The sequence below is a fragment of the Vidua chalybeata genome, chromosome 19, assembly GCF_026979565.1.
Source record: "Vidua chalybeata isolate OUT-0048 chromosome 19, bVidCha1 merged haplotype, whole genome shotgun sequence".
NCBI lineage: Eukaryota > Metazoa > Chordata > Aves > Passeriformes > Viduidae > Vidua > Vidua chalybeata.
In genome coordinates this window covers 10584483-10649460 of record NC_071548.1, presented here as the reverse complement: position 1 = coordinate 10649460, position 64978 = coordinate 10584483, and the positions used below count along the sequence as shown (strand labels likewise).

The window sequence follows — 64978 nt, the reverse complement described above, 5'->3', positions numbered from 1 at the left end:
AGCACGTGCTGTGGCTCCTTCCTTGAGGAGCAGTGAGCTGTTTATGGGGAGGGCACAGCCTGGAGCTGTGTCCTGGGGATCTGGTGCTGGGGCAGTCTGACCTGGCATGGCCAGCAGTGATCACCCCAGGGCATGTCCTGAGGGGAGTTTCACACTTAAACCGAAGGCAGCAGCTTCCCCGGGAGAGTCCTGAGGGAAAACATCGCCATGGGCAGCCCCTGGAGAGGCCGAGGCTCCCGGGTGTACCCGGCGGGGCCATGCTGCAAGCAGCACCACAGGCTTTGTCCATGAGGGACCAGGACAGTGCTGGGACGCCTCTGGCCATGACTGGGAGCCAGGACCTGTCACAGGTGCCACGTGTGCAGACCAGGGGAGGCCCTCAGCCTGATGTGGGCTCAGGCCAGGACTCAGCACGTCCCCGTGGCTGGCGGAACAGGCTCTGTGTGAGGTGTGATGGTGGAGGACACGCTCAGGGCCTGCTCGACCAACACTCTGAGGTAATTTTTTCTTTTAATCTCCAGTTTGAACCACCAGACCTGTTGGCCTCTTCTCTGGGCTTTATTTTAACTGCTGGAGACAAAAGAATAACAAGTGAGTAGCAGCTTAGGTCCCAGGCTGCTTTTTGCAAGGTCTGTGTAGGGTGAGGGGAGTGCGCCATGGGCGGGTTCCTGCGGGCAGCCAGTCCTGGGCTGGTGTCTGTGGGCACATTGCCCAACAGAGGGGTCCAGTGCTCTGGGGAAATGCTGCTGGCAGAGGGGCAGACACTGTCAGCCCAGAGAAATGTGGGATTCTCCTTACTTGGGAAAAATGGAGCCTTTTTGTTACGTGTTGGGGATGCTCCAGGGTGAGGTGTCCCCTCAAGCAGCCCAGTGCAGTTCCGTGCCCTGTCCTACCTGCCCAGCAGCATCCTGGATGAAGCCATCAGGGTTACCCTGGGAATGTCAGCAAAGCCCACCCTGACATAGCCACAGTGGGTCAGGGATATGTTTCCACAGGGGGTTATGTGGGTTTGAAGTTTGACTCCTGAGAAGCTGCTGCTCCCACCCCCAGCCTGCACCTCCAGTGTCACCTCGTGTCCTTGGGCTAACAAAATATGACCATTTTGCACCTGTGTGAAAGGTAATGAAGGGTGTAAAGCCAGGGAACCAAGCCTATGGCATATTATTTAAAATACAAAGCAGAGTTTAAGGTGGTAAGATCTCTGCCTCCAGCTGGGCTTGGAGCAAGGTAGAAGAAGAAAGGGAATTTTGAAAAGACTTCACTAGTCACTTCCAGCCTTGCAAGGCAAATTTTTTCCTTTCAAAAATATTTTGATGGTCTTCAAGTGATCATACTATACCAAACATCTTTCATTTGACTGACAGTAGTCTCTAAACCTGGTATATGTCTTTTAGAGTATCATCCCATGAGGCTGTGAGGTAGCTTTTCTCACAGTGGGTACAGATATTTGGGGGATATTTGGGGAATCAGAGCAAAGATACTGTACGAATAATCCATGGAGCAACGTACCTGTGTGTTATCTTCTCAGGCTCCCTGTTCCCAGATTCCTCTCAGCAATAAGATGTTGAATATTCAGATTTATAACAGCAGGCTCAAAGAAAACTCCCTGCTGTATATGCTAAATCACTTTACCAGAGAGACAGGGAGCAGTTTTGTTCCCAAATCTCAGCAGCTCTGTCTAATGTGCTGTACTACTGTCCTACTTGCACAGCAGTTACGTGCTAGTACACAAGAAAGACACAGTGGGAAAGTGAGTCACTTGTTACTCTGGGGGCAGGAATCATCACCACCACGTATCACAAAGTCTGTAATAGTTTCTAGCAAATTATGCTGTTCTCACTGGGCTGGTGAGACACAAGACCCTTCGGTCATTTTACACTCAGGAATTAAAGCTCAGAGCTCCTGGGAGGTGTTGCCTTGCTCTGATCATCTGGAGGGAAAAGTGGGTTTGGAGGCAGACAGAGGCTAACTGGGGTAGTAGCAGAGTAAGAAGGAGATTGCAAGAGAATTGGGGAGTGACAAGGAGAACTGTTACAAAGAGGAAATACATCTCATGGGAGCACCAAGGGAGTACATCAGCCAGCTCCTGTAGTCTGGCAGCAGGCTCTGATCTGCTCAGGTTGTCTTGGCTGACACGTTTTCTTCAGCATAGCAGTCTCAAAGCCCCAACTTTGACGTTTTCCCTTGCTCTGTTCACTGTTTGTGATGGGCCATGTTTCAATGTTGTCCTGAGTCTCAGTTGGCAGACTGGGATCTGGATGTGTCACTCCACTCTAAATGTCTTCTGACACAAGCAGTGCAGCAGGGACTCTCGTAGCTTGTGTTACCCAGGGTGAAATTTGTCCTTAGAGCCAACTGCTTTTTGGATGCAAATAAAGGCTAGAGCATATGACCAGTAAATTGAAGCCTGTCCCAGATGTATAACTATTTGGGTTATATTGGGTGATTTTTAAACAACTTTGCAATGATCATATGTCAGCATGTCCTCTGGCATGGTGCTTAAATCTGAATTTCCATCACACTGGGATCTTTGTGCCTTAGCAGACAGAGGATGCAGTTTGTATCGTGATAGTATGTAACAGGGGTTATGACTCAAGTACAGACTGTTGCTGAAAAGACAGAGGAGCTGGGCTGTGGCACCAACAGAAGTAATGGAACTCAGCTGCTGAAAGACTATGTTTGCTCTCTCCCTGCTGTACTGGAGAAAATTGCTGGTTGTGTTTTGTGAAGCACTGTCTCTCTTGGCCACCCTGTGGCTTTTCTTAACGTGCTCAGGCTTTTATTTGAAACCTGAGCAGTCACCGGGCAGGGCTGCTCTCAGCCCTCTAGGAATCCTCTGGTCAGCCTGAGCACTTGTCCTAAGTGACAGAGAAATAATCCCTGTCCAAGCCTGTCCCTTAGCTCTGGCTGTGCACAGCAGTGAATGGGGGGGATGCCCTGAAGAAAAGCAGCAGCAGCAGAGGGCCTTGCTTTCATTCTTGGAAATACTGTGTAAATCTGGATTAAAGGTGCAGCCCTGAAGCCTCTTCTCAGTGGCCCCATTCCAGGGAGCAGCAGGGCTGGGCCATGAGCACAGCAGAGCTTCCCTGCAGGAGAAAACAGCCGGGCTCTTCCCATCACTCTGCCAGAGCAGGGGAGGGAGGAGGAGCCTTGCCAGGGCTGTCCTGTGCTCAGGGATGTGGTTCAACCCTCACTGCCTGAAATGCAAAGTCCAGGGCCAGAGGGTGCAGGGCATGGCTGAAAAACATCTGCGAGTTCTGCAACCCCAGCAGCTCCTGCCATTCTGCTGCTGTTTTCAGGATCTGAATATTGCTGGGATGCTGACTTCCCAAATGACTGTAGCCTCAAAAAGTAAACCTCACATTTTTGGATAGGTTTGGTGCAGTATTTATATGAAGACCTAAAAATGGGACCCTCAGGAAAGCAACTGTTTCTCTCTGAAATGAGTTGATCAGGCCTCACGTGGTTGGTTTCTTTGAGCAAGGAACACATTGTGAACGCAGGTTGAATCCCCGTAATAAAGGTTGTGTAACTCAGATCTGATTCAGCAGAGAGTGGGGCCTAGTTACAAATTCATAGCATAAAGTGAAAACAGTGATTCTACTATGCTGGATTGGTTCTAACTGTGCCTGGATTTTTTTGCTTTTTGTTTGGTTGGTTTGGCTTGTAGTTTTCAGGAGGAATATGTAAGCCAAAAAAAATACCAGATTACTTTCTGCTGCCCAACATTGGTCCCAAACTAGAAACCAGGATGAAAAATTTCAATGCAAAGCTAAATAATAGTTCAAGACCACAACCTTCAAATTCTTCCCTCCTGCCCTACAGCTAGTGGTGATAAAAATGAGAGCTGATTCATTTCTTGGGTTTTAACCAAGTGTTAGCCATAAGACTAAATATTTGGTAGGTGGAAACCCAAAGGAGGAAATATTAATAATGCAGTACTGTATTTATGATTTGACTATGTAAACAGAACATAATGGGTTTGAAGAAAAACGTGAAAATTCAATTTGAATATCAGGAAACATAGACTGCCTGATACTGTCCCAAGGGAAGGGGTGGAAACGCCGCTGTTTGGCTCCCAGGGAGGCGGGTGGCAGTGCCGGAACTGAGCTGTGCCGTGCCGGGACAGTCCTCGCCGTTCCCCGGTGTGCCGTGCCCTGGGAGATGTGTCCCACCGCGCCGGTGCCGCAGGGCTGGCGGGGGATCCTCCCCGGGCCCAAACCGGGAGCAGGTGCCGGAGCACTGCCGAGCTGGAGATGTGAGCTTGGCGGGACTTTCCTCGTTCCGAACAGCTGCTGTTTGTTTCCCGAGGCAGCCCCGTGATTTCGCAGTGATGCACCGCGTTCCTCCGGGAGGAAGGAAAGCAAAGCTTCACCGGGGATTCCGCGGTGTCGGAGCAGCGGTGCTCAGGGACACGGCGGGGGTGGCGGCAGCGGGAAGGGCTTTCCGAGGAGCGCCGCTGCAGCGACGCGGGGCAGGGGATGCCGAGCTCTGCAGGCGGGGCAGGGCTCGCCCACGCTCCCCTTCCCGGCGCTCCGCCCCGCGTCCGTACGTGCCCGCGGGAGCCCCCGCACGGCGCAGCCGCCCCGATCCCACCGGCCCGGGCCGCCCTCCCGGCCCGGCCCGGCCTGGCCCGTCCCCTCCCGGCCCGGCCCGGCCCGGCTCGCCCGCGCCGCTCGCTGCCTTCCACTGGCGGCGCGCAGGTGCAGCCAGCCCGTCGGGCGCGGTGGCCAAGTGGTAAGGCGTCGGTCTCGTAAACCGAAGATCGCGGGTTCGAACCCCGTCCGTGCCTGCCGAGGCAGCGCAGTGCGTTGGCAGCCCCGCCACGGGGAGGCCACGGACGCCGCCTCGTTTGCAGCTCATTTTTGCTGTCAGCGTCGGAGAACCGGCCCGGAAGCCCCGCGAGGAAGCTGCGGATCACGGGGGAAGCTCCACCGTGCGCCCGGCCGAGTGTCCCCGACTCCCGTGTGTCTGTGCCGCAGAACTGGTTGGGAGCCCGCAAGTAGCATCGTGCAGCCCGGTGTCCCCCCCAGATCCAGAAAGTCTCTTGTAGAGAGGACACTTCTCAGCGCTTTGCCTCTGGACCTGTGTCCTGAACTGGGTAAATCACAGCTAAGACAAAGCAGATGTTTGCGCTGTGATGCTGCAGGGCAAGTGTTAGGTGCGCCCGGTGTGAGGAATCCTGGTGCTTTCTCTGTACGTGCTGGGTTTGATGTACTTCTCACAGGTAGACAGGCCAAATCCTGGAACAAGCAAGTGCATAGTGCAGTTAAAATCATGCGATTGGTAAGGTCGGACAAGCCCTGTAAGATCATCGAGTCCAACCATTAACCCAGCGCTGCCAGGTCCACCGCTAAACCGCGTCCTCAACTGCCACATCCACATCTTTTAACCCTTTCAGAGATGGCGATTCCACCATTTCTCAGGGCAGCCTGTTCCAATGTCTGACCACCCTTTCCGTGAGATTGTACCATTTACGCCAGAATTTACCCTGATTGCTTGGTTCTTGAGCTATCAGTCTGCAAAGCATGACACGTGTGAGGGCATTTCTGCTGCCTCTGTATAACATCACTTTGGTTATTGCTGCTTTCAGAGAGCTTAAAATATGTAAAGAGTAGAGTCATTGCATTGCAAAATCAGCAATAGCCAGATATCTGGGCAGAGCAGGGGAGCCTCTTTGAAACAACTTGCTGCTTCCTTTGATGCTTAAGAAAAAGCTGGTTTTGCTGTTTCCCGTGCTACACTTGGCCTGGACCTGACTGGGCAGGAGGCTGTTTGCCTTTCTTAGCAGGGACTGGAAGTGTGTCTGCATGAGGTGTTCGGGGAGGTCTGTACAAAATGGTTGTGCAGGATGTTATTAGCAAGCCACAAAACAAGCTGTAGTATGTTTTGATATAAAAGCAGGAAATGCAGTTTAGAACTTGTTTAGGAAAATGCAGACACTATTTTACTTGCAAAATAGAGTGCTGTCAAATCCCATCACCTTTGTTGGAGGTTTTTGAGTACGAAAGTTCTAGCTTTGAAACACCCTCTTTTGATTTATTTTTTTCCCCCTACATCATTTCACAGCGGAATGTCAAACCAAAATGTTTCTACTGGTTCAAAAGCCATCTTGCTGCTTTTGCAGAGATTTTTAGAATTCTGTGGGTTTGTTTCTGGTTGAAACCAGTTGTGAAACTGAGGTTCTCCCTGAATCAGGTTTCCCATCCTGTAAACTCGAGCAGTCAGGTCCTGCCCAAACGTGTGCCATGAACCCAGGACTGTGAACCAGGTATTTTAATAAAGCTCTGGCATCTCTGTTCTCTGTGGCCATAACACATCCAGGCAGCTCACCAGTTGCTTAACTTCAGTCTCTGCAGAACTGGAATATTCCCTCTAGCTCCTGGGTGTCTGTGAGGAAGGTCCTTCACAGGCTCCTGCTGAATTCCCAGGGAGAGGCCCATGGGAAAGCCTTGGCCCAGGATTGCTGTTGTGCATCTTCGTTTCTGGAACAACACCACGACGGGATCCTTGCTGTTCAGGGACAGGCAGTTCTGTTTGTGCCATCCTCCCCTTGTTGTTGTCTTCTGGGCAGGGCTGTGTTGGGCAGGTCATGTGTTTGCTCACCTCCCAGATTCCTGCCCCCTCTTCTTACTCACTCAGGCAATAAATTTGATTTTGGCTTTAATTAGTAGCTAAAGTCCTGAAGTGCCAGCCAATGAACTTTAATCAAGGCATTTATGATCTGATCATAGCTGTGCTGGAGATGGGTTTGGCTTGGGGTTTTTTGGTGGGTTGAGGAAAGAGTTGTTTATTTTGGACACAAGTCCTGACTGAAAACATAAAATCTTTTAGGTGGCCCTTCTGAGTTGCTTTGATTTTTTTCCAGAAAATACTGAGCTGCCTTTCTCTGAATATAACACCTCTATGAAATGAGGAGCTATTAAATGAGGATTAAAATGAGGCCTCTGTTAATTACCTAATAAAATCATATTACAATTAATGTACTTAAAAGATATGTTATTGCTGGAATTCTTGGCCATATTTAAATACAGAATTCCCTGTCCTCTCTTGCTTGACAAACCAGTTATTCAGAATCCAGACATTTTCCTGACGGCTTTAAAATAAGTGTAAAAATTAATCAATTTTAACAGTATTTCTTGTAAATTTTCACTTTTAGCAGTATTTCTGAGTTATGTGCTTTTGAGAGGCTGACAGAAAATGTTTGCTTTTGAAAGGTAAGATGAGAATGAGGACTGAAAATAATGGGGTTAGTTTGGATTATATGAACATTTTCAGCACTTTGCAACTCTCCTGAGTGTCTGTTGCATCCTCCCTTGGGTCAAACTTCAGCAACTAAAAACCAGGGTGTTGGGAACACGGCAGGAGCTGTGTCTGGTCAGAAATAGCAGTGAGATAATTGGAAAGCCTTACTTGGACCTTGCTGTGTGAAGCCAGGCAGGGGGATTGTCCCAAAAGCTGGGCAGACCCGCTTCTCCCATTAATAATGTTTTGGATTGATTTCCCACCTCTCTGCTTTTTGGGTTATCTTTCCATGGGATGGCTGGCACCTTAAAAAAAAAAAGGGGGGGGGAGGGAGTGATGGGGAGGAGAGTGAGGAAAAAAAAATCAGCCACCCAAGCCCTGAAACCTTGACCTTGGAAAGAAAAGGCCTGTGCTGAGTTGTGCAAACAGAGCGTGGTGTGCCAGGGGTGACCAGGCTGAGCCAGCTGGGCTATGGGCCGGGCACAGTTGCCCTCTCATTGTGGGGCACTGTCCCAGCAGCCCAGACCCCTCTTTCTGAGGTGAACAGCAGGACCAGGGTGGGAGGATGCTCCATGTGCTCAGTCCAAAACCTCAACATTTCCTGCAGGTTGGACAACTAAACATACAAAGGGCTTTATAAAGCTGCCAGTGCCAGTGAGACCACCCAAAACTGGGGTGAAGCAGTGAGCTCAGATGAGGCACAGAACAGTATTTGCAGCATTGTCTGAGTCCCAAATATATGGCAGAGTAAATTAACCCATGAGTAAATAAACCCCAAACTGTGGAAATCTTTGCATGGCTACAGCAATGTGATTCCCATTTCTATTATGCCTGGAATTTAATGGACTGCTGAAGTTTGACCAAAAGGCATTTCTTGTGTCAAAATGAAAAATTACAGATCAAAGGGTGACTTTGCAGACAAACATATTGATCTAAAGCCTGGGTGACACAGACTTCCTGGAAGAGAGCCCAGAAGCATGTCTGTGTTTAAAGTCAAATGGCTGTAGCCTTTTACCACTGATGAATAAAAAATGGTTTTGTCTGCATGCCGAAGGCTCCAGCAGAAACAGAAATTACTCGATTTGTTCTGCCAGAGGAGCAGGTACATGTTTGTGAATAGTAATCCATTGAATGCTACAGAATTCAGTCATTTAAAAAATGACAGTGAGATAGGAAATAAGAATTATTCTTTCCCCTTGAAAACTGTTTATGTCACTGTAGGAAAGACAGAATGATAATCCTTATTCTGTATTCAAGGGACAGAGTTATTGGTGTCCCCTTCTCCAGAATGTGAGGGGAGCAGTTGGGAAGTTCCCCTGTGAGGAACCTAGTTGTATTTTTGCTTTACTACAGGAGTAGCAACTCTTACACAGGTCCTCAAAGTTGCTACTGTCATCTGTAATTAGATATTAATGGACAGGTCAGGGTGTTCCTACCTGACCAGAATGGGTGGAGGGCCCAGCACAGCAATGCTGCTGCTCCTCTGAGATCCAGGGGTACCAGTGGGAATGACAGCTGCATGATTTTGTGAATGAGCTCTGAGGGCACCCACGAGAGGGAGTGGGAGTCGTCACTGGTGTAGTGCAGAGCAGTGCTCAGCTTCCTGAGAGAACCTGTGAAACACATTTTAGATTAAGAAAGTGGTGCTGAATGGCATCTACTGCTTCTGGGGAACCCAAAAAATGCGAGCTGACATTCCAGGCAGTGTGTCTCAAATGAGCTGCAATTATGCGGGGAAGGAGGAGCAAAATGGATGGATGGGAGATTACTAATCCCTTCTTTGCAGCCTGTTTAACCTCAGCAGCACAGGGCCTGCTGCTCACAGAAGACCTGCTCTTCTCCCTGACTCCCTCTCAGGTATTTTCTTATGTTCCTGGCTGTAAACTATATGAGAAAAAAAATTAGAAAGAGTATCAGAGCCTAGGCCTGGAAGGTTTGTGTGCAGGGTTCTCTTTGTCTGTGTATACTCATGCCTTTACCACTGAATGGAGTTCACTGCAGTGAGCAAGCTGTTGCAGGATGAAGAGCAGTAACATGAGTATAGTTTTATTGTGGTGATCTTTCTGTAAATTGGAAAAAAAATCTATTTGAGCTGATGAAATGATATGTTTGTAAATACAGTGCTATGGGAGCAGAGTCAGGTGTTGGATTAATATAGCAATAGAACAAGAGGAAATGGCCTCAAGTTGCACCAGGGAGGGCTTAGGTTGGAGAGTAGGAAAAATTTCTTCACCAAAAGGATGCCAAGCCTTGGAAAGAGCTGCCCAGGGAAATGGTTGAGTCACCCTCCCTGAAGGGATTTAAAATATGTGTTGCTTAGGGACATGGCTTAGTGGTGGACTTAACAGTGCTGGCAATGTTGGACTCTGAAAGGTCTTTTCCAACCTAAGCGAGTCTCTGAATCTCAGGAAGAGGAATTGCCTTTGCATTCTGCACAGTACAGCTGCACAGGGCCTGGTGGTTATAGTGACAAAGCCAGGCTCAGAGGCCAGCCTGAGATATCAGGTCAGTGCAAAAGCTTCAGCAACAGACAGGACAAGAGACAAAGGGTGCACACTGAGGCACAGGAGGTTCCATTCGAACATAAGGAAAGAGTTTTCCAAGTGAGCAGGACTGATGCTGGAACAGGCTATGAAGTCTCCATCCTTGGAGAAATTCAAAAACCGTCCAGACACAGCCCTGGGCAGCCTTCTTTAGGTGACCCTGCTTGAGCAGGGGGTGGGACCAGGTGACCTCCAGAGGTTCAACCTCAGCTATTCTGTGAAACTCCTTTGCCTCTGAAGTTTTACTGTTTGCTATGCCTGAAGAACATGGAGACAAACCATCCCCTGCACTAAGAGCAGTGGCTGCCTCAGAAGGTGCTCTGCCTTGCCAGCTCCTTTGTGGCAGTGGTGCTTCAAACTAGAGCTGAGTTGGCACAATCACCCAAGTTAAAGAATTTAAACTGTATATGAATTCAAGGCAAGGACAGCCTAATATAGAATGTAATGTTTACTGTCTCTGAAGAAGCTGTAATAAACTTGGACGGGAAGCCTAAGCAAGAGATGGAGCAATCAGCTGGCCTTGCAAGTATGTCAGAGGGTCCTTGGGAGCCTGAATCTTGTCTGTGTTATTGCTGGGCATTGTGGCCATCAACTGAACCCAGATGGTTACAAGAGTTCGATGGCGTGCAGTTTGCACTGTCACAGCCTTGTTGGGACTGTGAGGATTATGCATCTGGATCGGGGGAATCCCTGTTACTAATTTCACAGCGATTGTACCCAAATTTGAACAAAGATTTCATCATAGGAAAAGGGAAGCAGGAGGTATGTGAGACTCTACTGGTGTATCTGGATTTAAAGCCTCATTTCATATGTCCAGAGTATAGGTAGGAGGACTCATACTGCAGCAGCATCTTTAATTTTAGGGAAGCATCTTGTAGAGTCCTGTGATCACTCTCCCCTCTCAGCAGTCACTGCAATGCCTCAGTGCCTGTGCAAGACCTGCACAGTGAGAAATGAGCTCCAAGCCTGAGCCTGGTCCCTTTGAGACTTGCTTGGGTTGAATTCCTGACTCCTGTCCTTTCATCACTCTGGGCCCAACTGAAAGAGTACTTGTGAGCTACCAAATATAGAATGTGCAGAGCCTATTTCACAACTGGAACTTGCAAATGCTGGAGTGGATTTCATGGACTGAAGTCCCCCAGGGAGGGAGCATTACAGTAAATAATGTTAGTGCATTTGTTTAATCCCTGGGGATTGTGGAACGTAGGATTAAAGTGGGCTAAGGGGATTTCCCCATTGACAGCTGCTCCACTGTGCACAAACACACACACACAATTTTTTTTTATGTAACTTGTTCAGGCCCAAAGAATTTAAACTGCATATGGTGCTGACCGTTATTTCCACATCTGGTTACACATATCTGTCTCCCCCAGTAATTGTCTTTAATAGACACAATTGGGGATGAGGTAGTTGTCCTAAGAAGAGACAGAGCTCTATGTTTGAACAGGAAACCATTATTTCTGAGCTTAATCAGAGCTCATTAGTTCTGTGATTTTCTCCTTTGCCAATATATGCACACATGCTTTAAATATGAAGGACAAAATTTTGGTAGGGCATTCCTCTTGTATGGATGATTTGCCAGAGGTTCTTTGGACAGGCAGAACCTTGGCCAGTGAGCAGAGAACCAGAGCATGTCTGAGCAGTGACTGGAGGCTGCAGCTCACTGGTGTTACATGCGTGCTCTGAGGTGAACCACCAGGTTCTAGTAAGGATCTCAGAGGAGGGACTGCAGTTTCCTATGCATCCTTAGTGAACCTGGCTGCTTGGTGTTCCTGCACAGGTACATGCTCCTTGCAGTACATCATATTTGCACATATCTCAACTTTTAATCACAAACTTGCTATTCCTACTGTTCTGACTCTAAAAAAAAAAAAAAAAAAAAAAGAGACGGCTCTGACCCTTGGCTCTGGCATGGATTCATATTCACAGATGAAGACCAGAATTTCATCCTGTGCCATCAGAGGATTTCAACTGTTTTTATCGTTACACTGTGTTCAAGTTTAACATCTTTGACAATCCAGTCTCTTTCTCAACAAGGTCAGATGCCAAAATACCAAGCTGTTGGCTACAAGCCATTCTTGCTCACATGCTGCTTAGTACTACACACAAGAGAGCAAATCGGTGGATCTACTGGCAGAGAAAGGTACTGCATAAGGACAGGCAGGATTGAGAAACTCGGACTCAGATTAATGCATGTATTCATTCAACTGGACCAAGCACTGTCCACAGAGTCCATGTCCTTCTCAGCAGCAGGCAGGGCACTCTCCCACCCACAGAAGATCCCTCCTGACTTTGGAGGTTTCACACCTGGCTTCCACTTCATGAACACCTCTCAAGAAGCTACTCCATCTGGTTCGTGGCTCTTGTGAAAATGTTTTCTTTTTTTCCAAAGAGGGCTATTTTCAGAAGTGACAGAATCTGTTGTTCCATAGTTATTATTCTGGGCTATTGCTGGTCAAACATTATTAACATATTAACCTTTTGCCTGCCAAACAGCTTGAAAGAAACTGATTATTTTTAGAATTGTGTAAGTGTGATGCTTTACAACTTGATATGCTTGTGATTACATCTGAACTCTATGCAGACCTAGTCTTCTTCCCAGCTCCCATCCAGGCGGGGGGTGTGTTTATGCATTCCCTGTGCATGGATTCTGCACACCATGAAGGGCAGCCAGCAGGTATTTGTGAGAGGAGATGAAGTCCTAAGACCTGACCTTCTCAGGTAAAGAAGAACCTCCTGCCAAGTGAAGACTTGCCTGAAATATGCCTTATCCTGTTACTACCACAGGGCTGCCGGGGCATCAGTGGAAGTGGGAATGGGCTGCCAGCAGCTGAGCATGTCCCATGGGATCAGGCTCCCTGCAAAAAAGCTCCTGCTGGGCAAAAATGTTGTGTGAAAGTCTTGCTCTGCTCTCATGAAAATGAAGTGGCGCTTCACATCAGTACTAGTGGGGGCCAGGTCAAGACAAGAGGCAACATGTTTTGAGGCCGCTGAAAATAGCAAATTAAGCAGTTGGTCAGGACATCAGAGAAGCAATGTTCCATCAGCTCAATTAGGGAGGAACTCCGTTCCCTGGCTCATGCTCTTCCTGCCATACACATAGGTAAATTTTTTTGCTGTGAATTTGTTGTTCTCAGAATTATTCTGTGGTGTTTCAAGCAGCTACATGATTGAGACTGAGAGAAAAAAGGTATTTAAAAAAATTTGAAAATGAGAGTGAGGTTGGCAGATGTAACTTGCATCCTGTAAGAGTAGCAGTCTCTTATTTCCTAAAAGCTGATGAGGCCTTTTCTTGTTCAACCCAAGTGATTTCTACAGCATCTATTCCCTTCATCAGAGAAAACGTTAATGTCTTTTACACCTTTTTGGGAAGTCTTAATTTCTACTGTACTCTCTAGGCATAATTTCTGCAGAACCCTTCCAGATGGTCAAGAAATTGTTTATTTTTCAACCTTCTGCCAGAATGTCTTATTTACAAAAGGCTCATAGAGCTCTGTCCCTCTTCCAACCTTTTCGCCCATGGTCCATGATTCACTTTGCATTCTACTATCAGTTTTAAACAACATGTTCCTTGGCTCTACATATTCATCAGGCCTCTAGCCAAGGAACACGTTCTTCTGTGTAGAGGATGGCTTCACAGTTGATCGAGAGCAGCTCCGTGGCAGATCAGTTCAAGTCCTCTCTCTGGCATTCTATCCACGCAGGCCAGGTAGAGTCACTTGCCACATCCATAACGATGCATACACAGGGCTGCCTTGTCTTCAGTACAGATACAGGAAAAAAATGTGGTGTAGATGACAGAGAGGTGCATTGGGTGCTGAACCCAAAGATTTAAAAGATGAGGCCTCTGGCTGTTAGTTTTGATTCTTTCACGCATGAGCACACAATTATATCATGCATGAACACAAAATTATCACATGCATGAAGGCACAATAATGTCATGCATGAGCGCACAATTACCTCATGCATGAGCATACAATTATTTAATGCATGAACACACAATTACCTCATGCATGAGCACATAATTATGTCACGCGTGAGCGCACAGTTACGTCACACATGAGCACAAAAATCATCCCAAAAGAAGTCAAAACCTTTTCAGGTCCTTGTGGCATTTTCTTAAAACACATTTACAACTGAGTGTAGTGTAAAGAAACTACACAATTTTTCTATACAGAGTACAGCTATGCTTTGTGCCCAGGTTTTCTCGGTCATAGAGGTGTACTGAGCCAGCTTTACTGGAGATGTAAATGAAGAGACTTGGCACACATGGAAGGGCAGAGTATGTCCTCTGACATACCTGTGATACACACAAGGTGTCCATGCCCACTTCAAGGCGTGCAGGGGAAGGCTGGACATATAGGGAGCAGTGCAGGAGCAGTGCGGGGAGATGTGCGGGAAGACATGTGGGGAGATATCCCACAGATAGAGCAGTGCAGGGAGATGTATGGGGAGATATGCAGGGAGCAGTGTAGGGAGATGCTGGCTGCGAGCAGCCTCGGTGCATGCGGGGTGCGGAGCAGGTGTTGCCACCGGGCGATGCCAGGGTGTCCGCAGGCTTTGGTGGCAGGGTCTGTCCACAAGGTCTGTCCGCAGGGTCTGTCCGCGGGGTTTGTCCGCGGGGTCTGTCCGCGGGGTTTGTCCGCAAGGTCTGTCCGCAGGGTCTGTCCGCAGGGTCTGTCCGCGGGGTTTGTCCGCAAGGTCTGTCCGCGGGGTCTGTCCGCGGGGTTTGTCCGCAAGGTCTGTCCGCGGGGTCTGTCCGCGGGGTTTGTCCGCGGGGTCTGTCCGCGGGGTCTGTCCGCAGGGTCTGTTCGCGGGGTCTGTCCGCGGGGTTTGTCCGCGGGGTCTGTCCGCGGGGTCTGTCCTCAGGGTCTGTCCGCGGGGTTTGTCCGCGGGGTCTGTCCGCGGGGTCTGTCCTCAGGGTCTGTCCGCAGGGTCTGTCCGCGGGGTCTGTCCTCAGGGTTTGTCCGCGGGGTCTGTCCGCGGGGTCTGTCCTCAGGGTCTGTCCGCGGGGTCTGTCCGCGGGGTCTGTCCTCAGGGTCTGTCCGCAGGGTCTGTCCGCGGGGTTTGTCCCCCCGAGCCCGGCTCGACCCTCGCCCCGCTCCGCGCAGCGCCGGGAGCGGCCGGCAGGGGGCGCGCCGCCCCCTCGGTGCGCGGGGCCGCGGGGCTGCCCCGGCGGGAGGAGCGCGGGGAAGGGCGGGAGCGGCCGGGGCCGCGCGGGGCGCGGCGGCCGCTCCGGACCGCGGACCCACCGTCTGCCCCGCGCGGGGCCGGCCGTGCCGGTGCGGCGTCGCGGAGGGCAGCGGGTGGGGAGGGCAGCCCGAGAGAGCTGCCGAAGCCGCCGGGCCGGGCTGCGGCGGGAGCTGCCCGGCGCAGGGGTGGGGACTGGCCGCTTCCTTAAACGGCGCGGGGCCGGCGGAACGAGCCCGCAGCGCCCCGGTGCGCCGGGCCGCGCCGACCCTCCCGGGACGCGGCCGCAACACGTGGAGCGAACTTTTGAGGGACGCGTGTCTGCCCCGGACGGGAGCCCCGCCACCCAGGACCGCAACGCTGCACGGAGCAGCTCGTCTCTCTCCGGTTTGATGACTTTGGGTGTTGGATTTTGGCTTTTTTTTTTTTTTTTTTTTTTTTCCTTCTGCTTTTGGGTGGTTTTGGGATTTTTCCTCTCTTTCCCCTACTTCTCTGGTGCTCTTGTGTCGGGACACTTCAATCTCGCTGGGGCAAACGCCGCGTTTGAAAAGCCGACAGAAACGTTGCAACGTCCCTTGTGGCAACGCATTCTATTTATTTATTTTTATTTTTTGCCTTTTGCAAGGGCAAAGAGGAAGGGTAGGAAAAAACCCACCGTGATCAATACCGGCTTAAATACTAATCTGCGAGGCGCTGGGCTGCGGGAGGCAGGAGAGGGGAGCGCGGCCGCCCGCCGCCGCTCCCCGCTCGGCTGTAGCTCAGCCCGAGCCCTTCCCGTGCGGATTCCCGAGGACCTGCGGCTCTGGGCGGGGAGGCGGCGGCAGGGGCCCAGGAGCCCCTACCCCCCCCCGCCCCCCAACCAGAGCAGGTAACGGAGGGGCTCGGGATTTTCTGTCCGTTTGGTATTTTCGCTCCCACCTCTCCGCGCACGAAGTTCCCGCAGGAGCGGGAGCGGGATCAGCGGTGCCGAGTCACGGTGGGCGTCGGGGCCCGGCCCGAGGTGCGGGACCGGCTCCGGGAGCCGGGACCGGGACAGCTCTCAAGTTCGGGGAGGGGGCTGCGTGGATCGCTGCCTCCCCCGGCCGGGGGAATGATCCCCCTCCGGCGGGGTCCCCGATGGCCCCGGGGCGGGGGCTCTGCGCTGGCGGTGAGCACCGGCCAGAAAAAGGGGTTCAGTAAAAGATAGCGGTGAGCAGTGGTCGCCTGCGCCTGATGGGCGAGCTGAGGGCTGGGTCTTTGCGGGCGAGATGAGAGGTTCGTGTCTTCAACTGGCCTACAAAGTCCCAGTTCTCGGCTCCCGGGACCTGCCGGGCGCGCAGCGGGCGAAGACGGAGCGCGGCGGCGCCGCTGGCGCTGCCCGGGGCCGCTCGGGCGGGACGCGGGGCCCGGCCCGGGCGGGTCGGCTCCGGGGGCACGGCGGGCGGTGCTCGGGCGGCCCTCGGGGACCGCGGCTTGCCCGGCGCTGGGGCCGGCGGGTGCCCGGCTCGCCGCGGGGAGAGGACGGAGCTGGTTCTCCGCGAACCGTAAGTGCATTTTGTATTCTTCTGCCTCGGAAAGGGCCTTAAACGTGCGCGTCCTACCAGTGCTGGCGGCCGTCCCCGCGGCTTCGCGGCGGTCCGGACCAGCTGTGCCCGGCCCTGCCTTGGCGCGGAGCGAGCGCTCGGTTTCGCTCCCGTAGGACCATGTGCATCCTTCCCTCCGCTTTCACTTTCTAAAAACACAGCTGTTTTCTTTTTTTTTTTTCGTTTTCTTTTCCCTTTCCCCACTTTTTTTTTTTCTTTTTTTTTTTCTTTTTTTTTTTTTTTTCTTTTTAATATAAATCTAGTCACATCCATACGGAGCAGCCAGGCTACCGGAAATTCTCTTACTCACCTAAGCGTTTTTACCACCCAGCATTCCAGAGTTCCTTATTATTTGTCGGATTTCGATTCGGCACACTGCACGTCTGCAGACATTGGTTTGTGCTCCTTCTTTGGGCACAGTGTATATACAACTCCGGGTGTGTATATTACTCTTGGCTTGTATAGCATCGTATTTATAACTTCTGTGCCCTTCTGTGTTATGTTACATTACATTTTAAGTTCTTCCAACTATTTTGAGGGTCCTCATAATTTTTTGATTTATGTAGAGATGTTTTTACTTCTCTCTTGTAAAAAGTCAATTATATTGACCTCCAGTAAAGAAAAAGGCCAAGTGGCAACAGTATTCTCATGGCTAAGGTCTATAAAAGCAAATGGAAAATTAAAATCTTCCTCTGTGTTTTTTGGAGCCACTTAGAATTTCATTTTCTCTGTGATGTAGCATTGCAGGAGTCTACATTCTGTATGTGTGTACACAGACTCACACAACTTTTATGCTCCATTCCTATTAAATTTTTATGAACAAACTCAGTTTTCAGCGCAATTTTCTGTAGTCATTGCCCATGAAAAATAAGTGTTATTTCTTTCACAGTTAGGAGAAATTTACAAATGCTGTTACAGACCTCTGCATAATTTTTTCTCCTTCAGCCCTTTATATACAAACACTTGTGTGCAGTATGCTAACTTGTGTATTAATAGCTATTGCTCTGACACATGTCAGGACATACAGACCTTGACAGATCAAGATTATCTCCTATGTGTGGTCCCTCAGGTGCTTCTTTTGACTTGGGGGGTGGTGGATGCAGTCAGGTCTTACTTGGGCCTGTTCTCTTCATGAACCTATTCTGGCTGGGAGCTTTGAAACCATAATTTCAAGGAAAACTTTTTGCATATTTCTTTTCCCTATATGCCTGTTTTTCCAAAGAACCCAGTCTAGTGGCCACAAAAAGGAAAACTACCTGAATATAAGGAGTAAATGCAAAGATGCTGTTACCCGTTTAGGAGAGAACCCGTTGGAGCCCACTCTGCTGGCCTGTTTGCAGCCGTCTTCTCCCTGCAGATCTGTAGCCCTTTACGAAATGAATCTGCAGTGAAATCACAGAAATCTGATTCTAATCATCCGCCCTGGAACAAGTCAGTGCTACAAGAAGACGAGCATAGTGTAAAAATACTTTAGGCACGCGGAGCCATATCATTAACATTAAAACCTGATGGTGTGAAAGGGGGACGGGGAGCAGATTCCTGTGCCTCCTCAGCCCACTCCTTCCAACTTGTGCAACTTGTTAGGCATCTCTGGCAAGCAGTGATTTTTGTGGAGGTTGGTTGTGTTGCTAGTTGGGCTCCTGGACTTGCTGGTGGGCTAATGTGAAGTTTTCCCTTTCATACCAGGGTTTCTGAACTGTGCTAATTCTTTGTTAAGCTGGGTAAACAGATGAGTTTAGCTTTTGTCAGGTTTAACATAATCTGAATTCTTTTTTTTTCCAACAACAATTAGTTTCTTCCTGCCTTTAAGTAGCTCTGGAAAGTTTTGTTCCCCTGAAACCTATTTTGGAGCACTATACAGCATAATTTGAGTTACTACCTTTTCATTTGAGTGTACCAGTCAAGATTCAGTGGAAGCCTGGCTTCTGTAGAAAGTGAGTGCTCAGCATTTTATGGCCACCAAGGCTTGTTATATGTGTACCTTTGAGCTTCCAAGTCCCTAGTCACTTTTAGAGATTTTTTTTTTCTTAATGGCATTTGCCAAGGTGAAAGGACACATTTTTTTAAGCAATATTCATCTGTTTGCACTAGCGTGGATATAGTTGTCTATAGCTGCGAGAACTCTGTTGACAGACTGGCTGGTACTAGGAATGTGGGTTTTTCTCCATTCATCTACATTATTAGGAATATTTAGATCATAGCCACACACACTGCATTGACAGGCACTTTACAACTTCTGTCTGTGCCCCGAAGAACATACAGCACAATGCAGATGTACTTCTCAGCATCTGGTTTACACTGTGGAGTTTAAACAGTCTCTCTGAATTAAAGTTCAGGCTGGAAGGGAACATTCCCTCATGCCCCAAGTGACTTTTTGTGGGTCAAATTACCAAGTAAAAATATTTTATTTTTAAATAATATTGCTCTGAAGGCTGGGTTGGGGGTAGACCATGGTTTAGCACTTTCCAAATGCTAAAGAAGATGGTTCAAGCTTCTGCTGCAAGTTGTGGACAAGTTTTTAAATTATTGTTTTAGCTCTGAGGCTTTCATAATGTTCTGTGCTCTCTGGGATGCAGATTCAATTATTCCCCCCTCCCCGGTTAATAATGGGGCTTTGTTTTATTTTCACTTATAAACTTTATGCCTCTCTTGCTAATCTTTCTGTGTGTACAAATATGCTTCCTTTGTCAGTCAGACTTGGCAATACTTAGACCACAGTAAACTAGTTCTGGGCAGTACAGCAAGGCTTTCTATTTATCAGGGCCTTTCCGGGGAAGTTTATTACACTGTAGGGGTGACATTTTCAGCCTTCTGAAAGAGTTGGTAAATATTTGGCAGGTTTTACTCCTACAGGAAAAAAAAAAAAAAAAAAAAAAAAAAAAAAAAAAGCCATATTTTATCTGTGATAAGGCCTGAAAGAAAACTATCTAGGCATTAAGGTTTGAGTTGTCAGGCAGAAGGGTGGGGTTCGTGCAGGATATTCTTTGAATTGCCCTGAGTGAAGTCAAATGTTTGCCTGCAATTTAAGAACCACTGTTCCTCTATGTTTGCAAATAGAGACCTTCGAGCCAGGGCTGTATTTTAAGTTGCAGGAGGGCACAGAGCAGAGCAAGCCTGTGATGTCTGGATTACAGATATGTGTAATCAGGGACAGGTTGGAGTTAGATGGTGCCTGTGATCTTCTCTGTTGCTCAGTACAGACTTTTCACAGAATGCTGGACGTGCTTGTGTTAGAGCCTTGCACCCTCAGAGAGGGCTGAACTCCACAGGAGTGGAGCAGTGAGTGTGTGCCCAGCTTGCAGGCACTTTTCCCTCCGCTCTTGACTCCATCTGCAGATGGCAAATGCCAAGCTCGGGCTGTGCTCCATGCCAGCTCCTGCTCCAGGCCAGCTCTTCAGCACTCAGAGGCAAACCAGACAGGGAAGGGAATGTGCTTCTCCTTCCCACTGCTGGCCTACTTGAGAAAATCCTTCCAGCTCCTGCTGATTTCATCACTTCCCTTCCTGAGGACCCAAAAGTGCCAGGTCCCAGAGGGGAGGGGAAGAGGGGAGGAGAGCCTGGAAGAGGCTGCAGGATGGCCAGTGCTGGCCCACGGGTGAGGACACACCTCTGAGGCTTTGGCTCCTTGCCACATTTCGAGTGACAATCCAGTCAAAGGTAGATTGGTGGCACCTGCGTGACTTTTCCAAAGCACTTTGCTGTCTCCTTTTGCCAGTGTGATTCTTGCTTGGTTAGGGGGGTTTCTCTGGGGGAGCAAGTGAGAAAAAGGAGGGTCTATGTGATGGTACTGCCAGGAGGGTTACAACTGCTCAGATCCCAAAGAGGGGAGTGTCTGATTGCTGGGGTTGGGAAACCGTTCCTTGCTGAAGGCAGAATACCTCTGTCAGGTCCCATCGCCAGCCTGGGTGTTTGTGTGAACCTTGGTATGAGCCAGAGCAGTGTGGAAAAGAAATCATGTGGCTGCAGACTGAAGAAAATGAGCCAGGGTGATGCTGGTCTAGGGACAGCTTCCCCTTCCCAACTCACGGGCTTTGGATTCATGGCATATTTCTTTAGCACTGAAGAATCAAAATATTTCCAAGACATTGCTTGGTAGATTTGATTTTGGATAAGCTTCCTGAATTTTATTTCGATCTTGGTGGCCTGTCAGTTGATGAGGCTTAGGCTGTTGGGTTTTCCCTTCTGTGGCAGCAGGCAATAGGCCTTTGTTTGTGTCCTTTGGGAGAAAGTCCTTCACAGTGTGGATGGATGATGTGCCCACATTTGTAGGATTTCAGTATTTTCCCAGTAGAGATTTGTTAGTGACACAATTTATAGGTCAAGGACTGGAGTTGTAACTCCTAGATCATGCCTGATAGAGCTGTCATTCATTATTATTATTATTATTTTAAATACAAAGCATCCCACCTGACCAAGGCTTTGGAGTCCTGCTCAGGCAGTTACTTTGCAGAACTTGGCCAGTGGTGGGCAGATGTCAGCCCATGGAGTAATGCCCACTGCTCCAGGTGAGATTCTGAGGAGCAAGCATCACCTGCACTGTCCAATCTGCTGAAAGGGTCAGTCTTGGATGGCTGGAGGCAGGGCAGGATCTCTTCCCATCCTTTTCCTGGTGAAATCCAATGAAAGAAAATGGCAATATTCCAGTTCTTGCAACTGGTTTGAATCTCTATAAATGCACTTCACTTTTTTTTTCTTTTCTTTTCCCATTCCAAGTATGGAATTTCCTCAAACTATAAAATTTGAAAGTAGATTTGATTCAACAAAATCTCTCTGCATGATAACTTTTGAAGTATGTTGAGGAACTCAATTTAAAACACTTTAATTCAATCAGCAGGCTGTAGGAACTAATCTATAGTGGCCCAAAGGCCTGCTAAAATTAGTCATGGTTTTATGTTGTTGGAAAAAAACTCTTTAGGGGTGGCTCTGTTGTTACAAAGAACAGGACTTTTGAGTATATGACTGTTGGTAGGGTTAAATTCAAATATGCAAGTGCAGTAGTTTGAGGAATAAATTCCAGAAGCTGTTCAAGGCTCAGCTGCATTACAGAGCGACGGTCAGGTTGGGTTAGGCAGAACTGCTGTGGACTGAAACATCTGGAATAATATCACATTTCCCCAAAGTGGAATTTTCTTTAAGAGCAGCAGCAATTGCTGATATTTGAGAGGGTGGAGCCAGCAGTAGCCTACAATGGCTGGAAAATGAATTAAGAATTTATAGAGTGAAATATTGAGACTTTGTCAGGAATCATGATTTTGATTATGATCTCTTGTGTAAAGCATCAGCTAATTCTGAGAACTGGGGCTTTCCAGGCTGCGGGGATTGGTTGGACAGTTTCTGCTGCAGCCAGAACTCGGCTCCTTGGCACTTGGCTTTTTAGTCTTTTGATGAATTCCAGTGAAACAAGTTGTGGCAAACTGATTTAGAGCTTTGGAGCCAGAATATGCATGAAAAATCTTGTATGAAATGAGAGATGGTTTCATAAAGAATTTGAATGTAGTTCAGTTAAAATATGCTTGATTTAAAACTGTAAATGCTATTTTGATTTTTTAAAGAAAGAGAAAGGTTTCCTCAATTCCTGCATTATGGGTGTATTTTACTCCTGAAGGATACTATAAAAGACTTGAAGTCTTAGTTGCATATTAAAGTACTTTCTTTAAAAAAATCTGCTTTGACTACAGAGATATTTTGTATAATTGTGACTTCATCTGTTAATTTTGAAGGAAATATTTCTGGAGAAGAAAAACATTTCCATGCGAATAACAGTTGTACGGAACAAGAAACAGAAAGGTGCTTAATCACATTTTAATTTGGACCATAGCACCAAAAAATAATGTCATTTGGAAAAATACCCTAATCAGATATTTACAGTATCCATTTTTTCCATCTTGTGGATTATTCAGCCCTACAGTTAATGGTTTACATCAAGCTTTCAGTACGTTAAGAATGTGTGCTTCTGTACACACCCCAAAACCAGCCTGAATTCACATTTTAGAAACAACCTAAATGAAGGGGGGTTTTAAACAATTTCACTGAACAATAAAATTCAACTGAGTAACTTAAGCCGAATTTCTTAAATCTGAGTCAGTAAAGAGCTCCCAAAATGTCATGCACAATAGATTGTAACAAAGGAGCAAAACTTCCCCGAATCTTTGCACAGTGTTTGTTACTGCAACTCAAAGTGCTACTTTGAGATTAGAATTACTTTACTCCAAGTCTCAGCCTAAATTTAGCTCCAGGATTCACATACTGCACTCGCTTCATTAGAAGAGTTTGGTTTTCTTACAGCATATTTGGGCTAGTTTTGCATCTCCTTGGGGAATAAATTACAGCCTGAATGAGAACATTCACACGTATTTATGGCATTAATGCTCTGTGCAGTTGGAGGGGCTGTGTACAGTCAGCCTTTTAAACTAATGCTACCTCTAGCCCCTTTCCAGGGCTTCATTTACTTTTTGTATCAATGGCCATCAAGGGCAGTGAGAAACAATGAAACAGTTTTTCTTCTGACAGTGTTTCTTTGCAAACATGGCAATAAGTTTCTCACTTTAGAATTTCTATCAGAGTGAACTCTTTCCCCCCTGCAGCCCAGCCCCCTGTAACTGCACTTGTATAGCGAGTTGTATGCCCCAAATAAAAATGCAATAAATCCAGAGTAAGAAAAATGCTTATGAGCCAGTTTAAGGTGTTATGTAATACTAGTTACATAAAGTTTTGGATGTCTTTATACTTTTATGGTATTATTGCCTTCAAAAAGAACACAAACTGCAATTTAATTTCAAAACATTTGATAGTAGTTTTGTCTTAAAATGCATAAATTTGGCTTGTAGATGTGGCTAAATCACGGAATGAATTTACAGCTCTCCAAAGAAACAGCAGGTGTGCCCAGTGCTAAATAAAACATCTCCTGTAAGCCAGCAGAGATCTCCTGATCTGCACCAGCCCAGGATTTATCCCATGCTCTAATTTTGGTGACGGGTAATGTTTTCAGACAAACAGTCACGAGCACACTATCATTTTCTAGCACTATGCTCAGAACTGTTGAGAAATTCTGATACTTTCAAACCTTCTATAACTTTGAAGTGTGTTTTCCAAACAGAACTATTTTATAACTGGTCAGCTATCAGTATTACATCAATGCCAGATTACAGTCAGTTGTTTGCAGGCAGCAATCAGGGTTTCAGTGCTTAAAAATACATCTAAAGAGGCTGTTGCAAAGCAGAGTATGAGCTGTGCTGTAGGGTGGTGTGGATGGGATTATAGCCCCTGAAGCTCTGACTGGTGGGCTGCAAACATAAGGGTTTCTTTGAAAGCTGTGGTCAGGATCTTGTGTTACCTGTGCCTCTCTTGCCTGTGGCCTGTGCAATGCACAGGATGTGAACGGAATCAGTCACCAGGCTGAGCTCTTCCTCTCCTGTCGCCTGTCCTGCTTGAGTAAATTCACACCCGGAAGGAAACACTTTAGTCCGGGTGAAAGAAATGTAGTACATCCCAATACAACCTTCAGAAACAGTCTCTCCCACCTGAATGATTTCCACAGCAGCCAAAGATTTTACTTCTAATGAAATTTGCTATTACTTCACTATTCCAGACACAGCTTTGAATGTAAGCAGTGCTGCTGAGCTATTACCTGACAGTCAGAAGCCTCTTGTTCATTAAAAGTATTTTTAAAGGGATAGAATTTCCCCTTTTGCCAAGAATTTCTTGTGCCCTATGCAGTACTGAAGGGCAGTCAAGAACCTGGACATTCACAGAGCATTAACTGGTAACATCTCATTTTCACTGAAATATCTCATTAGAAGTATTTGGCAAAATGATTCCTCATTCTCCCAATATGGAGTTCAGTTAACTTCATCAGTTGAAACAGTGGGTCCTTGGTCTGGACTTCCCCTCAAGGCAGAGGAAAGGGGAGATGGCTTCAGGGTCAGGGTGTCTCACTGAGCAAGTTAATACTTGAGGCTGGGAAACGGCTCTTACCTCCCTGATCAGGAGCTTTGTACAATCAGTTGTGAGTCACAGATGTGAAGGCTCCCAGCCACTGATACAAATAGAAAGGTTTTTAACCACGTATTTCAGGTAACTCTTATATTTGCTTGATGGCTTTGGTATGAGAGGTCTAAAACTTGTAGATGAGAAGCTCCTCCTGTAGCAGGGGACTGGTGGTTGGGCACTGAACACCCGCAGGCACCAGCACCAGGGTGTGCCTGCAGCACCCAGCTGTTCTGAATGTTGCTGTGACTTTCTTTCAATCTCTATGGCAAGTGAATTGGGTTTCTTTAACCTATTCTTATGGCTCTAAACTAGTAGCAATTTTAAGGACACCTAGCTCAGCTTCATGTTGCCAAATCCTGTCTCGTTTAATTAATGACATTCAGCAAATGACAGGGGGTTGTCCTGTGAGTTGCTGCTGTAAGGAGCTTCTGGATATATAGAGTTGGACCCCAAAACCAGTGGGCATTTTCCGCAGTAACCAGTGGTTATGAACCTGTACCTGGCAATCTGCTCCCTTTGAAAAAAACATTTCAGAGTTACCCCTGTCAAGTAATGCTGAAATGAGAGGGAAAAGTCATGTGAATTCTCCCCCACCTGCAGCACTAAGTCTGGGATCCCTAGTAATGTAAATTTCATTTTCTGTGCAAGATTTTACTGCATTTAGTACCAAAAAAAAAAAAAAAAAAGCTTAAACTTACAACAAAAGACTAACATCTTAAGCAGAGAGCAATATAGTTTAAAAGCTCGAGTTCAATGTATTAGTGCTTCAAGAAGAGTGAGTGCACCTGGGCTTGGCCAGCTGTCTCTCTGGGAACTGTGGGTTTTTTCTCTTCTCTGTTGTGCCCCAGTATCCAAAATAGACACTTTTCATGAATGCGCTGGCAAGGAACAGCATGTGATGGGATTAGAGATGAGGCGAAGCCAAAACACTTATCAATTATTGTATCTGTTTACTTCCTCAAAGAAGGCTCTCTTCAGAGGCACGTGCCTCCTCACTTGTAACCAAACCCCCTGTGCTCTCCCTTGCTTGTTGAAAATTGATTTGCACGTGCTTTGCTCCAGTGGAAGTCTTTTGGCTTGTCCCTATGAAATGTCACTGCTGGTGGGTGTAGCTGGGCGTGGGTGTTCCCTGCCCTTGGGATGCTGGCACTGCACACGGGTCACACGCCTGCCTCGAGGAGCGGCTCTCTCTAGTCCATCAAGGCTCCCTGAGTGCCACAAAAAGGGCAGTTGTGTCTTTAAAAAAAAAAAGAAAAAAAAAAAGTGGTGCTTTCAGGTCCCAGTCTTCTCTACTTGCTTCTCCCTAGGGAATGGGCACAATTTGACCTTCCTCTATTATTATGAGCTAGGAATAAGCCTTTGCTGGAAAGGTGGAAAAGCACAGTGAAAAAAATCCCCAGGATCATGTAAGGTGTGGCTAATGAAATGTGGATTTACGTGACCACCCATAGCTGATGCACATTTTATGCTTGACTTCTTCCATCCGATGAGTCCACTGCTAGCAGGGGCAATAGTTTCAATTATATGCTCCATATTTTTTTTAGGACTTTGTACATTGCCCAGACATAAGGGAACTAATCCACAAAATGTGCAAATGAAATGAATTTAAGTTCTTACCTGAAGCAGTATCCAGGCAAAGTAAAAAACTGAACCATATGCTTTGTAAAAGCTTGAAAATTACAATAATTAGCTCATGTTTTAATGCTAATACATTCTGACCATATACATAGTATTGTAAAGCTCATAATAATTAACGGTATTGGTGCAAAAATGGGGAGAATAAGTCCACATTTGTAATTTTTAAAAAAGTCAGAAACTGGACTTTGTGTGAATTCTATGGGGTGTATAAGCACAGGAGTATTCTTACATTCTTTCCACTTATTTGACCTCAAAGAACTGGTAAATGGAGAGCACCAGAACACCTGATAGATCTACTTAAAGCTCCAGGTCAGTAGCATGCTTAAGCACATGCTTAACTTAAAGCATACAATTAATCACATCCCTTGTCCACAGAGTAATTAAACTTGTGCTTATGTACTTTGTACAGCACAGTACCTGCCTGCAGGCATTCTCTGAATAATACTGTGCCTGAGAAAGTGGTGAATCAGAAAGTGATTTTTGGCTGGAGTTCGAAAATGAGCTTAAAAGAGTGAGTTAGGCACCCAGAACTTGTTAGATTTGAATAGCTATGGAAAAGCTGGTCTTGTCAGCAAAGCCGAGTAAGGTGTGGCCATTTACTTTATGGTAATACCTCAGTTTTGTTTAAAGTGAAATGATTTAAAAAACCCTTTTGCTTGGTAATTCCCTGCTGCTCTCCTATAACTCTTTGCTTCCCTCAGTGCTAGGCAGAACAGCAGAGCCCAAGCGGGGCAGCCTCTTGCTGACAGCTTCTCTCTTTACTAACTCATCGGGGTTTAGGTGGGTTGAGCACTGGGGGCCAGCACTAGCAGGTCGAGGCCAGCGGCGTGGCTGCTTTTCCTGTCATTGATCAGCCTGGGCAGGGCTCTGTGGGAATACACTCCTCTGGAGCCAGCAGGCATATGGGCACTGCTGGTCATTATCTGTACCCTCCCAGGCCTCTCTAGCTGCTCCAGCACTGCTGAGGCCAGAGTATTGGGTTACAGCTGCACTACTGAACCCACCAGCCAATGGTACTGAGAGTGGTCCTGGGCAGAACTGTGACCTGGGCCATCTCCAGACAGTTCTGGACATTGTCTGAAACTCAGCATGAGCGATGGACCATTATCAAGAGGCTGTTCCAATGTGTCCCCTTTCCCCTCTTCTTTTGGAGACTTCAACAAGACAGCAGTGACCAGACTGGGCTGGTTGGCCATGCCCTGGTTAATTTGCTAGGAATCATGGAGCCTCTTCCAGCCACAGCTCCTCCCCTGGCATTTTTCTCCTACTGTTTGACTGTTCTCCCTTCCTGTCCCTGTCCTGGTGCCAGCCAGTTTGATGTGTCACTCATCACACCAGTGAGCTCCCACCTGAGCTGCTCTGGGTGTGCTTTGCCCACACATGGGCGATTTGACCAGGCACCACTGCCGTCTTCTTTGCCAGCCTGAGCCGGGTCATGGTCTCTTGCCCCTCAAGTGTAATGTGGCAGCCTCAAGTAGCTTGTTGATGACTAATTGTTTTATTTTATATACTTAAAGTCAGCTGCTTTAATGTGCTTGTTCTCCAAGGTTCTTGTGTATAAATGCTAGTGAGGTCACCATGCTGAGGCAAACCAGGGCAGCATCAAAAGCTCCTCTTTGAAATATTGGCGCCTGGGTATCTGAATGGTGGGAGGCTCGTTTACAAAGCAGCCTCTATGGAAAGTCTGCGTAATGTGTTTGATTATCCAACCTTGCCATTTTCATAGGGACCTAGTCAAGATGAACAGAGCCTAGATGTACCATCTCCTAAAAATAACTCTGGCTTTCCAGCTCCTCTGCTGATGTTAGGAGTGGGAGAAAAAAAAGTGATGCTCCAAAATGAGGATTGTAAAGAGAGAGGAGATGTCAAATGCACATGGTCAAACCCACCTCTTGTCAGCCCTGGAGGATGGTGCTCTTCCAGTAGTGCTCCAGTGTTCCTGCCCTTTTGGGTCCCAGGCAGCTTCCTCCAGCACTGGCTTTCCTGGCCAGGAGCTCAGCTGGGCAGCTCTGCTAGAGACAGTGACAATGGGGACATGGTCTGTTCCTTGGCAAAGTGAGACACTTCCTGAATTCTCCTAATGTGTGTATTTTTAATTTTTTGTGGGTGAGGGACAGGGGCAGAACTGGCCAGGATGGATCACAGTTCTCACTGTGTATTCCTTTTGTGCTGTACAGTTAATACTTTCCTGGGGACTGCTCCTGTAATTTTCAAGATGGTGATCAGCCTGATCTCGGTTTTGAGAGAAAAATCAGAGCCATGCCTTGTTCCAGAAAGCAAACCCCACATGTAATGGTTTCTGGAAGTTTTGCCAGCGTTTCTCCAAAGCAGCTCATTAATTTCAGGGCCATGCTGATACTTGCTCTCTTGGTGTCATGTCCACTGGCTCATGCACCTTGAGTCAGCTCCAGGTTTGGGAAGTGTACAGTCCCAGAGTCCTCAGAGCCTTGGTGTACTTTCAGCTGCTCTGAAGGCAGCCCTTCGTCTTTTCCAAGCTATGTAGATCCAGCACTTCTGCCATCTAAACCCGGAGGCTGAAGCTCTTGTCCGGGCACAGCAGGATCGGCAGCTGCTGTTTAAAAGGCTCAGAATCTCTCCTGTGAGTGGGTGTTACTCACTTGGTAATACCAGTCCATTCCAGCTGAGGATCTGTCCCTTTGTTTTGTATGGGACAATTTGTTTTCAATTTTTGTTTCTGAAAGGAAACTGTCAAGACAAAATTCACACTTAAAAAAATTAAGGGAAACAGCCTTTTGTCCGTTTCTAACAATCCCCTTCCATGACTAAAGCTGGAAGAATTCTAGAAACTGCAATAATTTTCTACCTTCACTTTGGTTTTGTTCTGCTCTTGCATTTTCTAAGTTTCAGATACAGCAAAATAATTTGAGTTAACATCAGTGTAACCTAGAGATGTGTGCTTTGATCATCAGAATCTGATTGTGCTTTATCTAGAAGTGGGACGGGGGCAGCAGGGAGCCAAGAGAAGCTTAGGCAATATTCACTCTTCTTGTAGTGCACAGCCTGGTGCTGGCTTTACAATCCAAGAGGGAGCATGCAAAACCTCTGTGGAGGGTGTTCCCCTTCAGCACATATCCATCCTCACTGAATTGTGCCAATGACCCAATGCCAGGAATTTAAAACTGGGGGTGAAACAGCTTGCCCGGGCTGCAACAACTCCAGTTACTGCCTTTCTGTGCCCTGGGTCTGCTCTGCCTGCTCGTGGTGGGGTCCTGGCTGCCGGGGAGGTTCTGCTCTTCCTGGGGCCGGGGCTCATCAGATTTTCTTCTGTAGTGGTACAGCAGCCAGTGCTGCAGGGACCTGGTCCTGCCTGGGGCTCCCAGAGTTTTTTATTGTCAATTCAAGGAGAAGAAAATAAAAACAAAAAGCTTTTGCAAATAATAACAACATGCATCTCATTTTCATTTTAATCCTAAAAACTACTTGATGCTCATTCCAAAAGAATTGATTCCTTAAATGAATGAAGCAGCCAGGAGTGCTGCTTTCAATGTGGGACTGCTGATGCTCTGACTCATGCCCTGCTTCTCGTGGGCTCTGGTTTTTATGCTTCATTTAGGACACCAACATCATTAGCATTTAGAGGGCTGCCGCCTTTTTTTTTTTTTATTATTATTATTATTATTGTTAAACTGCTGTTGTAACTTTCTCAAAGATGCAAATAATATTTGGATCCAAATCATGGCTCATGTTTTATTACCATATGAGGGCATAGGGTATGCTTTCAGTTGAAAGCAAAAGAAATTGTACATGAAGATAAGGTGTGGCTCTGTGCAGTTCTGAGAGGGTCTCTGAGTTTTTTGGATGCCAAGTTGTCTGTTACCATGGACTGTCATCCCATGTGGGATGGGTGAGGATATTTGTCTTGTGTTGCACAGGGCTGGGACCTTTGTGACTCCCCAAGCATCCCTGGCCACACCAGCTGTGTGTGTGTCCCTGGAGATGGTTTGTGTTAATGTCAGCACCTGCAAACATGATGCTGGCAAAGGGTCCCTTACTGAGGCACCAATGTGATGCTTTTTCTACAGGGGGAAAGAAAAGAAGAAAAGCCTTGAGAGTGCTGAGGGGTTCCCTGCTTTGACACAAACTCTCCTGGAAGTCCTTGAGCATGTCACAAAGTCCTTCTCAAGGGACTTGTTCCAGAAAGCAAACCCCACATGTAATGGGGACACTTGCAAGCCCATTATGGGATGGGGACACCTCAGCTCTCTACAGGCAGAATTCATGGGGAAACAACAGCAGAACTGTGGGAATCTGCCTGTAGTTTCTGTTGAGTCCGCTGCCATCAAAATACTGATCAATTGAAATGAAAGTATTACTCTTTGCCCTAAGAACTTGCAAGACTGGGACTTGTGAATGAGGGTTGAAAATTCCCAGCCAAATACTTAGCCCTTTTTAGTTGGAAATGTATAGATCTTCTTCAGATATTACTTTACCTGAGAGTTGTTAAGAAATCAGAAGTAATTCCCTAAAATTCTCAGCTTTTTTAATAACTAAAAGGCAACTGCTGCTACAGATGGGTGTGAACTTTCCTACTGGGACCTGAGTGCTGTGAGTCCCCAGGGAAGCTCCAAGTGCCCCTGGGGTTGCAGGGTATGACCCAGTGTGGGATGTGTGGGGCCAGTCAGCCCTGGGATCTCCACTTCCCCTGGCCAAAGACCACTGTTCACATGGGTACCAGAACAAGGAGTACCCACAGCACAAGGTAATCCTGCCTTTTGCCCCTCTGGCTGGGGTGTTCCAGGGCTGCCTGCAGCAAGCTGTGCCTGGCTCCATTTGGTGGCATCCTTGTGAGTGACAGAGGAGTCATCTGGCATTCCGCTGGAACTCAGCACGATGTTCACTTAGGAGGAGCCCACAGGGATGGCAAAGCAGTTGCACACCTTCCCCTGCCATCTGGGCTGGGTGCTGGGGCTGGGGCACTTCTGAGCACATCAGCAGAGCCGTGTGTGCCACACTGCAGAGAACGGACCCTGTCAGACCCTGCCCTCCTGGGGACCGACTGAGCGGCAGCAAGAAAAATGAGGGACTTTCAGGGGCAGCTGTGTTTTACTAACCCAGTCATAATGCCCCTAAAAATCCTTATTGTTCTTGCAATAGTCAACTGTGGCACGGGGAGGCCTGAAGGAGAGCTCGAGGGCAGATGGCCCTCGGGAAGGAGGGCTGGCAGGTTGGAGCAGGGTGTCAGGCTGGGGACAGTGTTTCTGTTGGAGCGGAACTACAAGGACATGGTGTTGTGACCTGTGGTGTGGAGCATGTGCTTCTTATGATGCTCAGGGCATGAGAACTGGAGCACAAAGATGGAGAAATTAAACAAGCCAAGTGCTTTCCCTCCCTGTTGTGTCTGTCTGACATTTCCCCCCACCAGAAATAAATGCAACTAAAGAGATGCACCCCAAGCCCACAGAAAGAGCCCTTACCCAAACCATTCATCCCCTCCCAATTCTGTTTTACCCTTCTTTCAGCAAACTCATTGCAGTCCTCTGGTCATCCACAGCATCTTTCTCTGAGCTTTATTCCTACTCTCATATTTCAGATCAGACCATGATGAAGTAATTGCGTGCAAAGAAGCAATTTGTTAAACAGAACCATAATATTCAATTATTTGCCATCTTCATGCATTCTAATACTTTATTTGCATTTCTGAGAGCTTCTGTATGCTGAGTAAAAGTTTTTATTTTCATTGAACTCTGCAGCAATGTTCAAAGCTTTTATCCTTTAATAACTCTAGGGGTATGGACAGACAAATTAATGGCTCCCTGGCCCCACAGCAGCAGCAGTCCTTTCACATTGTCTGTGTGGATTACTTATTCATTACCTTTCTGAAAAGACTTTGATTATGGGTTTTATCATTTTTATCAATTAATTGATATGCTTATCAACTAATTCTGTTTTATATGCCCATGCCAATAGATTAGGAGTGCATGCTTTTTTTTTTTTTTTTTTTTTTTTTTTTTTTTTTTTTTTTTTTAACTGGGTTTTATGGCTCTGGAGCAAGATTTACTCATTTGTTATTTGTCATTCTCAGGAGCATTTCAACTGCTTTTCTTAAAGCTGAATTCTTTATAAAGGAGAAGTGACTAGAAACCCTGAGCTGAGTCCCAGGTCTTGCTTAACTTCATAAGGCACACTGACACACTGAGGCTGCTCCACTTAAGGTATGGTATGAACCAGGAGCTGATCCCGTGGCTGTGGAATGAGTGTTCACATGGAGTCATCCTGCTGTAGCTATTGCAGCTGCTGTGTAAGCAAGTCCTAAAGGACAGTCCTTGTCCCAGTGACTGTGTGACAGATAAGACAGACAATGGGCACAAGGAAGGCACCACTATCAATCAGGGATGGATACAGTTCAACCCAAGGGAACAAAGAAACTTGGGCTGCTCAAAGCCCCACAGAGCTGTCCAGGAGTGTCCTTTGTGCCAGCTGATTCCAGGAATGTGACACTTTTGGAACTGTTTGTGTCAGGACTTCCTGCTTTGACACCTTTGATTTCTGAGACTGCCTCATCATAGGAAACCCCAGATCTGCTGCTCCTCTCCACAAGGACTTCTGTATGCAGCAACTCTCTGTCTTCTTTGGATACTGAAACGAGATGAAAGGGCTTAAATGTTTCCTTGGCAAGATGGGTGGATGGAATTAACTTAATCTGTTCTGATTCTGACACCTACAAGTCAACTGACCCAATCACCTCTTCTGCTAACAGGCTGCAAAGCAGCACTCTACTACTGTGGAATATTCTTTGTGATGAAAACAGGAGGATCAGGAATGGGGGTTTGTAGCTTTTTTGGATGAGTTTTTGTTACAATTTTTATCTTTAGTATCAACACTTTAAATAAGGATGTTAATATGTTAAAATAAACACATTTTTTGCCCTGAAATACTGGAATACGCCTCCCCAGCCTCTTCCTACCTCAGCTCTGCCACTGTGAAGATAACCCACCCATGGATTTTAAGGTCAGAAGGACAAGTCAGAACTTCTAACAGAGGATGAGCACAGAACAAGTCCTGCAGTTCATCCTGCAGCTCAGACCCTGATGAATGGATCTTTTTCATATGTGCTGTGGAAACTCTGCCTATAGAAATGTCTAAGAAGCTGTTGCAGGGCTTTATAACCTTGTGTCTTGTCCCTTGTGGCAAGCTGCAAATTGCCTGCTTATCCTGGCCTCCGTGGACAAACCCCTCCATGTGTGTAACTGCCCATGGGAACTAGGAGAGCACCGTGGTTTGGTGGTGTTTTTGTCAGATCTGTTCCCAAACAGCTCCCCCAGTTGCCACACTGCCTGTCAGAGGAGGGTTGGTGCAGCAGAGGTCTGTAGGGTCACTTGGGCTCACATGCAGGATCCCTTGTGCACATCCTGCAGTGGGATCCAGCCCTGCTGGTCCCTCTTTAACACTTGAGGACATTGTCAGCAGACCAAAGTGCATTTCTTAGTGCCCACACCAAGCCACTTCAAGAACAAATCTGACTAGATTTATTTTTTTTTTCTTTATAAAGTTCAGTTCCACTTAATACCTCCAATTTAGCTTGGAAAAAAAAAAGCAGAAATACCTAAAATAAAAGTGTTTTGAAAAGTATATGCAGGCAGTTATGGGTTTTTTTCAGACTCAGTCTCAGGTGATATCCTCACCTTCTACTGCTGTTAAGCACTGCCCCAGACTTCCTTCAGGTTTCCATCCCAGTCTGTACTAAACATCATGAACATAAAGATAGATCCTGCTGAAATAAAACACCTTGGTCCTCACATGCACACATTTTTTTCTCTGAAAAACAGGTAACAGCAAATGAACTGAGCCTCAGCCACCACTGATGCTGCTTTGCCTATCCATGGAAGGATGCAGAGCATCTGGTTTGGTGACACTGCCCACAAAGAACTGACCCGAGGCAGTACAGAGCAAAGGGTGTAGGGTGAGATCCCAACAGGGAAAAGGGGGAAAAAAAAAAGAAATTTCTCTTCAAGTACAAGTAATTCTGTTAATGCCTGCAAGGAGTCTCTCACTGCAGGGGAGGCTTGCTGAAATGCCTTGCACTGTTATCAGCTGCTCTCAGTGCACAGCTCCTGTCCAGAACAGTTTAATGTGGTACATTCAATCAAACAGAAATTGTATGTCAGACACATATGTGGAATACAATTAGAGAAGGAAATACATTTTGCAGGCAAATTTATTGATTTATTTTATTGAAGCCCTATGGTACTTTGCTGTAGTTTCTGATGAATAAATAGCTGCTTCACAGAGGAAATACAGTTATTTAGGCAAACTTGTCACAGTTTAGACATTTGCTTTTCAGCAAGACTGAATAAATCCAATCTTTCAAGGAACCTTTAGCTTTAGCAGGTGGTTATTGGGCTTTGTCTTTTTAACTGGACCAGAATTGGCCATGTTTCACCAAGAGAACATTTGCTGGAATTGGTGGGAAAGAAACTACAACTTCTCCAGTGGGATGGCTGGGCCAACCTTCACACGATCTGGACCCTGTTCTGGTGCCCAGTTTGTATAGCCTGGGGTTCAAAGGCTGATACTTGGTACTTTTTAAAGAGAAAAGCCAAAACAATACCTGAGCAAAGTGAGCTGACATCCCTGGGTCCGAAGTTCAGCACACAAACTCATCAGCTGATCTAGAACAGCATGACTGTGCCTTTCTCTGCCACATCAAGTTTGAAAAATGTTATTGGAACAGGATTTGTCTTCTTAACCTGGAAGCCCAACAGACAGGAAGTCCTCTTGTTACCAAGCTTGATGCTGTTTTATATGCAGCTTTAAAAAAAACAAAAAAAACCAAAAAAAACACTGATTCGTGGTGTCCCAAGTAAATAATGTTGTTGGCTCTAATGATTTAAATCCCACATTACAATTGTAAAGAGTCCTCTTGGCTATTTGTTCTGCTGCCATGGGCCCACGACCTGGCTCAGTGTGACAAACACTGAAGGGGTCCCTGATGATTAATGTACCTGCAAAATGTTCTTTATATTTTTTAAGCTGATATTCCTGTATACTTTGCTTTTTCTTTCTGTCTGTAAACTCAGACTGGTTCTTTAAGCTCAATAGCAACACTCTCATAGACAAAAAAATGCAGAGAAATTCAGAGTTGTAGCAATCCAGTTTGTAAATTAGAGTACCAGTAAGCCCATGGAGCTGGGCACGATGCATTTAGTCTGCACTTAAAGGAAGGCACCCAGACTCCTCAGGCTGCTCATCTGCCTCATGAGAGAAGCTGAGTAGTACAAGGACTCTCTGCTGTGCTTCTGAACCTGTGGAAGAACAATTTGTTTTCTCCTTAAACTTCCTGTGACTTTTGCTCAGCGTTTTTAAGGGAAAAATTAAAGACTTACTGGTTTCTACAGCCTACCCTTTACAAATATACTCCCAGTTCATCCACTTCTGATGATTCATTCATTTCTCCGACAACAGACTGACGTCCTGAGTATATACAAGAGGCATTTTCAATCATTACATAATGAAGTGCAACAGGGAAGGACTGATGATCCAGTAGGACCCGTGACATTTCCAGTGTGCAACTGCACAGGACAGGTTGGTACCACACTCAGGCCACAGCCCCATTTACAGTATATTCTGATAGCTATGTCTGGTGTCATGGATCTTATGCTCCATGACAGGTGGGAAGCAAATCTATGGATCCCAGTGTGTGGACTTCCAAGTAGTTACTGCTTGCACTGAACTGGGGGAAAGGAAGCCAAAGGAAATCATGTGCATTAGAATCAAATACCATTTTTAGGAGTGTGTATTTCAACAGTGATTAAAATAGCCAGGACCAAGGCACACTCATGATTAATGGTCTCTGTGAGCCAAGGGCACATCTCACAGCCTCAGGCCCTCCTGAGAGACACCCATGAGGAGCAGGAACTGCTTGGTTAGGCTTTATCTTCCTTCATTGTGTGGATCAGCCTTATCATGTGGCTTGAATTACTCTCTCCTGTTTCTGGAGCCTGTGCTGTGTGTGAGCAGCTCCAGCCCAGCCTGCAGCAGAGGCACATCTCTGCATCCCGTTCCCATGGGACCAGCCACTGGCAGGCACTTCCTGAGTTCCGCCTGGCACGCTGAGCTGGTGCTACACTTGGAACAAGACCAACTTGTCTTTGAAAATGACAAAATTATTATTTTAAAGTCACTCATTTTTTCTGACTCTATTCTCATTCACATTTTGTGACTTTGCTACTTCCTGAACCCCTGCACATCCCTCTGGCCAGTTGTAGCTAAACCACTGAGCAGTGACTTCTCCAGTGGGTATAAGCAATTTCATGATGGACAAACCTGTGAGACACATGAAGATGAGCTTGGAGGCCCACACTGTACCCTGTCTCTGTTACAGGGCACAGTTGGGTACCTCAGGACTGCTAAGCCCTGCTCAGTGAGGCTCCCTGGCCAGTCTCAGTGGGATATGGCAGCAGGGCTGGCACTCTTCAGTTCTCTGATTATTTGATGCCAGATGAGAAGCTCCCCAAGGCCCTCAGATCTCCTGGAGCAGCTGTGAGTCTCTCTGAGGGTGCTGGGGAGGGCTGAAACTCAAACAGGAGATGAGCTGGGGGCTGCTCCATGCTCCACCCTCGCTCCCTGTGTGGCAAAAAGCACGAGCTTAACCTCTGTGTGCCTCCCACCCCAGCTGAACCAGAGACAGGGAACTCTCCCTGTCTCAGTGGGTTTCTGCAGCACTTAATTGATTTGTGCTGTTAAACAGCCCTGCAGTAAATGAGTACAAGGTGTTAAAGAAGGATGCATTAGTGGGAAAGATCCAGCTGAAACAAAGCTTAGATAGAAACCATGTGTGTGCTGCGGGAGAACTCTCACCCCGTTCCCAGTGCCCAGCCCTGCACGGGGTGATTAATGCTTTACAGAAACCCTGGCTTGTTTTCAGGCCTCTGGCTTGTCCTGGAGCATCCCTACAGCCCCACTGTCCAGTGGCCATTGCTGCTTCAGAGCCCAACCAAGCAGCCAAGTGGCACCAAGGAATGCAGCTGCCCTGTTCCAGCAGCATGCAGACACCACTGCTTTGCCCATTAAGGATGTCTTTTCCTGCATAGAGACAACAATACAAGGCAGTGCTGTATGAAAATTTGAAAAAGACACAAGTGAGGAACTTCTGGGAACTCCTCAGGTTTTGTTACCAGCTGCAGAGGAGGGTGAAACTTATGGCTACAAAAATATTATCGTTTTAAACTATAGTTTAAATAGTTTTAAACTAAGTTTAAGCTGTTAAACAAATCATCATTTGTCAACAGGTAGCTGAATTATGTCCAACTCCGCTGGCAGAGCCAGAACTGATTTTGTTCCCAATGCTATTGTATAGTTAACAGCTGGCAGCAAACTGGCAGTGAAGGCTGTGCTGGGCTGATAAATAACCCAACCAGCCTCGCAACAGAAGCGTCTCATGGAGCAACTGCAGCTCTGGCTGGAATGTGTGGAGTAAACACTTGTTAACAATCTATGCACAGGCAGAGAACTGCCTGATGAAAAGGTACTAGAAAAATGTTATTTAAATACAACACAGATTTCCTAGAGTTATCAAAAGAACAAACCAGGTTTTAGGTCTAAGAATACCAAACCACAGCAGCAAAACAGCAAATGTTAGCATTTCTCACTGACTGAAACCAAGTCTGGTAATAATGAGTGAAATGTCCCAACCAACTCTAAGATACGAAAGGCAAGCCAGAAAACCAACAGAGAGAAATATTTCTGTATTTGTTTCACAGCCCCCAAATTCTACTGGAGAATTTTCCACTCTTCCAGATCTTTTCTGAGGGAGGGAAAGAGAGAGAGATGTTCTGATTTCAAATGCTGTTTTGATTCTAAGCCAATGAGACCACTCTGTACCACCTGGGAGAAGGCAAGGTGACAAGTGACAATGCCCCATGAGGCTCATACAGTGACGTATCACTGCCCTGTGTTCTGTACTTAACACTGCTCTGGGTTAGTCTTTGCTTTGCAGGCATTTTATTTTTATCATGGGTAAGACCAGGAATGTGTGTCTGAGGGAGAATGAGCATGGGGCTGCAAGCTTCATCTCAGTGAAAATAATATTTTGGCAGGAAATCTGCAGGAGATTAAATTAGGGGCCTAATGACTGAATAGTAAACATTTCAAATTTTGAGTTCCTTTAAATAAGTAGCTACAAAAAAAGGAAGAGTCTGAGAAAATTAGCAGGTCCAAAAGCACTAGAGGAATCCACTAAGGATCACTTGTTTTTTGGTGCAAATTTAAAAAGACTTTTTATTATTATTTTTATTAGTAGCTGTATATGTCAACATGCTATTTCCTCAATGTGTTTTGAGTCCAGATTAGCCAAAGTTTTAGGTATTGGCAGACTTACTACAATGGAAGGGAAATGCCAATGGAATAACTTTAAACATGATCCAATCCCTGATGATTCATTGGATGTGTTAAAATTTCCTTTGAGACCATGTAAGTAATGCAGGGACTGGAGTGCAGAGTGCCTGTGACTCAGCTCTCTGAGGCAGCGGGAGGATGTCAGAATTACTCACTGGGACAGGAGGAATCTCATTTATCTATTTATAGGCAAGGCTGAGATGAGCTTGAACCATTAAAGAGCTGAGTTTGCCAGTTCCCATAGGGGAGGAGGAGGGAAGGACCTCACTTTAGCTGTTGCAATCAAAGCTTCCTTTTTCCCCCATTTCCAAAGCTGATGACTGGCCAGTTACGCTTTCTCGTGCTCACACAGGCAGCACAGGGCTCCTCCTCCTTGTTAGAGCCCAGTGCCCACTTTGCCAAAATCCTGTCTGCTGCACGTTTCTAGGAACACAGGGCTCAGCATTACTGAGCCAGTCTCTCACTATCACAATCAATTACATCATATCACACTTTTTGGCAGGCTATTCCAACGCTTCATTTTAAATTTCCAGCCCTAATATCATTTGTTCTTGTGCCAGCGTCGTAATTTAGTTTAAATAATTCTCTTTTTTTCCTCTGATCTTTACCTATCAGATGTATTTACCAAAAACAATCCTATCTGCTCTAGTCTTTGTTTTGAGAAACTAAACAAATGAAGCTCTTCTAGTCTCCTCTTGTTCTAAACCCTCTGATCATCCTTAATGCCATTCTCTGTACTTGCTAATCTTCCTGGAACATGAGCGAACCTGTATCTTCCAGGACTGTTTGCCTTTCCATATCAGATTGGTGGCTCACAGTTATCCCTCAGAGCAAGTAATTCTCTGTATGTGTTTTTTTTTTACCATCCTGCTTTTGTCCTTCCCAAGTGAGTAATGTGATATTCTAGTGATTAATTTTTAACTGCCTGTCTTTATACTTTGTCTATTCTATCTCAAATTCTGCCATTAAGTTATTGCGGATTGATGTTCTGATCCTTCTCTGTATTAGCAAAGCCCGTGTTCTCAGCAAATTTCTTTATGACATTCCTACAGCTATGCCAGAGTCATTAACAAAATAAGTAAGACTGGCTCAAGACTGACTCTTGAGGAGCTCCACTCTCTGTCCAGCATTTCTCCTTCCCATAGAGCTCCCTGTCCTTGGCTTTAGCAGTTCTGCATTTGCCATCCACACTAATTCCCATCTTCTCAACTTCAACTACTAATTTCCCATGTGGTGTAATATCACATTCTTGACTCATGTCTGGATAGAGTATATCACCTGTATTTCATTTGTCTTGGGGGAAAAAAAAAAAAAAAACAGTCATCAAAGAGAAATATGAGGTTACACTGAGCTCCTTTAATGTGCCAGTTCTTTCCAAATCCTGAGGTGGAAATCTGCCAGGGCACTTTGATCTGAGCACATGGAATTCTTTAAGCTTTTCCTTCCGTCTTATATGTGATAATTTTCATTCCCTTAAGTATGTTCCTAATAGAAATCCCATCTTTGCCCCATTGTCCAATATTATCACCTCTACTAGAGGTGATATCTCTACTATCTAGAAAACGTAGGTAAAGTGGTTTTAATTGATTTTGGACCATATGTAGACTAGTCTAATCTCAATCCCATTCTCACTATATAATGACCATGTTTTTCCTCTTCTGTATTTATCTAACTGAAACCTTCTACCATCTGTTCCTTTTCAAAGTCTGATTCACAACTTTACTTTTGACACTTCTCATTCTACCCTTATATTTTCTGACCTCGGCAAATTAAAACGGGAAGACTGAGGCAAATAGTTCCTCCAGTCCTTCCTGACACTCTTCTCTGATGCCGCACTCCTGGCAAAGATGACAGAGTAGCTCATAAAGCAGGTCCAGAATTGCTGGACTGAACATGCCCTTGGCACAGGGGCTCAGCCCTGTGCAGGGTGATGGGCTCCAAAGGCAGGTGGTCATTCCCTGCAGTGTTTCCCCTACAGACCTCTGATTTCAGTCCCTGGCTGCACCTGAACTGAACACTCCATTGCTGCTCAGACCTTCTGCCCATCCCTTGTCTGCTCTCGCAAACTCCTGCATGTGTTTGGGGCTGGTTTTGGAGTGTTTCCCTTACGGGTTTGTCCTCCTGCATGTTCCAGCTAGTTTTGGAATCCAGTTCCCATCACATTCAACTCCTCAGGTCTTCAGTGCAGTTGATTCCACTCCTTTGTTCCCTTAATTTCTCAACGTTTGTCCTTTGAGAGATGAGTACTTTGGTGTGTGACTACAGACAGTGCTGGAGATTGAGCCCTAATGAGGTACCCTTAAAAACTCTTAACCAGAGTCTTCACAGGCTCTGGATGACTCAGAACTCAGCGCTTCAGAGACAATGAAAGAACTTCACTTGCCCTTCTTGTGTGTGTGAGACACTGTAACCCTTCTCAGGATGAACTAGCATTTTCATTTTATAGACAACTGAGACATAAAGATCACACTTCAGAACATACTGCACTCCATGAGGAATTAGTTAAGTGCCTGAGGTGAAGAACAAAGCCTCCTAACCCCACTGAGATTGCCGCAGCAGCCAGACCTTGCTCACCTGAAAATGAGGTGGCTGTGCCAAGCGATTTGCTTTGAATTCTGTCTGGTTCTTGGAGAAAGCAAAGCTCACCCAAGACCGTGGACTGACCTGTCCAGGACATGCAGCCAGGACAAGTAGCAGAGGCTTAGCTTAAACTGCCTGTACAGGGCCAGTTCTAGAAAAGAAGAAAGCAACACTCAAAACACATTATAAAAATGTACTGGTCATCCAAACCCCTTTTAAAATGACTGTCATGTAGGGTATCTGTACTCCAAGTGAGACTTGAGTCTCAGCAGGGTCACCCACCCACTCACTGACTTTCCCCACTGCCATGAGAATCACTCCAGGATCCTGCCTGTGACATGTCCTTGCTTTCCCTGTTTTCTGAGTTGCAGAATGGCAGCAGCACAGCCCTTGCTTCCCAAAACAGCATGAGAGACCTACCACAGCACTAAGGCCATGATGCTGTCCCAAAAAGATGGAAGATAGATGGAAGCTCTTCCATTAGCAAACTCATGCATGTTCCATCCCCATAGAAGAGATGAAGAAAGCAGAGCAAAGCAAATTTCTCTCCTCTCCATTAAAATACTGTAAATACTCTGGAGGGGGAGAAAAGCTGTGCCCCACTCCCAGAGCATGTCTGCCTCGAATTCACAGTGCTCTGCTGGGCACCTACTGACCTTGGCAGTGTCACAGGACTAGTGTTTGTCTAAAAAAGTAACCTCCTTGTGAACAAGCTCTTTGCTTTGGGAAACACAAAGCAGTCTTGTCTTCCACGTATCTAAGCCTTCTTTTCATGTCTGTTTAGTCCTTCAGTAGCATTTATTTTTGGCCTTGAGAGAAAAACACAACTCCACATTAAAGGGATGGTGTCCAGTTAAACCCACAGGCTGCACCACCCTTTGCCCCCCCCTTGCAGGGGAAGGCAGTGGAGGAGACCAACAAAAAACAAGAGAAAAGTCTATTGCCTGTTGGGCACAAAACTGCTTTTGCTTTCTAGTGAAAAGGAGCAGAGCATCCTCAGCAGCACAGAGCAACTGGCCAAACAGGCCAGAGCCTGGATGCCTGAGGCTTTTGAGTAACAGTAATAACAAGTCCAGAGGCTACATTTCCATTTGTCTTAATTTCCAAAAGCCTTTCCAGCTGAGATAGCTCAGAGCAGGGAGACACCAACGTTCCACATTGTTGTCTAGAGTTTGTGGTGGGTCCAACTCTGGTAATGCCAGACTTCAGCACATCACCTATAAATGATACCAAATCAGAAACACACACTTTCATGCTGCCTCTCAGTGCCCACAGCCCTTTCAGCCCCTCAGGATAAGGCTGCTCGTGCTGTGTGAGGAGCTGAGGAGGGGCTGCAGGTCACCATGTCCACCCTGTTCCAGGTAAGTGCTAAACCAAAGTGCTCAGGCTTCCAGTGGATTATGCTCACCTGTTTAACTCCATACAGGAGAGGTATTCCCAGACCCAGTGCCAGCTTTGTCACCTCCGGCAGAGTCTCATGACTGTGTGTGGCCTGAGACAGCTGCAGAAGGGCCATTTAAGGGCTCACAAACTGAAGCCTGAGGCACAAAGTTCAAGGCAGAGGTTCTGTATGGACAGTGTGTGTGGCAGGACCTGCATTCCTTGGGGGAGAGGCAGAGAGGAGAGGACTGCCTTAGGAACTCTCCTGATAGGATCTGTAAGAGGAAATAAGCTCATTTTGGCCACAAACTATGTTTTGGGCCACCCATCAGCATTCAGCATCCCAGGTCAGGGAGCTGTGCTCCCTGCCTACAGCACAGTGACTGAGCTGGGTCCCTAGGACAGTCACTGAAGCACTCTGCTCTCAAGCTCCGCAGGACAGCGACCACAGCCCTGCTCCCTGAAATCAATGGGACTCTGGCCACAGTCCTGATTCATCTCCCTCCTGCATCAATACCTTATCTTTTAGGTCCACTGACTTCAGTGATTGGAGCTGTCAGGCCATGGATGTCCATGAGGGCATGGCTGGGCCCAAAGAAATGGAGGACAGAAGCTGCAATGTTTGCCTCACACTTAGCGAGTTAGGGGAATAACAACACATCATTTGGAGTAAGTGCTCCTGGCTGACCTTGGCAAGGGGCACTTTGGGAAGGATAAAACTGCATTTACATTCCTGAGAATCCTCCTCCAGTAATAAGATGTCCCCCATGGGATGCTGGTAGCACATTGGTATTGTCTGCAGAGTAGCTGGGGGCTCGGGGCTGACATTGCTAAACCGTACACACGAACCACCACTGAATGTCACCAGTCCAGACCCAAGACTTGCAAACATGCAGACAGTCACAGGTAGGCCGTCCTCCAATTAGTTTGGGAATCTAAAAAGAAGAAAACAAACCCAACCCAAACCCCTCAGTAATTTTTTATTCTTTCCTTTGCATGTAAAACATCATTAAAATAATTAGTAAAACAGATGGATTGTATCAGTAACTGACAAATTAAGAATTCAGTCATGGTTGTTCAGAAACCCACTGCCTCCTTGCAGTACCAATAATGATTATTTATAGCCTGCTCTGCAAGGAAAGCAATCCAGAAAAACAGAATGATTATAATGTAATGCACTCATCCCCGGGGAGAAGTCTGGTGCAAGTTGCAACCAACATCTCACACCATTTTCTTGTCTTGAATTTTAAACTTTATTTTAAGTACTGTTTGTGTATTTTGCAGAGAATGTCTTGGTTCCTCTATAACAAGTACCCATTTTATTCCTACTGAATTTCATTGAACTTATTCCTGTTATAAGAGGCAGATCCATATTACTGCTTTATAGAGCAATCACTTAGCTGCCTATTCACAAGAATGTGCAGCCTGGCAAAAGAATGAGCTGAGGGAATGAGCTGGGTGGCAGATGAGCTATTACTCTCGATATCACCATAGCATCTGGAGCAGTTACACGCAGCACTAACACAGGCTATGAGAAATTCTCTGTTCTCAAAAAGAGCTAACAAAGAAAATACACAGAGGGTGGGAGGTATGGAAAAGCCATAGAAAAGAGAAAGAGCTGTACAATGTCACATTGCCGGCAACTGAGAAAAGCAGGAGCAAAGTCCCTGTCTCAGCCCTCTCCAGCTTCATGCTGCCTTTGCTCATTTTTGCTTCTGCATTTGGATATGATGCATCTTTAACTGGAAGTTCAATTCAGAAAAAGAAAATAATTTTTTTCTTATTTGCTAAGAAAACTGCCTTTCTGCTGGTTGTGCAAACAAATTCTTTCCCATGATTAATACCTGTCTCCTATGCTGAAGACATCAGTCTCTGCATGGATCAAATCTTAATGAAGCAAAGCTGTCTTCTCAGAAAAGAACATTTCCCATTTTTTTTCTGCAAGCATTCCTCCTCACAATTTCCCTTGTTTAGCCCTATGATAATTTTATGATGCACTCCCAACATAAGTCACAGTACTTCTCATTATTGTGTGCCACAAGTGTTTACAGAGCCATTTTTGTAGCAGATACCAGCCTTTAGACATTCCACATTTCCTGTTTCACTGGAGCCAATCACTCACTGTTCACTACTGAGATGCAAGTCCCTAATTAATTTATACACAACAAAGCACTTCAGTCATTGCAATGAAAGCGTAATGGAGAGCAGACCATTAGCAAAAATTGGCTATCAAGAATGGAGAAATTATTTCCTTTTCATGTTTCCATCAATATTAAGATTGATTAATCATCTTGCAAAAAAACCCTCCCCCAATACCAACTGCCTTTACACTTTTCCACCAATGCTGGATGGGATACCTGTGCCAGTTTTGTTTTCTCTCACATCAAGGAAACTTCTCTGATGTGCTGAGAAGAACTGGGGACTTCACAGGGGACTTCACAACTGGTTCAACCCTTCTCATATTCTCTTTATATAATGAGAATATAATAGCCTGGTTTTAACAAAAAAAAAAATCAAGATTAAATTCAATATATTCTGAAGGACTGAAAATTCCTAGCAACTGCTGAAATGGAAGTGGAATCTATAAATGCTTCTTTAATCTTTACCAAATTACTATTCAGTGCAGTTACATTTATTAATAACAACATCCCTTAAACTACATTGTTAAAATCCATTAGCAAGAAATGCTTTAAAATGTTCAACAGACTGTAACAGATGATTTACTAAAAGCTAAAACAATTAAATACTATGAGCAGAGTGGGCATTTGCATGGGCCATGGAGCTTGGCAGGGGGACATTACGGTATGATCAGAAATGGACAGTTTACATAGCATAACTTTTTAATTCTATCATCTCCATTAGGAAGGGGACAGGCACGCTAAGAGTGTTTTCTGACTTTTCCTTCATCTCACTTCCATATGTACTCACCACTAAAATTGCTGATGGGCATTTCAAAGTTGTCACCTGTGGCATTTGCTACACACTGAGGAACCAGACTGCTCTGAATCAGGTTTGGAGAGGAACCTGTGAGAGCAGATCACTGCTCCCAGAGGAAACATCCTCTGATTGTCCCAAACCCTGACAATAAGAGCCCTCTAAGAAGTTTAATTGTCCCCATGAGGGTCTGACCAGGAGGGCAATGACTGCATTGTTTTCTCCTTCAGCACACCCTGCACTGGCCCTGGAAATTCTCATACTCCCCTCCTGTATTTCTTTACTTGTTCTTTTAAACACAGTTGAAATGTCAATCACTGCAGAGCAATCACTGTGAAAGAACTGGATATTGACTCTAAATTCAGGTGGAGGATTCTATCTTTATTTTCCCACAAAAAAAATGCCGTTCCTGGCTTTGGTGCACACCCCGCAACGCAGAAGGTTTGCTCAGGTCCTGGGGGATGATTCCAGAGGGACAGGCTGTGAGTCCTTCTCTCGGCTGCTTCCAGCTTGGAGCAGAGAACAATAATGGCACAGAGAGCTCCGCTCATTCCCAGCCGTGACTGCAGCTATCGCAGCCTCCCGCTGCACCCGCGTAAGGAGCTTTGTGATGACATTTTCTTTGTTGCTACAGAAGGCAAAGCCTGAGTCAGGCATTGCAGGGGAAGGTGAGGGGGAAGGGGCAGGAGATGCAACCACAGCTGTGGAGGGAGTGAAACAGCAGCTCTGGGGTCTCCATGCACTTTCTGGGCTGCACAGGGGTTCCTGTGGGCTGCATTAGGTTTTGGCTGACCTGCTGGTAGGTCAGGTTCCCCCTCCAGATTTGATCATTCCCTAAATCCATAAAGAGATGCCTGAGGCAGGTCAGCTTGTTTCTGAGGCAGATACACACAGTGCAGCCCAGTTCCCTCCAGAGTGAAAAGCTCTTTGCACGTCTAAGCTGTAGGTTTAATTCACCCCAGCCGACAGACAGACCTGAGTCACAGACCATCCACCCTTGTGTTCAACTGTTCCCCTGGGGCCTTCCACTTAGGAGCACAATGCAGTGGCAGAACAAATTTGTGGCAGAATGTATCTTCTGTAATCACACACGAGCCAACTTGTTAGATCATTTTCTGTCCCAGCTGAAATTGCAGCTCTGTGATTGCTTGTGATTGAGCAGAACTAAAAAACACATAATTACACAGGCCAAGGCACAGACATGGGCAGCTACAGATGCTGGTGCTTAGCTGGGAAAGTGCAGCACATGGTGGGGAAAAGTTGGAAATGATGTATACATTCCACCTCATTGTCACTGCAGAGCTTTTGGCCTTCAACTTGTACAGAGCAAAAGGCTGGAATTTCTCAGGTGTAATGACAGATTGTGTGGCACAAAACATCAAAAACTGTGTAAGTGCTTGAGCTGGTGGGTTCAGCTCACCCAGCCAGATGAAAGCAGTCTGGACTAACGCTGGTGAGACAATACTTGGCATCTCACAGTCACATCATTCTTGGCTGTAACATCCCCCTCCTGGTTCATGTTCTGTTTTCTCTGTTGTTGACCTCCAGTGATGGAAGAAAGGGATTGGACAGGGAGATGAAAAGGAGAAGGCAGTGGATGGTGCTGGGAACAGAAGAGAAGCCTGAAGGAATGGGAAAGAGAAGGAACAGCTGTGGGGCTGGGAGGGAAATGGAGACAGGGAATGAAACAGATATGCTTCCCCTTTGGGAGGGTGGGCTGAGCCAGTGTGAACAAACCAGGCTAAAATGAAAGGGAGGAAACCAGAGAAGAAAGATGGAACAAGGGAGATCACAGAGAACAACAGGAAGCAGCACTAAGAGGACAGAGATGAAGCCTGGGACATGTTCGAGAAAAGCAAACAGTGAAATAAACTTCAGGAATATTACATAAAAGACAGAGAAAATTAGAAAAAAGTCCTATGAAAATGCCAGCAACCCAGCTGCTGAAACTCCTGTACACTTATGTCAACATCACACCACAGATGAGCACCAGGGGAGGAGGTTTGGGGTTGATTTTTAATTTCATGGAAAGGCTTTCAGCAATGCAGAGCATGAACTTCAGCTCCCACTGAATTCAGAGTGGCTCAGAGGTGCTTACAGCCACAAGAACACAAGACCCAGCTTGATAAAGCCCATGAGATGGGAAGCTACATGACAACCTTGAGAACAACCAGGCTTTACCTTGTCCAACTCCCACCTCAAGACCCCAGCACATGCAGGGAGGGAGCCCAGGGCAGGGACACTGCCCAGTCCTGCCCTGTACCACAGCAGCCATTTGCTTCCTTGTCCCCGATGAGCAGCGAGGTCCTTCATTTTCACATCTAAGCTTGAGTAGGGGTAAGAGGCATCCTCTTTGCTGCTTGAAGTGAAATGTTTGGCTTAGTGGCACAGCTTGTTTAATTTGGCTGTTAGTGCTCGGTCAGTGTTATTAGAGAAAGCAATAAAAACACATTAAATACAAGGAATTACATTAAAACAACATGGAGTTTGCAATGCAAACCAAAAAAAAAGCAGGAGGGCTGAGTATGGAGACAGCCATTCCCTCATTCAATCATCCTCTTCTTCTCCCTAAATATGGAGTGTTATGGTGGAGGGGTGGAGAGCCCAGGGGTCACCATTCATCTGGGAAATGTCAGATCTGCATCCAAGTCTGGCTCCTTCCCCAAGTGCCAGGGTGGCTGCTGAGGTCACAAGTGGGGGCAGATATTTCACTCTGATGCAAGATGAGAATTCAAAAGCACTGAGCTCCCAAAACTGTAGTTTCTGACAGAGTTTTGCTTCAGTGCACTCTCTCCAGAGGCAACTGGTGTCCATCCTCAGCCATATCTCCCTCCAATCTACATAAACCATCATTAAAGTGCACCTAAAGTGTTCTTCCTCTCCACACATCACTGCTGAGCTGCTTCCAGACTCCATTCTTACACTTGCCATGTTTTTCCATTTTTTTCTTGTGACCATATAAAAAGGGGCAGGTCCCCCCACCACAGAGAGGGACTGAGAGGTGTCAGAGTGACACCCATCACCTGCCCTGGCTGGTGCTCACTGCTTGAGCCCAGCTTTTGAAGCTCCATCAGATTTTCTGGATTCTGCCCCAGCCTTGAGATCTTTAATTGCATTTTATTAACTGATCTGAGCCACAGCTGTGTCCCCACATTTCTTCTGCACCATGAAAACCACAACTGCATGTTACATCTGGGACAATGGTGAGGTGATTGTTGTTAAGCCTGGGATTCCTAAGGAAACAAAGCTTTACATTATTTCACTCTGTGTGTATGTGTGTGTGTGTGTGTGTGTCTGTGTGTGTCTGAGCAGTTCTAAACTGCACCAGACAATTTCAGTACAACAGAGGAGAGGATCTCTCAAAGCCCTGAAGTTCCCAGAGGTGACTGGAGATGACAGCTGGAGGATACAGACACCATTAGTATTCCCCGAGGAAAAGGCAGCAGTGAGTGCTCCCTTCACAGCAGACAGTGGAAACACCACACAGGTGAAAGTTGCTCATTAGACCTGCTGATCATGGAATTACTCCTTTATAACCTCAGTGTGCCTGAACACCTTCTCTTGCCACTCCTATGGGAGCTGTACCCTGCATGGCTGTTACACTCACAGCTTTCCCCACTCACCTGCCTTTCATCCTGAGGACCAAATTCCAGGGGAAGGGGGTCCCTGAGTGCTACTGCAAAATAGCAACAGAGGCAGCAGTGAGAGGATCCAGGTGCAAAATTTTGGAACTGCAGTGCTGCCCCTCAGCACATTCATTGTTCCTGTCCTGGGGCAGCTCTGAGAACGTGGTGGAAGTTAAAGGAACTGGATCGCTGGCTCAGTGTCAACATGTCCCTTCGAGGGCATGCACTCCCCTATGCCATGAAATGACAAGTTATTATTTAACAGCAGACCTCACAGAGAGGAATGTTTTTCTGTAGTCATGGCCTCTAACAAGCATAGCAATTGTTTACTGTACTCTGAGCAACCCAAAAGTAGCTATAATGTAATAATTATAGAGAATCCTTCCTAAAAATGTATTTCCAATGCATCAGCATAAATTCAGCTGGCATTGAACACATGAGTTCAGTCAGTTTCAGAATCAGATTGTGCACTACATTTTTTGCAGCTGTGCAAGGACTCTGGTGTGGTGCTCTGGAGCCAACGCCTTGCAGTGATGCAGGGAAGGACAAGAAGCAGTATAGAAGCAGACAGAAGAGCCACAGAGCTTTTCTCTGTGATCAACGACAACAGAAAACACCAGGACAATTTTCAGTCTGGATAAACTGAGGATTTGGAAATCATAACATCATTTTTTAATCTGGGTGCTGACCTGACTTGTTGGTCTCCCGTTTTAGAGGTTCAGTCTGAGTCCAGGCTGCACCAGCATTTTTCATGGAGATGATTCATTATTATGATTTTATTTCATCCCCACACACTAGAATAGCATCTAGAGGACCCTGCAAGCTCCTTGGAGGATCCTTCTGTGTGCTCAGTATTAGTGAACTCCAGCTCATGCTACTGTGCCTCAATTTCCTCATCTGCAAATAAGGCCAAGATAGAAACCCCTCAACCTAGGGGTCTGTTCAGGTTTTGAAAACAATTCTAGCACTTTTAAAGGTTTCCCTAGAAGCCCAGTCTGCAATTCATTGCTTCAATTCAAAAGTGTGTGTTTTACAATCCACAATCTATTTACACTTCTTAGAGCTATCTCTCTAAAAAGAGCTGGGCTCTGGTCGCTCACGGATTTGGCACAGCTTGTTGAACAAGCAGGCTCACCAACCTTCCATGACACACAGCACTTCTGTGTAACTTTGCAGGCTGTATTTGACTTGTCTGAACTTGAACAGTCACCACTGATTGATTGGCTTCTAAAAATACCCACCCACCATGTTTCGAAGCCTGGAGAGCTCTTGTTGATTTAGATGGAGACTTTCTTGGTCAGAGGCTAAGACAGACATCTGACACCTGGGCTCTGCTCCTGCCTCCTGCCCCAGGAGGGACCAGCAGAGAGACCCGGGCCTGCTCCACACACTGACAGCTCTCAGTTCTGGGGCAGGATGAATGCAGCCCTACATGTCTCTTCTCTTCCTGCATCCCCATTTCCAGGCTCCCCCTGCAGCTATTGGTACTCAATGGGATGATCTGCAGCCACCAGGAGACTGGAAGTGTCCCCACAGTGATGGGAGAGCTTCCAGAGGCAGCCACTGCCAGCAGAAGGCATGGCAGCACACCCTGATGTAGAGAGATGCAGAGAGATGCAGACCCAGTCACTGTCACAACAGCCACCAGGAAAAAAGCCAGGCTGCCACCTCCAGTGGAGGCAGTGGATGTCCTGTTGGTCTGTAACCTGTCACTGCTGGCACTTTTGTCGCAGCTCCCAGATCCATCATCAAGCCAGCTCTAAGAGAGAACTCCATCAGAGGATAAAAGCTACTTTGGGCTCCTTGGGAGAACACAGCTAGACAGTTGCCTATGGAGTACCAGGCTGATAGAAGAAATTAATGTTATTCTGGGAGCATGTGGGACTGGAGATGATCACTGCAGCCAGACCCCACTTTCACAGCTCCTCATTCAATCCCTTTTGTGTACAGGTTACAAAATGGAACCTGGCTCTGCTGCCCCAATCCAAGGTCTTGCAGAGCCCATTGTTCCAAGACTCAGAGACCTCCCTGTTTTCATCTTAAGTGTATTGCATGACAGTTTATAATTATTCTGTCAGCCAAAGATTTCCTTTCTTTTTTATAATATTCTTCCTCTGCCGCAGATACAGAAAGCAGTGCCCTCACTCCAGCTCTCCTACACTGAACATCCCACACTCCTTTGGCTTTTCCCTGCGAGCACCACTCATTGTCCCAGTCACCTTCTATATTCCACTCTGGATTTATTCTTCCCAAAGATGGATGATGAGAACTGTCCATGGCTTTTCAGATGAAAGTTCAGCTGTTCCTTGTACAGTGGCAGGAGCTGTTCCTCATCTTTTCTGGAAACAGCTTGCCTGATAAACCCTATGATCTCATTTGGCTTTTGTGTTCAGTTTTAAAAGGGGTATAAAGAAGGCTCTCCAGTATTTCACTTCATTTTATTTTAGTGTTTGTTATCTGGAAAGAATAGGATAGTTAAACTGCCTTTTTAATTAAATTCCTTTAAATCTTTGAAAACAATAAAGAAAGAAAGATAGCAAACAAAGTAAGACAGAAGAATTACCATGTGTATGACCAGTGGTATTTTTTCCCGTAACACATTTATATATAAATCTCTTTTCCAAAAACTTGCAACATTTCTTAGTTGCTCAGTCTGTCTCCCGGGTAACTTGACACCTCACAAGAGGAGCCTTGTGCCTCTGCTCTTTAGTGGGACATGAGTCTTAGGAGCTCTGTTAAAATTCTCCTTAAATAAAGAGTATTCCTAGTTTCTGGAAGGTGAGAAGAGCTTGGGGTATTGCATCCTTCCCCTTTGCTTCTTTCCATCTTCACAGAACTAATGAAAAAAGCTATGAGCAGCAGTAACTTCATTAAACCACGGTCCCTTTGGGCACACAGACTCTTTCTGTAGGTCTGGGAAAAGCTCCTAAGAATTTACATGAGCAAGGAGACAGTAAATAGGCTTAGGTTTGCTGTAAAATGGTTCAAATCTGCAGTGTCAAATGTTTAGAGCTCCACAGATTAAAAATAAAGTTGAAAAGCCATGGCTTACCTGAAATAACCTGACAAAGGCCCTCTGCTGTCAGCAGAGCATCTACAGGATGAAATCTCATGCTTGCACTGGATCTGGAAGAAGGGGGTCTGTCAGAAGCTCAGACCCCGTCATTCAATTAAATTCCTGGTGCAGTAGTTCTGACCACAATGATGACATTTGAGCTGCATCCTCCTGCATCCTTCTGCATCCTGCTGCATCCTCCTGCATCCTTCTGCATCCTTCTGCATCCTTCTGCATCCTCCTGCATCCTGCTGCATCCTGCTGCATCCTCCTGCATCCTGCTGCATCCTGTGTCTCAGTGTGCTGGAACCATCAGTCCCAAGAGATCGGGGCAGTTGGAAGCACCAGTGTCACCAAGTTGCTCATCTGCCATTGCTCCAGCTGGCCACAAGTAGCACAGAGTGGATGTAAAACACTGTAGGTTTGACTCATAGGGCAGTCTAAAACCCCATGATATTAAGAGTGGAATGTGTTTTCCATTTTCACTGGAACTGGGGAATCAGGAAGGTGCTGGTGTGCAGGTTGCTCTGTGGGACAGTCTGTACTGCAGCAGCACCTCAGAGCCCTCTCCAAAACCAGACCTTTGTGGCAGCTGCTGCTTTTAATGTACATTCAGCCCCTTTAAAGTACAGATTTCAGAAATGTAGGACTGGGTACTGAGGGCTACTTCACTGTCTACCAAATGGCTCTCAAACATTGCTTGCTGCTTGCCCTTTAGTAATAGCTACTTTAGGCAAGTTTTTTTACAACTTGCCTGAACTCTTTTTTATTAATTGCTGTTTGTTTTTTATTTTTTTATTTTTTTTAATAGGAAGACAATGCTTTCTGTGTCTCTTTCCTCAGACACCACTGCTTTCCCAGGGACCTCTTAAACACCACGGCCAGAAACCAACTTCAGTTATCGTAGGTTGAAGTTAATCTAAAATTGGTGACTTGTCAATTTTAGTAGTTTTGATTTCCCAACTGTCTCCTTGGGTTACACACACATAAAACTTTAAAATAATATTCCTTCTCTCTCTCCCCACATAGAAAACCACTGTGTTTCCCTGTCCTCCATAGACTATGTGACCTTTAGCTGCTCTCCTTGCTTATCAAGTCAAGGAATTCATTCAGCTCCTCAGCAGCTCCAACCACTGACTCTCCATTCACATCCCTCTAAAGGCCCCACCAGCTCCTTGATCAGTTTAGAGAGATTTATACTTGTGTGCCCCTTCATATCTTTCCTCCTCAGGCTTTGATTTACCATTGTGGCTTCCTTATCACTCTATAGCACTTCCTACATGTTTGTCTTTATAGCTCCTTGTTTTCCCCCTTTGAAATCACCCCTGAGTTGTGTTTCCTTAATGGCAGTAGGAAAAATTCACTCGTCAGAGAGGCCTTTGCAAGGAGCTGTGCAAACCTGAGCCCCCCAGGAATGCAAATGGCATTCTGCTCCTCACGCTGGCCCTAAGCACAGGAAGAACTTTCAACCTATATCAAACTTCCTTGGGCAGTTCTCAGACCCTTGCCTGCTTTTACATTTCCTGTGCATTCTCTGAAGAAAAGCTTTGTGCCCTCCACAAGGCATGAGGAAATATGACCTTTTTCACCTGCTTACACAGTGCCCCTCTCAAAGAGCCACTCCAGCTCAGCATCACTTTCTCTAGCACAGACAGTTCCACAGCTGCAAAATTTTGCTCATTCCGCGCCCCCCCCCCCCCGGTTTTGTGATCTATTCATTACACAGTTTGTGTTATCCCATTAAAAAAACATAACTAATGGGAAAATGCAAGGTTGTGCTGGAAAGGACAGTGGCTGGGGTGACCACCACCCTAAGGATCCCCATTAGGGTCTCCTGGGGTCCCAGGTGAACTGATCTGGATGAGAATGATGGATCAAAGGGACCCACAGTCCCCTCAGTGCTCAGCTGCTCCTTGGCTGGACCCAAGGTTCAAGCTCCTGATCTTTTAACTCAGCCTTTGAAGTTACTTTCACATTCATTCTCCTGTTCCTAAATATTCCCCTCTGCAGGGATTAAAGCTAGTAGTGAAATATTTCACAAATATTTATGATCACTATTACACCTGTTCCTAGGAGAATTTCACAGTCAATTGAGTCACATTATTCTTTTTATATTGGCCTTTCCTGCCCTGGTATCCAGATTTCCCAATCACACAAACCAAGAGAGAGCCCTGGCAGGTTATGAATTCAGAGCATTCTTTAAAGTGTTTTAAACTCAAATCCTCACCAAATGCAGACATGCAATCCAGGCAGATAATGAGATGTCTTCAACCAGCTGAACTGCAAAAAAAAGAGGGAATGTTTCCTGTAAACATTGCCTCTAAAGCACTGGGATGTGTATGGCCAAGAACTCAAGCCAGCTGCTATAATTTCTAGATCAATTTTATCCAAATAAAGGCATTCCTACTCTACATCGCACAGCTTTGATCCTTTAAGGAGGAATTCCAGTTACCAGTGTGAGTTCATACTGATCTGGATACAACCAATACTCTACCATGCAAGAGGCTGGACAGAAAAGCAGGGGAAAAAATTAAGCTTTCTTTGGCATTTATTTAACCTGAATTTCCCATTCGAAAAACAAAAGCTCAACACTTATGGGTGAAATTCCCCCATGACAGAATAAGGTTTGTCTTTCAAAGAGGAGCTAAGGCAGGCACAGTCAGGCCATTTGGAATTAGACTCTACAAAGTCTAGCTAGAAGCAGGAATAGGAAATAGAGCCTTTGAGAGTCCTCTACTCCCATTAAAATCACCTGGAAATCCCAGGTGCTGTAAGGAGAGGAGAGTCTTCATTTGTAAAATATTCCTGGCCAGAGTTCAATTTTTACTGTGATCACTCACTGCCAATCAACTTTCATTCCCTTTTCTCTTGTAACCTACTTCAGCTGTTAGCACCAAGCAGCAATAAAACCATATCCATGTTCACTCAGAAATCACACTGAAATGCCTTCATGCAAAGGGAAAAGTTTCACATCCTACACATCAGATTTCATGTGGGAACATCTTTCAGACTTACAGCATAGAATAATTTTTCCAATAGGAAAAATCAAGTCCTGTAGTAAAGGCTGATCTAATAATTATATTCACAAGGATCACTCCCCATCTTTGAATGTCTGTGAAATTGTCATAGAGATACCACAGATATATTCTCTTCTAGTTCTAAAGAAAATCTTATCTCATCCACTGAGGTACAGTAACTTCCAGCACAGTGTTCAATAGTTATAGCTCTGTCCTAAAAGTCTAATTGCACAACACAGTAAAAATAGATGCAACACGAGCACTTACAAAAACGCACTGCAGTGTCAAACAGCTCTGCCAAAAAAACACAATGGCAGGCCTTGGTCCTGCAAAGCCCCACATGCAGTCACGCTGCTTTTTCACACATTTGGAATAGCTTTTCTAAAATCCATGCAGCTATCCGTAACAGGCAAGGCCTTTTGCAGGACCAGGGGACTGCTTTACTTGTTCTACTGGTGGAAAATTAGATCTGTTCTCTCCTATACAATGTCTTTCAAACTCTATTGAATTACCTACAAGTTACTAAAATTAGACTAACAAATAAATTACTTTGCAGCTGAGCTGATAAAATGTGACTGTTTACATATGATTTAATCCTAGAACGAAGATTAGACTGCTTCTAACAGAGCCTTTATCCAATATGTCACATAAAACTCTGTTTGGTTTCAGCAGAGCCGAGAATGACTTTAACAACCTTGTTAATCACAGATAAGAATAGAAAAGGTCCTACTTGGCACCAGGTGTGCCATCAATAACAACTGGGATGCAGGGGAGCTGCAGGATGATCTAGCTCAAGTGCTCCAGGGCTGGAGCTGTGCCACCCTCAGAGCACAGGCACAGCAGCTCCAGAGCAGCCCCTGGGGACAGGAGCTCCTGAGTCCTCCCTTCTCACACCAGCTCTGCCTGAAGTCCTCTAAGCCTCTGGTGGATTCACTTGAAAAGTCAGCAACTATCCCCGGGAATCCAAAATTGCCTAAATCAGTGGTTTCTAGCCCTAATGAAGTCCTCTCCCCTTTTGTTGGTTTGTGTTTTGGATGACACAAGGCACAAGGCTGATGTTCCTCAACTTTCCCTTGGCAAGGGCACCATGTGTTTAAATCCATATTGTCCTTGTCCATCTCTGGGAAAGCCCAGCACTCCAGAGGCACAGGCGGAGGTTGAGCACAGCCTTTGTTGGCACAGCCAGTGCAGCTCCTACCACCCTCTCTGGAGCCCACAGGCACCGGGCACCAAGGCCAGGCTCAGGGACAGGCACCTGGGCACTTCTCACAGCAGCTGCCACCTGTCAGCACCTCACCTGGCCATCCCTGTACCTCACCCTGTACCTCCCTGTACCTTCTGCCCTCGCTCTCTCCAGGGGACTCCTCTGTGGTGCTCCATGGTAAAGGTACAGCCACCCTACACCCTCCAGCTCTCCCCTCCCAGAGCATCTTTCTGCTGGGCTGGGCAGTCAGCCACTCTCAGGTTACAGTGTGGTCCGTCGCTGACTTGCAGGCACTAACACGGAAAGATGTGAGGTGGAAATGGGCTGGAGCAGGAAGAAGGTCCAGGCCTACAGGCCCAAGCCTCAAGTGAAGGCCTGCAAGGTCCTTTCTGCTCATCCAAGACAGAATTCCAGCATCACAGGCTCTTCCAACCCCACCAAACCACACAGGGAGAAGAGAAAATCTGTTCCACATTAAAGATATCTAACAATAATTTTTAAGCACAACCACAAAGGCTTTGCATGAGCAGCTCTTCTCATATTTACCTCCCATGCAGTCCCAAGGCCCCCCAAAATGAATCAGAGACACTTTGCACATCAGAACAGAGTGGTTGCAACAGCTGCCCTGTATATAAGCACTGGACAAGCTTTCCCACCAAAAACCCACTACAGAAAATTAGCAAGCCTATCTTTTAGGTTTTAGCTCTTGCTTTGCAAAATCCAGGTCTATATGGGCAACACACAGCACGTTGGGATGGCATCCAAGGATCTAGTGGGCATTGCCAGCCCCAGTTCACTTCAAGCATGTGAATTCAGCACAGCCAGCCTGACTGACCACCTGCAGGTGAATTATTTCCCAGCTGTTTGTTGTAGTCAAGAGAGAAAATAAAGGGGGGACAGACATTTCTTTCCCCAGAATAATTTTATATGTTTGTCATAAATCTCCCAAAGGTAAAAAGCAGAAGAAAGTATCTGGAATCCTCCCTCTGCTGTGCAGTAGATAAGCTGTGATTCAGCATGAAAGTCCTTCTGAGCTTTTCCTAGTTCCCATTACTGCAGTGCCCAAATATCCCATTGTGAAACAAAGTCTCCCCCAGTGAGGTGCAGTGCCAATGCACAAGAAACATCAGGGGATTTACAGAAGAGAAGAGCAACCCTGGCGCCTGATATTCTGAAAACGCTGTGCAGCCGACCTTTGGGAAGCAGTTCTGAAATCCCTCTCATCAAAACAGAGGCTCCTAAAATCACTTCTCATATTTTATAATGTTGGTCAGATCTGCCCTGACAGTTTAGCAGTGGAATTCAAGTTTATGATCTGTACTCCATAGCCTTTACTTGCTGCAATTTACTGCATGTTAAGCAATTGCAGAGAGCACGCAGAGAATTATCTTCCTGCTTATATTGCATGTGGTTTGCATTGTTTAGCTTTTATTGTGTGCTCCATTCTATTAATGTCTTGTGTTTCCATAGCATCTCCCAGGTGAAGGACTCAGCAGTGTAGAAAGACAAATGCAGCTGAAGAACACAGCCAAGTCTGGCAGAACCCTCCACTCTGTGACCATTTTGACAATTTAAAGTTGCCTTGTAAAGAGATGAGTGGTGCCTTTCTGCTCCTGCAAGAAGCCTATGTTCCTCTGCAAACTGCTGCCAAGCTGGTGCAGGACCAAACTAGTTTATCCCTGCAGTTCCCCTGGGTAAGTGACTCTGAGCTCTCTGCCCTTTCCACAGTGCAGAGCCAGTGCCTTCACGTACCCATTTCCTTGGGAAGCTCTGCAAAAGGGCAAAGCTGAAAAATGCACTGCTGTGCAGCCAGCCCTGATCCAGCTCTTCCTCCCCAGCAAGTCCCAAGGGCTTTATTAGCATGCTACTGTCAGTACAGGAAAAAAGGAAACTCTCCTGAAGGTGTTTGGGAGCCAGGACTAAGTGTGCTGACAATTATTTTCTTTGCACAGAGCTACCTTGTGTTCAGGTTTTCCTGGATAGTTCTTTTTTCCTCATACAAATAATGCATAGCAGAATTAGAAGACTTTATATATTTGTTGAAAAGGTGGGATTTTCAAAGGGAAAGAGAGATAAGCAACTGCTTGTCTAGGATTCCTGGCTATCCAGCAGCCAGTTTGAGAGTAGCAGTTGCTGGACTTTTGGCATTCCTGGTTCTGTCACATATATAAGGATCAGCTACACAACAGACACGTGGCCCTTAAGATCTGAGCCTGCTCTGTGCTTCCATAACAATCCCAGTGACTGAGATTACCCTGTGTGTGCAGATCAACTGCACAGAACACACACACTGGATGCTTCCTGCAAATGCTGCATTCATTGTGCCAATAGACAGATTTCTGCAAGGAAATATTTACCTCCACTTGGCTTTTAGCAAGTCTTCCTGTACCTCAGCCTGTCAGTGGGATGCTGTCATCAATCCACAAATCCTGCAAACGCCCAGGACAGATATAATTTCAGTTGAATCAAAAAGGTCACCCAAGAGCAGCACAGTAACACAACCAACTCAATCACATGGGGTATTTGTCAGATCTTGTTCCTGTGTGTTCTTCTCAAATCTGACTCTCTTTAGATTCTGACTGAGCCATCACACTGGAGCCTGTGCCCCCGGTACTCAGACATATGTTCAGCTTTGGTTAAATTTGACTTCTTGTTGTGTTATGCAACTGAGTTTTACTCAGTGTTATCTTTTGATTGACTCCTCCACTATTCCCCTCCCAGCGGATTTATCTGAGGCCAATGACAGCCAGCAAATACTTACTAGAACTCTTGTCTTTGGCAGTACATGCTGGCAGTAAGTGTTTTCAGGCAGTTTGAGAAGTGGGTGTCACTTACATTAGCTCACTCTAAAATCTTGACTCACCCTTCATGCACATAATCCCTCCTGCAAATTCTAGGCCATGGATTTTAATAGAGTTTCCAAAGTAGGTGTGAGGGCCACTGGCTGTGCTAATTTAGTTCCTATTGATTTATCTTGTCTCCTTTCATGGCAGCAAATTGTAAATGCTTCCTTTGCTTCACTGGGTGTTTGCTCCCTGTGTGACAAGTCTCTAGCATTGATGGAATGTGTTGGTGAAAAGTGCTTTGATGTCTGTTTTCAATATCACAGAGACAGAGCCATCATCCAGTGACAGTCCCACTTTGGGAGAGCTGTCTCGTTCAGCCTCTACCTATTTACCCAGAGAGGAAAGCTGGACCCTGTGACATGAAGGGTCCATAGTAAGACACAAATAAAACTCTAGAAGACATGAAATAAACCTGTCTTTAGCACTGGAGGTCAGACTTGCTGTCAGTGCAGGACAAAGAAGTGGAAGTCCACGCTACAACAATGCAATAGAGGAAAGCTGATGCTTCATTAGTGTGAGCAAAGGCAGCTCCATCCAGCCTTTTGTATGCATTTAATTAGGGCTTGGTTCAGTCCTGAGCCCTGAGAAGGGCCTGTGATCCAGCTGCTTTTAGTTCTCACTCTTGATTTGAGTACAAATCACATATTTTTTTGCAAATATAGCATGAAGCATTCCCTCTAGGGAAAAGGACATTTAGCTGGAGCCTACAAAGACCATAAATTTTCTCTTTGGTTATAATTATGTATTACATTAATGTTGTTTTTTAATGAACAAAACAAGTGACTTAATCTTTATAATTACACATTTGAAAAAAAGAAATGTTACAGATTCCTTTTGCAGTGTGTTTCCCCTGCCTCCTCCACTGGGAATCCCAGCCTGTGCCTCTGAAGGAGATATGCTGGGACGGGCAGTTGCCAACTCAAATCCACAAACTTCTGGCTGTGCCAGTTTGTGAATTACAGACCTGCTGTCTGCAAATGACTGGTTTTCAAAGCAAAGGCAGCCGTCATTTCAAAGGCTGAGAAAGAAATCTATCATAAATCAGTGTATGTGGATTTTATTTATAAAGATCTAATTAAATTTTGTTCTGTAATTCCAATGTGCTGTTTACACACAGAGTGTATATTTTCTCTTCCTCTTTTTGGCCATGAACAAAAGCATCATACCTTATAATTCTTTTCCTCCGTAATGTGCCTGTTTTTATGTTGGTAAAGTAATATCTTAGCCTATTGTAGATTGTTACAGTGCACTGTAGAATTTTTATAGTATGTTTCAGTCTGGTTTGGAGATCATCCAACCAAGCAATCTGCTTCCTTTTAAAAAATAACATAAAATACTGCATTTTTCATAATATGTATAAAGCCATGCAGAAATCCAAGCATGGAAAATAAACAGAGCATTGCCAATACCAAGCACTTAGCAGTCCTGTCCTAGGCCACAAAATCACCGGCTTCCCTTACAAATCTTGAGACTTCAATGAAACATAATTTTGGGTTTCCTCTATTTGCCTTTCTTCCTTTTAAAACTTTTTGGTTGTTTTTAAGCTATTCTGTACAATCACAAAAGTTGTCAATTTACCTTCAGCTTTAAAAAATGCTGAAATTATCACACAATTACAGGATATGAGGAACCAGAGCTTTGAAAAACAACTGTAACAAAATCTATGGTAAAACTGCAAAAGTTGGTGCCACTGCAGGCTGAAATACACTACCTGGCATAGAACTGACACACCCTCATCCCTTTTAACCCTCTCTGGGATGCTCAGAGAGCTAAGCAGGAGCTAAAACTTCCCTAAACACATGCAGCAGTTGCTTGTCTCTACTTCCTTTTGAAAATTCAAAATTTTCATCTTACTATTGGATAGGTTTTCTGCTACCAAACCAAACAGGATTCCAGGCTGGAAAGGGTATTTTGAAATAACTTGAAATGTTTAGTTTAACCTAAAATATAATTTCCTTTAGCATACTTTTTTTTCTCCAGAAAACACTGAAAATACAGCATTATTGATCAATCCACAGCAGGCACTGCTTCCCCCCACTATGCTCTGCATAACTCTTAGTGAGAAGCTGCTGTTCTTGCTGCTCTTGTGCTGGTTCACCTTCCATGGAGAGACATCCATGCCCTTCCTTGAGGACAAGGAAGTCTGGTGTCACTGAGAGCTTGACCAAACCCACGTGTGGCTGGGGCTCACCCAGGGATGCACAAGGGGTTCTGGTGCTGTCGTGGTTTTATACACAAGAGTCACACAGAGTTCCCACACCTCTGCAGGCACTTGTTGGTTACTGTGTTTGTTAAAGAGTAAAAGAAGCACCATACCCTGTGCAGTGGCACTGCAGAACCATGCCTTGGGAAGGGCTGGGCTGCATTCCCATCCTCCACCTGCACCCAGATCCTTAAAGTTCACAAGATGGGCCTGCTCAGATTTCCCTGGTAAAACAAAAGCACTTCATTGTAGTCAGCAGGGCCAGACAAACAAGGATTAAATGACAGGTCATTTGTCTTCTGCAGCCCAACCTCAGGCAGGACTCAGAGGGCCTTGCAGTAACAACCTGGGTGCCAAGTACCTCTCCTTGGCTCTGCCCTGTGCCTGGAGTCAGCACCACATCCTGGGCAGAGCAGGGCCCATTGCTCACTGCCCCAGGCTGTCCTGATTCCTGAGACACTCATGGATCTGCTCAGGAGTGGCCTTGGTTAGCCTTCACCAAAGCATCCAAAACCCAGTTGCAGGCTGGGGAGCTGGGAACTGATTTTACCATCCTGGGCCAAAAGCTCAAGGCCCAGTCATGTAAATGATGTGCTCAAGGAGCCTTTCCTTACATGAGCAGCCCCACAGCTCAGGCAGGAGTGCCTGGCTCCACGCATGGATCCATTTACAGACCATTTGTTCTGAAGAACATTAATTAGAGGGCATCTTTCACTGTGGAGCTGGCTGCCAGTAGAAGGATTGTGAGCTGCAGATCTAATCTCAGTGTTGACATGTAAGGGTAGCATCGCTTCAGCAGTGATAGGAAGGTGTTGAAGGGATAAAGCCCACCGTCCCAGTAACTTCAGCTCTGGAATCACAGCAGGCCAAGAGCCAGCCAGGCACTGATTTGCTCTGTTCCACAGCCCCAGCACTAACACTGAGCAAGTGCCTGTGGGATTGCAAAAACCTCACTTTGTGCTTGGCATGCTCATAGGTAAAAGGCAAACTTATGGGAAAGCTAACAAATAAAAAGCAGTTGGGGAAAGATACAGGCTCAGATCGATTTTACATGCCCAATTCCTACTGACAAATCCCCTTGAGTTTGAAGGATACACACTGAACTGCAAAGTCAGGGCCTCAATGCTGCTGTGGAGTGGCTCACACTGACCACCCTGAGATCATACAGGGGTGCACCAATGCAGGGAAAATCAGGCCTGCTCTGTCACCCTCTCCATCAAAGTACGCAGGTGTGAGCCAGACAGCTTCACCTTGCTGAGACAGAGGCTGGGTTGGAGTGCAGCAGCATTAATGGCCAAGCTCCCATGTCCACAGCCATCACAAGAGACCCCCTCGGTCCCGCGGGACACTGTACCCTTTTGCTCTAGGAGAAAAAAAAAAAGATTAAAAAGTAGCATGGTTCTCTGTGAAATTCCATTGTTCCTTAAATGTCCCCTTACATCTACCTCAGGCCACACTGAGTCAGTTTGACACATACAAGGGCTGTTTCGCAAGGCAGCATTATGTGTGCCCAGATGTGATCAATCACACAGAGCAAATAACCCTCTCCAACAACCACCCAGTTCCAGCAAGGGCAAATGTCACTCCTGTGCCAGTGGCAAGCCCACAAGCCTTCATACCCACACTGGACAGGGTCCTCAGAGATCACAGGACTTGTGAGAAAAGGACCCCGTGAACATCATCCTAATGCCATGTCCCCCAACAGAGAGGGCACTATGAAAGAATGATATCTGCCCTGAAAAATGAATCAAATTCTGCCCAGCTTTTAGGCCAAAGCAGCTCCCATGTCCACGGTGAGCTGTGAGACTCCAGGAGTTGTCCTAATATCTACCTGTGCCCACAGGGCGCTCACAAAGTCATGACATTAATTTGTACGTGGCCGCTAAATAGCATGAGAAGGTTGTGGGTCTGCTGGCACAGCCTGAGCTCTCATATAGGATGGAGAGTGGATAAGAGAACAGACTGAGGTCAATATGAAGTGAATTGTTCGGGAATGTCTTGCTGAAATAGCCCCTGAATTCTGTGAAGATTTTGCTAGCAGCACTGTAAACAGCTTTCTATTAGGTTTTGGCCCTCATCTTGTAAGGGCAAACCCACAATTAAAACAGGCTGAAAAACCAGGGAAAATAGCAGCACAGAGTGCCACAAATCCCCTGAGAGGAGAAAGTCTTTATCCAGTGTCCGGGCAAACAGTGCAGATGTAATGGCAGAGGTTTCTGCAGCCTCTTCTGCAAGGTTTCCCCCTGGGTGTCCCAGCATAGGAGGGCAGCTCTCCATGGGAGCCAGTCTGGGCAGGCTGGGGACAGCCACCAGATCTGCCCAGAGACAAGCAAGAGGTGCCTTCCAGATCAACACTTGTTTCTACAAACTCCTCCTGTGCTGCATGAGCCATGCCCAGGTCCCCACGAGGGTGGGTGTCTTCAGGCTAAGGCTCAGATCTGAATGGGGTGGGTGAGACAAGATGTTCGACTTGTATCCTTGTAACCTCTGCTCTAAACAAAGGGGCAAAGCCATTAAGTAAGACAAAAGCAAATAAAAAATCTGGATGGTGAAAGAGCCTATGTGTGTGGAAAACACGGTATTGACCCAATAGGGCAGGGAGCAAAAACTGCAGCTAAGAATCACAGCTTAGGACAGCATGGATTGTTCTGAACCATAGCAACATATTTAGACCTCTGTGTCACAAAATCTCCTTTTCTCAAGGCAGCACACAGCAATCTGGGCAGCAGGTCATCCAGTGGCACCAGCTGTGAAGATGGCAGGAGTAAACCCTCCCTGTGGAGGAGTCAAATGCTCCAGGAGCACTTATCCATAGCAGAAAGTGAGCTATGGCACTCTCCACAAAGAGCTGTCTTGCTAATTGAGCAAGCCAAAGATTTTCCGGAAGGAAAACAAATATATTTGCGGACAGGCTAAAACAATAAAGAAAAATTTAAAAGGCTGAACAAAGGGACTGCAAAGTCAGTGACAGACGTTAAAATCTCAGTAGCAGCTGCCTGCAAGTGGGCAGCGGGGTCTGTGCACCAGCCAGGACTCGCTGCCCTGCTGGGGAAAGAGGAGGTGCAGCATGAGGCTCCAGAAATCTAAAAGATGTTTCACACAGCACTAAATTATCAAAGCCAGAATCTGCATCCAGCATTCGAAAAAAAGGAGCAGTGCTGAAGCCGTGCAGTCTCCTTGGGGAGGAGCCACACGCCAGGGAAAGGGAGGTGTCGGGGTCTGAGCCGGGAGGAGATGCTGGGACGGGAGGTGGCTGCGAAGGTCCCCGTGAGCACAGCAGGGAGCAGGGAGCGCTGTCCCTCCCTTGGGAAGCTGGAAAGATGACACAGCTTCATCATAGACCTTTTCCAAACAGAAGACCTTTTATTCTTCCTATGGTTCAATTGTCTGAATCAGCTATAAGGCTGCAGACCTACAGGGTGGGAATGTAAAATCCTGAATCCTTGATTGTCACCTTTGTTGTCACCTTGAGGCAATGGCCGGTCACAGGAGCATTGAAGATGGACACTCGCCAGGGAAATTCCCAGTGCTCCATTGTGCTTTGATACCCAAAGTTGCAGAGTGAAGGAATTAGCCATCAAGAATGTGGCACAGCAAAATACACTTTCCAGA

General features: G+C 46.1%; 1 long non-coding RNA gene and 1 other non-coding gene across 2 annotated transcripts; both read left to right on the top strand.

Moving 5' to 3' along the window:
* Positions 1-4720: 4720 nt before the first annotated feature.
* On the top strand, positions 4721-4792 carry TRNAT-CGU (transfer RNA threonine (anticodon CGU)). The gene has a single exon. It is a non-coding gene; the product is annotated as a tRNA-Thr (tRNA).
* Positions 4793-15182: 10390 nt separating this feature from the next.
* On the top strand, positions 15183-33757 carry LOC128797859 (uncharacterized). The gene is made up of 2 exons (XR_008434257.1): positions 15183-15365; positions 32211-33757. It is a non-coding gene; the product is annotated as an uncharacterized LOC128797859 (long non-coding RNA).
* The last annotated feature ends 31221 nt before the right edge of the window (positions 33758-64978 follow it).